Genomic DNA, 70,880 nt, shown 5'->3' with positions numbered 1-70,880 from the left:
CTTTTGACATGAGAACCTTGGCTGGTGTTGTACCAGAGAGCAGAATAAGGAAACTGGTGTTCTGTGCTTATCTTGTGCATTTCCCCACACCTGGAATCAGCCGTTCCTCCAGGGAGTGAGGTTCACAGTCTGGGCTCTGGGAGAATTATAAGGTCAGTGTGGTCACCTTTTAGTATGAAGTCAGATATTCTAAACTATTATTTACTTCCTACATTTGGCCCAAGAGTCTAACCAGATATTTTGGGAAAGAGAGAAGGAATTACATAAATAAATCTCATGGTGATAACAATACTTTCACAAGGTAATATAACTTATAACCCATGCAGAATAGAGAATTACTTTTGCTCCTTTAGATTTCTAAAGGAATGAAATAAGCTGTGTGAAGAAACTTTAACTGGAGCATCTTACCGGTGTTATTCATGGTTGAACTCTGCTGCACTAGTTTTTCAGGTTTATTACAAACCTGCAGTAGCCAACTGAACTAATTATCTCTACACAGAGATTTAGCCAGTGGACTAGGCACACTGAAGTTTTGTGAGAGGGGAAATTGGTATTCACATCTTTTCCAGCTTGTTTTGAGCTCAATATATTCACTTTTTGTTTTTTTTTTTTCAATTGAGGCAGACTCTCGCACTGTCGCCTGGGCTGGTGTGCAGTGGCACCATCTGTGCTTGCTGCAACCTCTGCCTCCCGGGTTCAAGCAATTCTCCTGTCTCAGCTTCCCGAGTAGCTAAGATCACAGGTGCCCGCCACCACGCCTGGCTAATATTTTGTATTTTGAGCAGAGGCGGGGTTTCGCTATATTGGCCAGGCTGACCTCGAACTCCTGACCTCGTGATCTGGTAGCCTCAGCCTCCCAAAGTGCTGGGATTACAGGTGTGAGCCACCATGTCCAGTCGATATATTCACATTTTTAATAGGAATAACTGTATATTAAAATCTATTTGAGTGTATACTTAAGATTTGAAGATGTAATTTGACTCAGTACTTTTCACCTGCATTGTTTTCTTCATTCTGTGCCTGTTAAGACTATTCTAATACTTCATTGTAGTTAACCCCTGCGAAAAGAGCTCCCAGAGCTTACGGTGCATTTGATTGATGTCATATGGACTATTTATCATTTCTAAATTATTTTGTTTGTATAAAGCAATCTGAAGAGGATGTAAGTCAGTCTGATTCCAAGTCTACACATCAAACACCTGTCGACAGCCCAGATGACTCAACTCTCAGTGAAAGTGCCAATCAGGTCTTTCCGGTAAGTGAAAGAATTTCCACGTAGTCATGGGAAATTGTAAGTATGAGGATGGGCTCTTGGATAAGAAAATTCAGTTTGCTTGCTTTGCAGTTCGTGTAGGTAACCTGGCCCACTATTTTTTTTTAAATAAGCCATGCTCTTATAACTTATTGATGCCTACAGAATTGATTTTCATAAAGCAACATTTTATTTTAGCAATTAGAGTGGGAAGGTACCATTCTTTGGAGAGTATGATTCCCTTCTTTGGTTGGGCCACAGACTTAAAATGACATCTGGCTTAGTATCTCAACCAAAAATTAGTCATAGCAGTGGGGAAGAAAAACCTCACTAACTGCATGTATTTTATTCCTGAAACAGCTATAGATTTTTGGTACTTCTTTTTTTTGAGACAGGGTCTCACCTTGTAGCCCAGGCTGGGTGTAGGGTGTAGTGGTGTGATCACAGTTCTCTGCAGCCTTGACCTCCCAGGCTCAAGTGACCCACCCATTTCAGCCTCGTGAGTACCTGGACTACAGGTGTGTGCCACATCCAGCTAAGTTTTTATTATTTTGTAGAGACAGAGTCTCACTATTTTACTCCTGGACTCAAGCTGTCTTCCCTCCTCGGCTTCCCAAAGTGCCAAAATTATAGGGATGAGCCATCATTCCTGGCCCTATTTTTCGTACTCTTAACATAAGCAGGGTTTTGTTTTGTTTTGTTTTGTTTTTTTGTTTGTTTGTTTGTTTGTTTTGAGACGGAGTCTTGCTCTGTCACCAGGCTGGAGTGCAGTGGCACGATCTCAGCCCACTGCAACCTCCGCCTCCTGGGTTCAAGTGATTCTCCTGCCTCAGCCTCCTGAGTAGCTGGGATTACAGGCACGCACCATCACGCCTAGTTAATTTTTGCATTTTTAGTAGAGACAGGGTTTCACTGTGTTGGCCAGGATGGTCTCGATTTCTTGACCTCGTGATCCTCCCACCTTGGCCTCCCAAAGTGCTGGGATTACAGGCATGAGCTACCGCACCCAGCCTGTAGATTATTGTCTTTTAAGCTTCTACGTTTGGGGCAGTTGGCTTCATAACAAGATTAACTGATAGCCTAATGACCAAGTATATGGGGCAGGTAAGAGGAATAGTCTAAGACAAATCTTCATTTTTTAGCATGGATAGATGGATAAATCAATATTGGGAAGCTATATTAGAATAAGTAAATTGGTGGCATTACCAGATGAATAGGGAATTTTTTTGAAAGACCAAGTTTGGGCAGACATCAATAATTTGGGCTTGGAAATACTGAGTCTTAGGAGTTCCTGGGAAACATACAGGTAAAGATATCCAGTTGGCAATTTGATATAAGGATCTGGAGCTAGAAGATTTGAAGTAAAAACTGTGGCTTTGAATAACTTTGCCCATTTCTCATTCATGCGTTTTCAGAGTCTTTTTTTAATAGATTCTTTGTAGACAGTGTTGTCTACAAATAGAAACAGCTTCTTCCTTTCTGATGCCTATGCCTTTTATTTCTTGCTTGATTGTATTAACTGTAACTGCCAATATGATGTTATTAATACATTAAATGGGAATGGTGACAGTAGACATGTGTGCCGTGCTCCTGATTTTAAGGGGAATACATTTAGCCTTTTACCGTTAGGTATTTCAGTTCATTTGTTTGTTTCCTTTTTTTTTTTTTTTTTTGGTGAGTCGGAGTCTCACTCTGTCGTCCAGGCTGGAGTGCAGTGGTGCCATCTCAGCTCACAGCAACCTTTGCAACCTTCGTCCCCAGGGTTCTAGCAATTCTCCTGCCTCAGCCTCCCAAGTAGCTGGGATTACAGGCAGCTGCCACCACACTCTGCTATTTTTCTTTTTTGTATTTTTAGTAGAGACGGATTTCTCCATGTTGGCCAGGCTGGTCTCGAGCTCCTGACCTCAGGTGATCCACCCGCCTTGGCCTCCCAAAGTGCTGGGATTACAGGCGTGAGCCACTGCGCCTGGGCTGTTTCTTTTTTTTGAGATGGATTCTCACTCTGTCGCCCAGGCTAGAGTGCATTGGTGTGATCTCGGCTCACTGCAATTTCCACATCCCAGTTTCAAGCGATTGTCCTGCCTCAGCCTCCCCAGTAGCTGGGATTACAAGTGTCTGCAAGCACACCTGGCTAATTTTGTATTTTTAGTAGAGATGGGGTTTCACTATGTTGGCCAGGCTCGTCTTGAACTCCTGAGCTCAGGCGATCCACCCACCTTGGCCTCCCAGGCATGAGCCACCATACCTGGCCTGGACAATTTCTCTTGATCCATCTTCACTAACTCTTTGCTCTATTGGTAATCTTTATCCTATTCTTGATACCATCTAGTAAAATTTTTTATTTCGGATATATTTTATCAGTTTACATTCTGTTTACATTGAGTTTACATTACAGTTTATATTCTGTTCGGTTCTTTTTCATAGATTTTTCTTCTGTTGAGAACTTGTATCTTAACGTTTACTGCAGGCGTGCTCACTTTTATCTTATAGAGCATGATGATAATAGCTGTCTTAAAGTCTGGTAATTCCATCGTCTTGGCATTGGTATCTGTTGATTATCTTTTTCGCTTGAGAATGGTCACTTTTCCGCGACTCTGTGTGTGTTGAATAATACCAGTTTGTATGCTGAACAGTTGGAATATTCCTTTGTGACTCTCTGGTTCTATTAAAATCCTCCAGAGAACGCTGATTTTAGTTGTTGTTTTCAGCATTCGGTCATCCTGCTTGGATTCAGACTGCAAGGTCTGTCTCGCCTTCTTTTCTCCCTGTGGATTCCAATGTCACGACAGTTTTCAAAGCCTGTCCTGTGCTGCTGTAGATCATCCTACGTCTATCTGTGCCCTTTGGGGGTTAGACTTGGACTTGTGCCTTATGTCGTTGTTCGGTTTTCGAGGCTTTTGCTGTGCTGCTTTGGGGTATTCTGTGTCTATGCACCTCAGGAATGAGCCCTGGACAGATGCTTGTTCGTGCACAGAAGTAGGAGAACGCTTCTCTAGGTCTCCTCTCTGGGATTCTTCTCAACTTCCTGCCTGTCCTAGGGCCAGAATGATGGGGCTTCTCAAGGAGGGTTAGTTGCCCATGCCACTGCCACAGCAAGAGAGAGAGGGAATAAATGGACATTTCTCCCTTCCAGCTCTGAGACCCAGGGACTCACTTTCTGAGTTCCTCGATCTACACAGACAGGGCTTGTCTGGGAGTTTTAGCTGTCCACACTGCACTGCCACAGCTCACTGTGTGCCTATCCTCAGATCACACACACACACACGCACAGGCACACACACACACACACGGAAGCTCACTCCCATGTGGGCCCCTTTCTCCAAGTTTGACTCTGCATTTGTTTACTTTTCAGAGTGCACAGGTAGTTGCTTTTTGTATTTATTCCAGAGTGTTTAGTTATAACCAGCAATACAAATAAGCTATAGTGGACTACTCCATGTTGATTGGCACTGGAGTCTTAAAATAGTTATACTTCTTTTTCTTTTTTTGAGACAGGGTCTCACTCTTTTGCCCAGGTTGCAATGCAGTGGCACTGTCACTGCAGCCTCAATCTCCCAGGCTGAAGTGATCCTCTAACTTCAACCTCCTGAGTAGCTGAGACAACAGGTGCACACTACTGCATCCACTAATTTAGTTTTAGTTTTAGTTGATTTTTTTTTTTTTTTTTTTTGAGATGGAATTTTGCTCTTGTTGCCCAGGTTAGAGTGCAATGTTGCGATCTCGGCTCACTGTAACCTCTGCCTCCTGGGTTCAAGCAATTCTCCTGCTTCAGCCTCCTGAGTAGCTGGGATTACAGGCCCCCACCAGCATGCCTGGCTAATTTTTTGTATTTTTAGTATAGACAGGGTTTCACCATGTTGGCCAGGCTGGTCTCAAACTCCTGACCTCAAGTGATCCACCAGCCTCGGCCTCCCAAAGTGCTGGGATTACAGGAGTGAGCCACCGTGCCTGGCCCACTAATTTATTTTTTATAGAGATGGGGTCTTGCTTTGTTGCCCAGGCTGCTCTTGAACTCCTGGCCTCAAGCTATCCCCTCATCTTGGCCTCCCAAAATCTTAGGATTACAGGTGTGAGCCAACACATCCAGCTTATTTCTTAAATGACTCATTAAATGTATGTCTCTTTCACTATACGAAATGTCAGCAGGGACAATTTTGATTTTGTTTATTTTATTTTGTTGTATTGTATTGCATTGTATTGTATTGTACGACGGTGTCTCACTCTGTCGCCTCGGCTGCAGTGCAGTGGCGTGATCTCAGCTTACTGCAACCTCCGCCTCCTTGGTTCAAGTGATTCCCCTGCCTCAACCTCACGAGTAGCTGGGATTACAGGTGTGTGCCACCAAGCCCAGCTAATTTTTGTATTTTTAGTAGAGATGAGGTTTCTCCATGTTGGCCAGGCTGGTCTCAAACTCGTGGCCTCAAGTGATCTGCCTGCCTCAGCCTCCCAAAGTGCTGGGATTATAGGCATGAGCCATTGCACCCTGCCTATTTTATTTTATTTTTAAAACTCATTTATTTTATTTCATTTTATTTTATTTTTGAGATAGGGTCTTGCTCTGTCACCCAGGCTGCAGTGCAATGGTGCAATCTCAGCTCACTGCAACCTCCGCCTCCTGAGTTCAAGCAATTCTCCCACCTCAGCCTCCCTAGTGGCTGGGATTACAGGCACCTACCATCATGCCCTGCAAATTTTTGTATTTTTGTAGAGACGGGATTTCACCATGTTGACCAGGCTGGTCTTGAACTCCTGAGCTCAGGTGATCGCACCATGCACTTCAGCCTGGACGACAGAGCTAGATCCCTCTCAGAAAAAGAAAACAAAATGAAAATCCAATTACGATGCACACGCCTACATAATCAGACAATTCCCAGAGAGTCTACACAACATCCTGCATTCCGTGGAAGAGACTCAGTCATCTCTTCTGCTCATTTCCAAATTTTGGATATTATTTTCTTAATATTATTTTAAACTTTTATTATTACTATTACTATTATTATTATTATTATTATTGTTTTGAGACAGGGTCTCACTCTGTTGCCCAGGTTGGAGTGCAGTGGCATATCATGGCTCACTGCAGACTCAACCTCCAGGGCTCAAGTGATCCTCCCACCTCAGCCTCCCAAGTAGCTGGGACCACAGGTGTGCACCACCACGCCTGGCTAATGTTTTCATTTTTTGTAGCTCGAGGTCTCCCTGTGTTGCCCAGGCTGGTTTCAAACTCCTGGGCTCACGTGATCCTCCTGCCTCGGCCTCCCAAAGTTCTAGGACTACAGGTGGGAACCACAGCACCTGGCCAGTTTTCGTAATATTCTTCACTCAGATAGGAAAATTTTACTTTCTCTTTTTTTTGTACTGGTCTCTCTTTCCTCATCGAATGTTTTTTCCTCTCTTCCTGCCCAGGTATGTCCCTTACTTTCTTTACATGTGGCCCCAGCTTCCTTCCTTTTAACACAAATTTCTGTTTCCTTCCTCTTTCATCCTTACATGAAACACCTGATGGCCCAGGTATTCATTCCTGAAACATTCGAGGAGTAACTTGGAGTGTTCATTTTTCTTGTCTTTTCTTTTCTTTTTTTTGAGATGGAGTCTTGCTCTGTCACCCAGGCTGGAGTGCAGTGGCGTGATCTCTGCTCACTGCAACCTCCACCTCCCAGATTGAAGCGATTCTCCTGCCTCAGCCTCCCAAGTAGCTGGAATTACAGGCGCCTGGCACTATGCCCGGCTAATCTTTGCATTTTTGGTAGAGACAGGGTTACATCATGTTGGCCAGCCTGGTCTTCAACTCCTGACCTTATGATCCATCTGTCTCAGCCTCTCACAGTGCTGGGATTACAAGCATAAGCCACCCCGCCTGGCCTGAAGTGTTAATTTTTCATTTGGGGATAATAAAATGGTATTATTTTTATTAAAAATGGCCCTCATTAGTTTGGCTTTTTTCTCCCCAGTTCTCATTTGGTTTAAATGGTTTAGCATACTTGTATTATATTCCCAGTTTCATTCTAACTTCCATGAGGGAGAAAATTTTTTTTTTTTTTTTTTGAGACGGAGTCTTACTCTATCATCAAGCTGGAGCGCAGTGGCATAATCTCAGCTCACTGCAACCTCCACCTCCCGGGTTCAAGCGATTCTTCTCCCTCAGCCTCCTGAGTAGCTGGGACTACAGGTGCACTCCACCACGCCCAGCTAATTTTTGTATTTTTAGTGGAGATGGGATTTCATCATGTTGGCCAGGATGGTCTTGTGATCCGCCTACCTCGACTTCCCAAAGTGCTTGGATTACAGGCGTGAGCCACCGTATCCGGCCAGTCTGTTACTTTTATTATTTATCCTGATGCTCAAATTGTCCCAGGTTTGGCTGGTGAAACCCCTTTAAAGTTTCTTCTGTGTACTTTTGATATGTCCCCATCCTTCCTCAGACATTTCTAGATGATTCATTTAGAACTGGATATATTTACAGGCTCATGTATTTGCCCTGCCCAGCCCATAGAATCCTTCATTTCTGTGAGGAGCCCTGGTTCCTCTTAGTGGAGGATGCTCTTTAGACTTACTTGGTACTTGGTTGGTAAACTTGTTGTATCACTGCTTCTAGGTCCTGTCACCTGACAAGGCATTTTAATTGCTAATGGCTATTACTGGACAGTATAGATGTAAAACCATCATTGCAAAAAAGGAAAAACAAGTTGCTAGAATTTAGGGGGTTCAAAGTTTCACCTGCACATCTCTGCACAGTTGGTATTTGGCCTTCTGAGCAGGATGCAACTAGCTGGTGATAAGAGTGCCCGAAGATGCTAGTGTTGGAGCTCTGGATGGAAGAAGCCCTGCTGCTAGAAGGATGCTAACCTCTTCCCATTTTGTTCTCTCCCTGTGAAGCCTCTCATGGGCACAGTGTAAACCAGAAGCAAGCTGCTAAGGGATTCTGAATAAATGAGTCAGCACTTCCTAGACCATGGTTTCTCATCCTTGGCATCGTAGACATTTTGGGCCAGAGGGCCGTCTTGTGCTTTGTAGGATGTTTAGTAATATTCCTAGCCTCTACGAAATTGATGCCAGTAACCCTCCCTGTCCCACTAATAGAACTGAGAGTGTCTCCATGCATTGCTAAGTGACCCCTAGGGGGCAACATGGCACCTGGTTGAGACCCATTTCCTAGACCCAGCAGAGCAGGCTTGGAGCTGAGAAACGGTAGTACTAACCAACCATCAACCTACTTTACTTCAAATGTTCTTGAAATGTAGAGGAAGGGCAAAGGGATTATGTTTATGGGCCTGCGATGGTCCTGTAATGTAGAGAGATGATGCTTTTTCTTTTTTTCATTGACGGGGCAAGCAAAGATCAGGTAAGCAATCTCTTTATAGACAGGCAAGATTCAAATCCTGATGAAGTTGATATTTGTTTACATGCTCTTAAAGTGTGTTGTTGAATTTTCTGAGTTGGAGTTATTGCCATACTGTTTTTACATGAGTGAACTGTTTTTTGTGTATTGCATTTCAGTCATTCTTGATGCATTATTAACATGAATGCATTTTCTGGATGGTGCCCTGCTAGGGTCATACTGCTCAGGCTCATAGCTAGACATTGTAAGTGGAGGAAAGAAGAAATGAATATTAAAGCCAGTGTTTAAAAACTTTTAAATTTTGGTTGGGCACGGTGGCTCACGCCTATAATCCCAGCACTTTGGGAGGCTGAGGCGGGCGGATCACAAGGTCAGGAGATCGAGACCATTCTGGCTGACACAGTGAAACTAATTTTTTAGTCTCTACTAAAAAATACAAAAAATTAGCCAGGCGTGGTGGCGGGCGCCTGTAGTCCCAGCTACTCGGGAGGCTGAGGCAGGAGAATGGCATGAACCCTGGAGGCGGAGCTTGCAGTGAGCTGAGATCGCGCCACTGCACGCCAGCCTGGGCGACAGAACGAGACTGTCTCAAAAAAAAAAAAAAAAAAAAAAAAACCTTTTACATTTTTTGTAATTATACTGTGTTTCTATACCTTGGTTTATTTGAGATTCACTTCAAACTGTATAAGCACTATCCATTTTCCTCATTTTATCTTTATGCTTAGTCCCTTCCTTCTTCCTTTTCCATACTACCATATATCACTCTTAGACATCCTCTCTCAGAGAAAGTCTCCCAAAGATCAGCTCATCCTAACCAACTGTTTATCTTTCAGCTTGCAAGTCTCATCACCTCAAACCAAACATGTCTAAAATCAGACTTGCATGCCTCCTAAACTAGACATAAACCACATCTCTTTTCCCCCAGGACTAGGGTATTCTCTATACTTTGTATTAATTATTCCTACTCCTATCCAGAGTTTGATGTTTGTTGGAGGTCCCTTTATTTTAAAATCCCTGAAGAAACTGGCGCAGACATAAAGAAATGTAATTTAACAGTTGAAGGTAAGATTTTGGAGGACTTAGTAACATTTTAAATTGGTTAGCCTGCAAAACGGGAAAGTGACTTAATTCATGTCTGTGGTGAGTTTTTGAGACTGGATTTAGAATAACTGCTCTGTATGTAGAGCACATTAGAACAAAGGGACCTGAAGTTGTATTTCAGTGTCTTATAGAGGACTTCAGGAACTGCTTGGTATGAAGAGTTGTGTCAGGGTGAGTCTGTTGTACTTCCCCAACTAAAACAAGTCATCTTTCATCATTTTCATATGTTTGGCTGTGTTTCTGTAGACCTCTATCCCTTAGTCTTCATACTGTTTTAAATGCTTATTTACTTATCCTTATTCCCCATTTAGGCTCTAAGCACTAAGTGGGTATTATAAGTGCTCAAAAATTTTGGTTGTTAGAAATAGTAATGTTAAGTCAATGAGAAATGGTCTTAAAATACAGATCCAGGGCAGATCTTTTCCTGCCTCAATACAAGGAGCTGTCATGTGCCTTACTTGACTGGGAATCTGTCACAATTACATGTGCAGACATTTCTAGTTTAGATAACATTAAAAAAAATTTAGCAAACAGTATGTTTTCTGCTCCCTCCTTATACATCTTGTGGTACATTAAGGATTTCCAGTTCTCCTTTCCCTCAAACAGTTGCAGAAAGTCAGTATAAGAGTGTTTAGGCCGGGTGCAGTGGCTCATGCTTATAATCCCAGCACTTTGGGAGGCCGAGGTGGGCGGATCTCGAGGCCAGGAGTTCCAGACCAGCCTAGCCAGCATGGTGAAACCCCATCTCTACTAAAAATACAAAAATTAGCCAGGCATGGTGGCCTGCGCTTGTAATCCCAGCTACTCAGGAGGCTGAGGTAGGAGAATCACTTGACCCCTGGAGGCAGAAGTTGCAGTGAGCCGAGATCGCGCCACTGTACTCCAGCCTGGGCGACAGAGCAAGTGGGGTGGGGGAGGGGAGACATTAAATGTGTTTCCCCCCTTTCATTGTTTGAAATGACATTATTCTCTTACATGTAGCGTGTCTTTTCAGGCCAGAGGTCACCTGTTGCTGTGCATACATTATTAGCCAAGTATATGATGGGAAGGCTTTCTAAACAACTCTTAGACTCTGTTTTCGATGCCCAGTAGTACATAGTCTTTTGCATTGCCTGTAAGTTGTATCTGTAATTTTCAAAAAGTTGAGAAAACACTACATTAGAGTAAGAACTTAAAATAGTGACTTTAAGTAGAGCTTTGTTTGGTGATAAACCTCTGAAAATAAATATCTATAAGCACCTGCCTCAAGAGTAATTCCTCAATTTCAGGATTTCATTCCAGAGAAGTTAGGTAATTGGAAGAATCTTCTTAAAAAATAAGTCAAGGGAAAAACAATAAACAAGGCATGAAATATATATCTCCATATCGTAATAAATACAGTTCTGAAGGCATCTACTTCCGGGGAAAAAAAGATTATTATCAAAAGATATGCTTCAGTAGGCAACCCTTAATCATCGGTTTGCCACTTAATGACTCTGCCTTTGGAGCAAATTACTTAGTGCCTGTGTGCCTCCGTTTATCCATCTGTAAAAGAATCAACAGTTCAGTGACTAAGTCTTTAGCAGATTAAAAATCATCACCTTCCCTTAAAAGAGCTCTTTTTTGGGGAAAGTTGGAGCCTAAACCAAGCTCTCTCTGCCTTGCTCCCACAGACCTGTCTGCAGACTTTTCAAAACAGAGCAGTTTCTATCTAGTGTGCATTGTTTAAAGCAACTAAACTGAATTGCAAATGTATATGGAAATACTGGGGTGTGTGTGTGTGTGTGTGTGTTTAAAATAGAGATGAGGTCTCGCTATGTTGCCCAGGCTGGTCTCAAACTCCTGGGCTCAAGCAGTCCTCCCGCCTCAGCCTCCCAAAGTGTTGAGATTACAGACATGAGCTACCTCACCCGGCGTTATTTTTGGTTTTTACATATAAACTTTTTATCACAAAACCATGGCTGACAGGATTCATTTCTTCAAAACCTGTTTCCCACTAACCACCTGTTAAAACTTGCGACCTAGTTCTCCTGGGCTGTTGTTGCCACCTGGTGGCTTACTCCTGGAGGTATTTGGTATAGCATTTTTATCTACTTAATTGTTTTTTCTGCTATAGAAAACAAGTACTTGTTCAGGGCCTTCTTTTTCCCCCTCTACTTTCATTATTCAGTAGTTCTTACATCACGAAGTCTGTTATAGAGGTTGCAGTGAGCCAAGATAGCGCCACTGCACTCCAGCCTGGGCGACAGAGTGAGACTCCATCTCCGAAAAAAAAAGTCTGTTATAGACACACATTAATCCCCTCCCCCTTTCCCTTCTCTCTTTTTGAGCTCTTATCTAATTACCCTAGGAAAACATCCCCTTCTTTTCATTTACTTCATTCATTCAATAGATATTATTGAATTCCCACATTGTCCCAGGCACTGTTTACCCTCTTCCTTCATTTTATGAGTCAGAAAACAGCTCTAATCATGGCAGAGTATAATAGTAGATTGAGTAATATAGAAGCTTCTCTATTTCCAGATAAGAGGCTCTGAAAGGCTGTTCCTAAGCTCACTCATGAGCAAGTCCATTGTTGCTAAGATAAGTTTCTGTTTTCAAAACAGGGATGCATTTCTACGAACAAATAAAAGAGTGTAGATCAGTTCTTTAAAATCAGGCAAACCAATCAGTTATTCCAGAGAGGACCAAGTTCCTCTATACTGAAAACTTTTAGAAATGAATTAATCTTCCGTCTTTCACAAAGTTCATAAAGAACTCTTTAAATACAGTATTTCACCCATGTTTCTATTCACTTTGTTGGGCAGATTTGAACCAGCTTTAAATCAGCTATAGCCACAAAAGAAGTTTTATCACTTTCCACCTACCTCACGACTTTGTGAAGATTGGCAAAGTAATATATGTAAGTCATTAGGTACATAATTAAAAGTGAAGGAACTTGCTATTAAACCACTAGAAGGAACTCCGTGTGGCAAGAATTTTTATACACTGTTGTATCCTCAGCAAATATTTTTGTTCACTGCTGTATCTTGGCATATAATAGATAATAAATAATGAAAGGATGGGTGGATTCTCCTTGTTGTTACGTATCACAGAACTCGCAGAATTCCACCTGGAAAAAAAAAAGTAGAAAAGCCAATTTCCAGTAAGAAAGGGTTGTTTTAAATGTTTTAAATGCTGAATGAACATATAGTTCATTCAAGTAAGACTACTGTGTGAGGAGTACACATGGCAAAACCTACTTACTGAGCTTCCTGGTTCTCTTTCTTCTGGATCTTGCTTCTGGATCATGCTCTCCCCGTTTTTCATTTCTCTTTCTCTGCTGTGGAATCTCTTTAGCTATAGGTTTACTCTTGAAGAGTCTGTTTGAATGGGTCTCAATACCCCATTTCTCCTCTTGAGTCTGTCCCTTAAACACAGGGCATAGGTTTTAAAAAATACGCATATATAGAGTTATATGTATGTTTAATATACCTTTTTATTCTCTTCCTATTTCTAAAAATAACTAAGGAAAGCTCTTAAAAAAAACACACAGACAAATCGGAGAGTTTCTTTTTGTTTTGGCAAGGGATGATTTATATTTCCTCTGTGATTCTTAAGTAGAAGATGAAAAAACTCTCCATTCTTGACGTAGGCTCCCAGTTTATGAAGCATTATAAACTTTGTCTTAGATTTCCTTCCTCCAGCAGTTTCACATCTGGAAGTATCCTTTGACCATTTTCTTTAAGCAAAATAATTCTGGTTACTTCTACTTTTAATTGAGTTACTTATACTATAGTTTGTCTTTTTTTTTTTTTTTTTTTTTTTTTTTGAGACAGAGTCTTACTCTTTCACCCAGGCTGGAGCACACTGGCACAATTTTGGCTCACTGCAACCTCCACCTCCCGGGTTCAAGGAATTCTCCTGCCTCAGCCTCCCAAGTAACTGGGATTACAGGCACCCGCCACTACACCCAGCTAATTTTTGTATCTTTAGTAGAGACGGGGTTTCACAATGTTGGCCAGGCTGGTCTCGAACTCCTGACCTTCCGTGATCCTCCCACCTCAGCCTCCCAAAGTGCTGAGATTACAGGCATGAGCCACTGTGCCCAGCCTAGCTCATCTTTTTTACTTGGCTTTGTGTTCATCTGAGATCCTCTTCTAAGGGTTGCACAATTTTTCAACTGCTTAAATGCAGAGTCTCTTCTTGGAGATGGTCTATCATTTAATAGTATTGTTCTTTGTGCAGTTCTCAGCATCAAAATGATACAGCCTATATGATACATACCCTTTTTTCAAAAAGTCACACTTGGAGAGATGCATGGGCCTTGAAGAGACAATACACAGACATTTCACAGAAGTAGAAAAGAGGCCTTCCCTCTCTCCACCACCCCCGCCCCATCACGTGGTAGCTAGAAGTCAAAATTGGCTGTCAATGGCAAGTACTGTGTAATCCAAGGCCTTCAAATTCCAGATGAGGTCGACTTCCTGTTGTATTCTTTTTTCCCTGTGTTTCTTGAAGGTAACTTGCCCTTTGCTGACCTTTTCTTTCCCATCAACTCTCTATTCCTTAGCTAAAAACTAATTTTATTAAAAAGTAAAAGGTATACCAACCTGAGATTTTTCTCCTTTAAAAAGCTGTAAACGAATATTAGAAACCTTTTTTTTTTTTTTTTTTTTAAATAAGAAAGAAAAGACTACATATTATTTCAGTGGCTTTTTAAAAATGTGTTCCCAGGCAGGGCGCGGTGGCTCAAGCCTGTAATCCCAGCACTTTGGGAGGCCGAGACGGGCCAATCCCGAGGTCCGGAGATCGAGACCATCCTGGCTAACACGGTGAAACCCTGTCTCTACTAAAAAATATATTAAAAAAAAAAAACTAACTGGGCGAGGTGTTGAGCGCCTGTAGTCCCAGCTACTCCGGAGGCTGAGGCAGGAGAATGGCATAAACCCGGGAGGCGGAGCTTGCAGTGAACTGAGATTGGGCCACTGCACTCCAGCCTGGGCGACAGAGGGAGACTCCCTCTCAAAAAAAAAAAAAAAAAAAAAAAAAAGTGTTCCCACTAGAGGGCATCCTTTTCTCAAAATTTTAGTTCATAGCTTTCGTTTGTTTTCCAGAACTTCTAAATATACAAAACAATGAGAAAGGATGGGGGATCACAAATATAACACCTTAACCTTATAATGTAGCTTGTCCAAGTTACCATTTTACAAACTAGTGATTTCTCAACTTCTTTATGACACAGTATGACTAAGCTAGATTTTTTTTTTTTTTTTGGAGACGGAGTGCCGCTCTGTTACCAGGCTGGAGTGCAGTGGCATAATCTCAGCTCACTGCAACCTCTGCCTCCCGGGTTCAAATGATTCTTTTTCCTCAGCCTCCCGAGTACCTGGGATTACAGGCACGCACCACCAGGCCCGGCTAATTTTTGTATATTTAGCAGAGATGGAGTTTCGCCGGGTTGGCCAGGCTGGTCAGGAACTCCTGACCTCAGGTGATCTGCCCTCCTCGGCCTCCCAAAGCCCTGGGATTACAGGCGTGAGCCCCCGTGCCCAGCCGTGACTAAGCTAGATTATGCAGTAATGGGTTGCACATGTTATTATTTGGTTAACTCAGTTTTTGCAGAATATGTGTAGTGTAAGGTAAATGAAACCTAAATGTTTTTTAATGTAATGGATATCAGTGCTATCTAGACAACTAGTGGTTATTCAGCTTTGCCTCTCAAGGCATTATTTTACAATATTTGAACTCTTGTTTCTGTTATAATACTTTTCAGAACTTTGATTTGATTTTTTTTAAAAACGGAGTCTTGCTCTGTCGCCCAGGCCAGAGTGCAGTGGTGTGATCTTGGCTCACTGCAGCCTCCACCTCCCAGCTAATTTTTGTATTTTTGGTAGAGATGGGGTTTCATCATGTTGACCAGGCTGGTCTTGAACTCCTGACCTCAGGTGATCCACCCGCCTCGGCCTCCCAAAGTTCTGGGATCACAGGCGTGAGCCACCACGTCCAGCCAGAACTTTGAGTTTTTAATATCTTAAATACAGTGTACTGATACCTCATCAGAAGCAACTTCATTCTTCCTGTGAAGGAATTGATAGTTTTACCTATGCCATGTATCTGTTCTGTTTCAGATTTCTCCGACTTCCTGATACCAGGTAGAATCACTATTGTTAACCAAGGGACTGCAGCAAAGAGCTAGCTTATTTCCTCCCATAGGAACGTTCGATTACCTGTAGTTGACAGTAGCGGAGCAGGTTTTGTTCATCTGTGTCATAAAATGATACAAATTCTGACAGATATACTTAGGAGGTCCTCTGTATTGAGTGAGAGTCATTCTAAGGCGGACAATGGGCTACTATTGAGAAACTGAAAAAGTCTGTGCTTGTATACTTTTATTTAGAGACTTAGGTGGTATGGAATGTTCTATCAAATTAAATAGTAACTTCAACAAGTTTATGACAACAGAAGGAATTAAAGGACAGAGTTTTCGTACACAAAACAATGAGAAAGGATGATAGCAGACTATATGGAAAAACTGTATGTTATAAAACATTTTTACTTACCTCAACTTCTTATTCATAGTATGCTAATCACCAAAAAACCCTCTGTAGCATGCCTGCCACAGAGATTTTTTTTTTTTTTTTTTTTTTGAGACAGAGTCTGGCTCTGTCACCCAGGCTGGAGTGCAGTGGCCGGATCTCAGCTCACTGCAAGCTCCGCCTCCCGGGTTCATGCCATTCTCCTGCTTCAGCCTCCCGAGTAGCTGGGACTACAGGCACCCGCCACCTCGCCCGGCTAGTTTTTTGTATTTTTTTTTTTTTAGTAGAGACGGGGTTTCACCGTGTTAGCCAGGATGGTCTCTATCTCCTGACCTCATGATCCCCCCGTCTCAGCCTCCCAAAGTGCTGGGATTACAGACTTGAGCCACCGCGCCCGGCCGCCACAGAGATTATTAATAAAGTGAATCTTATGTTGTAAGAAACCCTGCTGTAAACTTACCTAAAGTTTGACTTAAATATTTTATAAATATGTATGATGTATCTGTATTTGAAATACTGATCTTGAATCATAAAAGGCCTTTCAGTATTTGAGAAGCTAAACAATATATATTACAGAAATGATTTCATCGCAAATAGACAGTAAATTTAAACAAACAAACCCTGTTTCCTTTTTAAAGGGCTTACAGTTACGGAACTCTAGCTGGGTTTAAGTGAAGCCTGAGGCTACCACCCCCTATCCCTTATGTGAACCATTTAGGTAGCTTTGAATTAAATCGCAAGAGTAGAGTGAGCAAGGGATAAGTATCAGCATCTTTTTACTGAAAGATACAGTGTTTATCAATATCACCATGCACAGTTGCCTTAAGCTTTGTTCATCTATACTTGCCAGGAGGCATCCCCACCTAGAAAGAGAAGGCAGGCCTACAGAATAATGTCAGGCTACACACCAAAAAGTTCAGAGCTGGGTTTACCTTCCTGGCACCTAAATTCACAGTACAATTGTTTGTCAATATTATTATACCATCATACCATCATATTAAACTTTCATTTGTGAACCTAAATAGGTATCATAGGTATTCCCCCCCTGCCACATTCATTATTTTCAGTGTTGTGCTTAAAGCATCATCATGCATGAAAGCTATTTTGTTTTTGTTTGAGATAGGGTCTCACTCTGGCACCCAGGCTGGAGCACAGTGGCACAATCTCCACTCACTGCAGCCTCAACCTCCTAGGCTCAAGTGATCCTCCTACCTCAGTCTGAGTAGTAGGGACTACAGGCGCTCACCACCACACCTGGCTAATTTTTGTATGTTTTTTGTAGAGACGGGGTTTCTCCATGTCTCCCAGGCTGGTCTCAAACTCCTGCACTCAAACAATCTGCCCGCCTTGGTTTCCCAAAGTGTTGGTATTGATGACAGGCCTGAGCTGCTGCGCCTGGCCTGGAAGCTATTTTGAATAAGCAAATTTTTAAGTATTCCGTCTCTTTGCTCAAGTATCTTTTTTAGTAATACTTTCTTTGTCCACAGCTGTCCTTCACTGGTTTATGTTTCTCCATAGCACTTACTTCCACCATGCTCTGCAACATTTTTTCTTTTTTTGGAGTCAGGGTTTACTCTGTCTGCAGGCTAGAGTGCAGTTGCATGATCATAGCTCACAGCAGCCTCGACCTCCTGGGCTGAAGCAATTCTCCCACCTCAGCCTCCTGAGAAGCTGGGTCTACAGGCACGCACCACCACACTTAGCCAACTTTTATTTTTATGCTTGTCTTCACGCACTAAATGTTAGTTTCTTGGGGGCAGGGCTTTGTTTTGTTCATTGCTATATCCTCAGCATCTAAAACATATTACATATTAGATAATCAATATTTGTTGAATTTGCTGAAAAATTGCCACTATGATGCCATCATTTGGCTGCCATTGTAAGTTGATTAGGGAGTCTCACTGCAGCTTTTGAGATCAAGGATCTCGAAGGATATTTTGAAAACTAATTTAAAAGGTTTTGTATAGTACTAAGATCAAATTGTATTCTAGGAAAGTAATAAAATCATCTTATAGCTCACACCTGTAATCCCAGCACTTTGGGAGGCCGAGGTGGGCAGATCACGAGGTCAGGAGATCAAGAACATCCTGGCCAATGTGATGAAACCCTCTCTCTACTAAAAGTACAAAAATTAGCCGGACGAGGTGGCGGGTGCCTGTAGTCCCAGCTACTCGGGAGGCTGAGGCAGGAGAATGGCGTGAACCCGGGAGGTGGAGCTTGCAGTGAGCCGAGATCGTGCCACTGCACTCCAGCCTGGGCGACACAGCGAGACTCTGTCTCAAAAAAAAAAAATCTTACTGCATCTGAATAAGTTAATATTACCACTTTAGAATTTAGGACTTTCATATATTTTAATCCTCATTTGATTCTCGTAGCAAACTTCATAGATGAAGAAAGATTGAGCAGAGAACATTAAGTGATTTGTCTAAGTGGTTATTGTTAATGGCTAAGTAATAACAGGGAATTCCATTTTTTTTGTTTCGGTTTTTTGTTTGTTTGTTTGTTTGTTTGTTTGTTTTTTGAGACGGAGTCTTGCTCTGTCACCCAGACTGGAGTGCAGTGGCCGGATCTCGGCTCACTGCAAGCTCCGCCTCCCGGGTTCCCGCCATTCTCCTGCCTCAGCCTCCTGAGTAGCTGGGACTACAGGTGCCCGCCACCTCGCCTGGCTAGTTTTTTGTATTTTTTAGTAGAGACGGGGTTTCACCGTGTTGGCCAGGATGGTCTTGATCTCCTGACCTCGTGATCCGCCCGTCTCGGCCTACCAAAGTGCTGGGACTACAGGCTTGAGACACCGCACCCGGCCTTTTGTTTCGGTTTTTTTTGGTGGTTGCTTTTGTTTTTTTTTTTTAGGAGAAGTCTCGCTCTTGTGCCCCAGGCTGGAGTGCGATGGCGCGATCTCGGCTCACTGCAACCTCTGCCTCCCAGATTCAAGCAATTCTCCTGCCTCAGCCTCCCGAGTAGCTGGGATGTGGCTGCCACCACGCCCAGCTAATTTTTGTATTTTTAGTAGAGATGGGGTTTCACCATGTTGGCCAGGCTGGTCTTGAACTCCTGACCTTGTGATCTGCCTGTCTCAGCCTCCCAAAGTGCTGGGATTACAGACGTGAGCCACTGTGCCTGGCCTGATTTTTTTTTTTTTTTGGTGTTTTTTGTTTTTTAATAAAAACATTCAACAAACATTAAGAATCTATAACCTAGGCCAGTCTCAGTGGCTCATGCCTGTAATCCTAATACTTTGGGAGGCTGACACAGGCAGATTGCTTGAGTCCAGGAGTTCGAGACCATCCTGACAAAAATTATGCGGGCATGGTGGCACACACCAGTGGTCTCAGCTACTCAGGAGGCTGAGGTAGAAGGATTGCTTAAACCCAGGAGGTCGAGGCTGTAGTGAGCCGAGATTATGCAACTGCATTCCAGGCAGGGTGACAGTGAGACCTTGTCTCAAAAAAAATCTACAGTCTGCCAAAACTATGTTAGTTTTCCGGTTTTCCACCTTGAACTGACAGCCCAAAGGTTGTTGTAAACAATTCCAGCTTTGCTTTATGTTTTTGTTTTTTGTTTTTTTGTTTGGAAGGAAGGAAAGAACTTTTAAAAATAAAATATTGGTTGGATATATGAGAATTTTCATAAAATAAATGCAAAGGAGAAGAATGGTACTACAGATCCTCTTGGCCAGATGTAAAAATGTTACATTTCAAGATCCCTAAAAGCTTCACACACTCATCTCCTCATCCCCTTAACCCCCAGAGGGAACCACTGACCAAAATTTTATCATTCCCTCATTTTCCTTTTATAGTTTTACTACATGTTTGATTTCCTAAACTAGATACTGGTTTTCAACTTTATACTATATGTATTCTTTGAGACTTTTTTTCATTCATCTGAGGCAGATGTTCTTACCTGTTGCTTTGATTCATTCTTTTTCCAATACATTCTGTGCATATTGAACTGTTGAGCTTTTGAGTCTGAATAGTCTTTTTTTTTTTTTTTTTTTTGAGACGGAGTCTCGCACTTTTTGCTCAGGCTGGAGTGCAGTGGCGTGATCTCGGCTCACTGCAAGCTCCGCCTCCCGGGTTCCCGCCATTCTCCTGCCTCAGCCTCCCGAGTAGCTGGGACTACAGGCGCCCGCCACCATGCCCAGCTAATTTTTCTTTGTATTTTTAGTAGAAACGAGGTTTCACCATGTTAGCCAGGATGGTCTCAATCTCCTGACCTCATGATCCGCCCGCTCGGCCTCCCGAAGTGCTGGGATTACAGGCATGAGCCACCACGCCCGGTCCCTGAGTCGCCTTTTTAAAATTCAGTTACAAAAACTGCCGTCAACATTCTTCTACATTCTCTAGGGGCACACAGACAAAAGATTCCCCCTGGGAACGTATTTAAGAGTGAAATTACCATATCATAGGAGGTATATGTGTTTAACTTGACTAAAATATGAAGAAATTTTTCAAAGTGGTTGTGCTGACGTACACTCCCACCAGCAGGGTATAAGCACTTCTGCTGCCCTTTATCTTCATTAACACTTGACATCATGAAACTTATAGTTTCTTACCAGTTTGGTAAATGTAAAATGCTAGCTCATGATGTTAATCATGCACTTCTTTGATGACTAATGAGACTGAGCGTCTTTTCATATGTTTACTGGCCATTTATGTTTGTTGTTCTTTGAGTGCCCTTTGACAGGTTTCTCCATTTTTCTATTGAGCGTTCATCATTTACTTACTGATATGTAAGAGTTCAGAATGCATTCTGAATACCAAACTTTTTGTCTGTCATGTGTATTGTACATATCACCAGTTTCTGAGCCTTGTATTTCCAATCAGTGTAGGCTGTTAAAAGACCAAGACAAACTCTTAACATAGTTGGATTTATCTCTTACTTTTTGATTTGGAGTGTGTGTGTGTGTGTTTGAGAAAGAGAAAGAAAGATTTAAGAAATTGTTTTCTACTTTAGGCTGATAAAAATATTGTATATGGTCTTCTAGAGATATTTTTCATTGTTCTTTTGAATCTGTCTTTAAACCATGTGGAATTGATTTTTTGTGTGTACGGGATATGGGGAAGAGATCTAATTCTGTTTTCCCCACATGTAGATAATCACCTGTTCAGCACTATTTATTGTCCACTCCCTTCTTTTCTCAGTGTTCTTTAGTGACCTTGCTGTGGTAAAACAGATTTCAACCTCTGCTTCTGGGCTTTCCATTCTATTCCATAGGCCAGTTTGTCTCTATGCTGGTGCCTTTCCTTCTTATTATAGTTATTATAGCTTTATAATTTGTTATTGTATTACTTATTATTTATTAGTGTAGCTCTATATATATATATAAAACAAGTCCCTCTATCTCGTTTTTCTTGGGAGCATCTTGACTGTCCATCAGCGTTTGAGTCAGCTTACCATGTCCCACAAAAAAATTCTTTTTAAATTTTAGTTATAATTGTATTGAATCTACAAATAAGTTGACATTTTATTATGAACCTTCCAGTCCATGAAGTTGGTATCTGTATTTTTTAAAGTCCTTTAGTGTCTTTGAATACATTTTTACTCATATGCTTCATAAAAGGCTACCTATCTTTGGTTAGATTTATTCAGAGGCACTTTTTAAAAATGCTGTTGCAAATGGCATATTTTTTTATTACAGTAAAATATACATAGCATAAAATTTATTTTAAGCCCTTTTAGGTGTACAATTCAGTAGCATTAAGTATATTCACATTCTTGGAACCATCACCACTGTCCATCTCCAGAATTCTTCCATTATCCCAGACTTCAAAACTCCCTACCCGCTAAACTGTGACTCCCCATTCTCCCGTTCCTCCAGCTTCTGGTCGCTAGGGCTGCAGGCACAGGCCACAATGCCCAGCTAATTTTTAAATGTTTTTGTAGACAGGATCTCTCTATGTTGCCCAGGCTGGTCTTGAACTCCTGGCCTCAAGCCATCCCTCTGCCTTGCCTTGCCAAAGTGCTTGGGATTACAGGTGTTAGGCACAACACCCAGTTATTTCTTTTAACAGGTTAAGAATTATTTGATATCCAGTTCTGATACGAACTCGGGACTGATTCTGCTGCTCCTGCTAGTTCTTTCTGATGGTGCTTTGCTTTTCTGTATTTTATGATTTAAATTATGAACTTATTCCTTGGATGTTAATATATGCCAGATGCTTGCTGTCAATTCTAATTTAAGACCACTTAAAATTCTTCCCAAGGTCTTTGGAACCATTTGATAGAATTTGGGCTATAAACCCATGAGGACTGGTTTGTGGTTATGGCTTTTTGTTGTTATTTTGTGCCCCCAGGGCAGGGGGCTTTCACTAGGGTAATTTTTGTAATCTCCTAGGGAGGATTTCTAGCCCACCCATGCATTGTGAGAGTATATTAGGATCTTGGTTTTATGAGGAATCTTCTGTTAATTATCCCACCTTTAGTAGGCCTTTGTCCTATAATGCTGTGGAACTTAAACTTAGATTTTTACCTGCTTTGGCAAATACCCTCATTGTGAAAAGCCCTCTTTAGTGCTTCCAGTCAGTCACCAGTCCCTCTTCATCTTGGTTTTTACCTTCTTGCTGGCTTATCAAATTTTTTTTTTTTTTTTGAGGTGGAGTCTCGCTCTGTTGCCCAGGCTGGAGTGCAGTGGCTTGGTCTCGGCTCACTGCAACCTCCACCTCCTGGGTTCAAGCGATTCTCCTCCCTCAACCTCCGGAGTAGCTAGGATTACAGGTGTTTGCCACCAAGCCCGGCTAATTTTTTGTATTTTTTTTTTTTTAGTAGAGACGGGGTTTCACCATGTTATCCAGGATGGTCTCCATCTCCTGACCTCATGATCCGCCCACCTCGGCCTCCCAAAGTCCTGGGATTACAGGCCTGAGCCACCATGCCTGGCCTATATCAAGGCATTTTTTAAGGGGGGAAAAGGGTGATTACATTGTGTCAGTCATTTTACTTTATTTAATTTTAAGTGGTTTTTTGTTTGCTTTTAGTTTTGGTTTTGGTTTTGGTTTTTTTTTTTTTTGGAGACAAAGTCTTGCTCTGTTGCCCAGGCTGGAGTGCAGTGGCGCGATCTCAGCTCACTGCAACCCCACCTCCTGGGTTTAAGCAATTCTTGTGCCTCAGCCTCCCAAGTAGTTGGGATTACAGGCACCCGCCACCAAACCCAGCTAATTTTTGCATTTTTAGTAGAGACGGGGTTTCAACATGTTGACCAAGGCTGGTCTTGGAATTCTGACCCCAAGTAATCCACCCTCCTTGGCCCGCCAAAGTAGTGGGATTACATGCGTGAGCCACCGTGCCCAGCCTGTATCAGTCATTTTAAATTATTTTCATCTGGAGTATATAAATCAGAGTAATGAATCCAGCACATGGCTAAAAATTCCCATATCATTTTACTAAGTCATTTCTAGTCATTTTGGAAAGGATATGTGGGGTTAAATGAGCACCTGAAACATTCATAAAAATGAAATCAAGAGTGGCCTCTATAACTGGTAACGAAAGATATTTCTTTTTTTTATAGGTGTCAGCTGTGATGCATGTTTAAAAGGAAATTTTCGAGGTCACAGATATAAGTGTTTAATTTGCTACGATTACGATCTTTGTGCGTCTTGTTATGAAAGTGGTGCAATGACAAGGCATACAACTGACCACCCAATGCGGTGCATATTAACAAGGGTAGATTTTGGTAAGTAATTAAAAATTTAATGAATTACATCATTTAGAATTGTATGTACGTGTGAAGAAGGAAAGGCGAAGTATTCTAAAACTCCCCAGCAGCATACCATGAGGCCCCAGATTCATTAAACATGAAATAAATCTTATCTTTTTTTTTTTTTTTGGGAGATGGAGTCTCACTCTGTCACGCTGGCTGGAATACAGTGGCGCAACCTTGGCTCACTGCAACCTCCACCTCCCTGGTTCAAGCGATTCTCCTGCCTCAGCCACCCAAGTAGCTGGGATTACAGGCGCACACCACCACGCCTGGCTGATTTGTTTGTATTTTAGTAGAGACAGCGTTTTACCATGTTGAACAGACCCGGTCTCGAACTTCTGGCCTTAGGCTGTCCACCCGCCTCAACCTCCCAAAGTGCTGGGATTACAGGCGTGAGCCACCATGCCCGGCTTTTTTTTTTTTTTTTTTTGAGATGGAGTCTTGCCCTGTCTCCTAGGCTGGAGTGCAGTGGCGCTACCTCAGCTCACTGCAACGTCCACCTCCCAGGTTCAAGAGATTCTCCTGCCTCAGCCTCCCGAGGAGCTGGGATTATAGGCGTGCACCACCATGCCCGGCTAATTTTTTGTATCTTTAATAGAGACGGGGTTTCACCATGTTAGCCACGCTGGTCTTGAACTCCTAACCTCATGATCCACCTGCCTCGGCCTCCAAAGTGCTAGGATTACAGGCATAAGCCACTGCACCCAGCCTTACTTTTATATACCAAGTAATTCTGTCTGTTCGTCTTAATCATAGTTTACTTGTTTAAAAAAACCATTCAGAAATACACACCACTGACAAGGTATGAAATAGAAGAGTGCTTCAGTAAAGAAGAAATATGGTCTGTCTTTTGTTCTTGCTATTAACACACAAATAATAGCTTTTTTTTTTTTTTTTTAAAGTCAGAGTCTCACTTTGTCACCTAGGCTGAAATACAGTGGCCAGATCTCAGCTCACTGCAGCATCTGCCTCCTGGGTTCAAGCAATTCTCGTGCCTCAGCCTCTTGAGTAGCTGAGACTACAGGTGTGTGCCACCGCGCCCAGCTAATTGTTTTGTATTTTTAGTAGAGGTGAAGTTTCACCTTGTTGGCCGGGCTGGTCTTGAACTCCTGACCTCAAGTTATCCACCTGCCTTGGCCTCCCAAAGTGCTGGGATTATAGATGTGAGCCACCATGCCTGGCAGTAATAACTTTTGTAATGACCAGAAAGCAGATTGTTGGCTGGGTGTGGTGGCTCACACCTGTAATCCCAACATTTTGGGAGGCTTAGATGGGCAGATCACTTGAGTCCAGGAGTTTGAGACGAGCCTGGGCAACGTGGCGAAAACTCTGTCTCTGCACCTACCCCTCAAAAATACAATAAATTAGCTGGATGTAGTGGCACACATACATCTGTAGTCCTAGCTACATGGGAGGCTGAGATGGGAGGATCACTTGAGCCCAGGTGGTTGAGGCTGCAGTGAACCCTGATTGTGTCACTACACTCCAGCCTAGGCAATAAAGCAAGACACTAGCTCAAAAAAAAAAAAAAAAAAAAAAAAAGGTTGTTTCCACAGTTGATTAGAAGACATTGTAAGAAAATATATAAATGTTTCATGCTATAATCTTTTTTAATTTATTTATTTTTTGAGACAGAGTTTCACTCTTCTCGCCTAGGCTGAAGTGCAATGGCGCCATCTCGGCTTACTGTAACCTCCACCTCCTGGGTTCAAGCGATTCTCCTGCCTCAGCCTCCTGAGTAGCTGGGATTACAGGTGCCTGCCACCATGCCCAGAAAATTTTTGTATTTTTGGTAGAGACAGGGTTTCACCATGTTGGCCAGGCTGGTCTTGAACTCCCGATCTCAGGTAATCCACTTGCGGGCCTCCCAGGGTGCTGAGATAACAGACATGAGCCACCACACCTGGCTTCATGCTATAATTTCTTACCTAGCCCCACACTTTTTGTCCTTTTTATTTCGGCCATCCTAGTAGGTGTAAAGTAGTGTCTCAGGTGGTTTTGATTTATATTTATCTGAAATATAAATTATGAGCATATTTTCTTATGCTTATGGGCCATTTGTATATCTACTGTGAAGAAATACCTAGATCCTTTGCCCATTTTTTAATTGGATAATATGTCTTTGTTATTGAATTGTAATAGTTTTTTATTCCATAGGTAAGTGTTTTTATCTGATAGATGATTTGCAAAAATATTCTCCCATTCTGTGGGTTGTGTTTTCACTTTCTTGGTGGTGTGCTTTGAAGCACAAAAGTTCTAATTCTGATAATGTCCCATTTATGTATTTTTTCATTTGTTGTGCATTTGGTGCTGTATCTAGAAAATCACTGCCTAATTCAAAGTCACGAAGATTTAAACCTATGTGTTCTTCTAAGAGTTTTATAGTTTTAGCTCTTATATTTAGATATATGACCCATTTAGAATTAATTTTTATATATGGAATGAGGTAAAGCGCCAACTTTATTCTTTTGCATGTGAATATTCAGTTGTCCCAATATCTTTTGTTGGAAAGACTATTCTTTATCTAATGCAATGTCTTGGCACTCTTGTTAAAGATAGGTTGACTGTAAATGAGGGTTTATTTCTAGACTCTCAGTCTATTCCATTGATCTATATGCCTGGTGTTTTTGTCTGTATTTTGACACAGAGTCTCACTCTGTCACCCAGGCTGGAGTGCAGTGGTGTGATCTTGGCTCACTGCATCCTGTGCTTCCCAGGCTCAGGCAATCCTCCACCTTCAGCCTTCCAAGTAATTGGGATCACAGGTGGAAGCCACCACGCCTAGCTGATTTTTTAATTTTTTGTGGAAATGGGGTTTCGCCACATTGCCCAGGCTGGTATCAAACTCCTGAGCTCAACGTGATCTGCCCGCCTCAGCCTCCCAAAGTGCTGGGATTACAGGCGTGAGCCACCGTGCCAAGCCTATATGTCTGTCTTTATGCCAGTACTACACTGTCTTGATTTCTGTAGCTTCATAGTAAGCTTTGAAATCAAGAAGACTAAGTCTTCCACCTTTGTTCTTTTCAAGATTATTTTGGGTATTTTGTGTCTCTTTCATTTCTGTATTTTAGATTCAGCTTGTCAGTTTCTACAAAGAAGCCAACTAGGATTTTGAATGGAATTATGTCAAATCTGTAGATTAGTTTGGAGAGTACTGCCATCTTAATAATACTAAATCTGCTGATCCATGAACATGGGATATGTTTCCATTTATGTAGGTCTTTAATTTCTTTTGACACACTTCTGCAGTTATCACAGTATGAATTTTGCACTTCCATTGAATTTATTCCTAAGAATAGATGGTCCCCAGTTTATGATGGTTCAGCTTATGATTTTTTAATCTTGTAGTGCAAAAGCAATATATGTTCAGTAGAAACAGAACTTTAAAGACATACAACCATGCTGTTTTCATTTTCAGTGCAGTCTTCAATAAATTCATAAAATAGGCTTCATTTTAGGTGATTTTGCCCAACTGTAGGCTTACAGGAGTGTTCTGAGCACATTTAATGTAGACTAGGCTAAGCTATGATGTTTGGTAGGTTAGGTGTATTAAATGCATTTTCAACTTAAAATAGGTTCATCAAGTTTTAGGATATAACCCCATTGTAAGTCAAGGAGCATCTGTATTCTTTTACTGTCTTAAATGGAATTTTTAGCTTATGTATTTATTTTGAAATGGGTTCTCATTGTGTCACCTAGGCTGGAGTGCAGTGGTGCCATCATGGCTCATTGCAGCCTCAATCTCTCAGGCTCCAGTGATCTTCCCATCTCAGCCTTCCAGGTAGCTGGGACCACATGCACATGCCACCACAACAGACTGAAGTTTTAATTTTTTGTAGAGGTGAAACCTTGTTACGTTGCAAAGGCTTGTCTCAAACTCCTGGGCTCAAGTGGTTCCTGCCTCTACCTCCAAAAGCATTGGGATTACAGGCATGAGCCACCATGCTCGGCTGTTTTCTAATTTTATTTTTGAATTGGTCATTGCAACCATATAGACAAACAATTGATTTTTTTCCTATAGATCTCGTATCCCACAGTGCTGCTGAACCTCTTTATTTGTTCCAAGAGGGTTTTGTTTGTTTGTTTGTTTGTTTATTTTCTTTGAGACGGAGTCTCCCTCTGTTGCCCAGGCTGGAGTGCAGTGGTGCCATCTCGGCTCACTGCAACTTCCGCCTCCTGGATTCAAGCGATTCTCCTGCCTCAGCCTCCTAAGTAGCTGAGACCACAGGCATGCACCACGATGTCTGGCTAATTTTTATATTTTTATTTTATTTTATTTTGAGACAGAGTTTTACTCTTGTTCCCCAGGCTGGAGTGTAGTGGCACGATCTCAGCTCACTGCAACCTCCGCCTCCTGGGTTCAAGTGATTCTCCTGCCTCAGCCTCCTGAGTAGCTGAGACTTCAGGTGTGCACCACCACGCCCAGCTAATTTTTGTATTTTTAGTAGAGACGGGGTTTCACCATGTTGGCTAGGCTGGTCATGAGCTCCCGACATCAGGTGATCCACCGCCTTGGTCTCCCAAAGTGCTGGGATTACAGACATGAGCCCCCACGCCCAGCCTAATTTTTGTATTTTTAATAGAGATGGGGTTTTCCTAGTTGGCCAGGCTGGTCTCAGACTCCTGACCTGAAGTGATTCACCTGCTTCGCCTCCCAAAGTGCTACGATTATAGGCGTGAGCCACAGCACCCAGCGCCAAGAGTTTTTTTTTAGTGGATTCCTTAGGACTTTCTGTACACAAGGTCATGTCATCTGCAAATAAAAATCATTTTATTTCTTCCTGTCTGGATACCTTTCATTTACTCTGGATAGATCCTCCAGTAAAATACTAAATAGAAGTGGCAAGAGTGGACACACTTGTCTTGTTCTGATCTTAGGGGAAAGCATCCAGTCTTTCACCAGTAAATGATGTTTGCTGAGTTTTTGGTAGATGCCCTTTATCAGATGAGGAAGTTCTATTCTTCTTAATATATTTATCCGCACTTACTCCAAATCCACCTGATAAGTCTTGTACACCTAATAAATGGTCAATATATACATGGTACCTAAAACTTTTATGATCATTTAAATCTCCCTAAAAATGAATATGAACAAATCTATCATGTAATGAACACTTTCTTCCATTTTCTTTTCTTACAAAAGCTCTCTTAAATTTGGTGTTTGTTTTATGCTAAATAATTAAATAATTCCTTGTGGTGGCATAACATACTGAATATACTTCCATCTTATTTGATGTTTCTGTCTCTCTGTTTTCTCTTAGTATAAGAAAATCCTTGAAATTAGATAATTTCTAAAGGAAAGGGGTCTATTTAGCTCACAATTCTGGAGACTAACGGGGCCAAGATGGTTCATCTGCATCTGGTGGACTTCAGGTGAGGGCTCAGTTGTGTCATAACATGGCAGAGAAGCAGAAGGGGCAGTGGGCATGTGTAAAGAGACCAAACAGTTGTAAGTGACAGACAGCCTCACTTTAAAGTAACTCACTCTCAAGGGAACTGATTCAGTCCTGAGAGAGCGAGAATTCACTCCTGAGAAAGGCATTAATAGCTCTTAACAACCTTATCATCTCCTAAAGACACCACCTTCCAACACCACCACATTGGAGACGAAGCCACAGCATGAGCTTTGGCGGGGACAAACCATATTCAAACCATAGCAATTACCTAATGGAAAAAATAGGCTTATTCCTTGAGATAAACGTATGAGGTGAACAAATTATTCCCACAGACTACTGGTTAGTTTTCCAGTAAACCAGTTGGGCGAAATATTTTGTGACAGGCCAGGCGTGGTGGCTCATGCCTGTAGTCCCAGCACTTTGGAAGGTGGAGGTGGGAGGACTTGGAGTTCAAAACCAGCCTAGGCAACATGGTGGGACACCATCTCTGCCAAAAAAAATTTTTTTTTTAATTAACCGGGTGTGATGGCACACACCTGTAGTTCAGTTATGTCTGAGGCTGAGGCAGGAGGATCCTTTGAGCCCAGATATTGAGTCTGCAGTGAGCTGTGATCATGCCACTGTGCTCCAGCCTGGGCGACAGAGTAAGACCTTGTCTCAAAAAAAACCTTTTTAATGTTGTTGGTAGTATCTTAAGTTAGCATTATCCTCCATGCTCTGAGAGCAGTGTGTTCTATAGACAGCTAACTACATCTGGCAGTTCTCATATCGATCATGGTTGTCTGTCTTTCCCTCTGAGCACATTTGTCCTTGTTTCTTGGTAGACCCTCCTGATTTTTTCTGTTGATATCAGTGTTGCCACAGTGTATACAGATAAGGAAAAAATAAATTACGATAAAATTAGAGCCAGATGTAAAATGACCAATGTTTCAAATAAGTGAAGGAGGATGGAGTTGTTTGCTTCGTTCTCTCTTAAGGCTATATATATAGTAGCTATCTGGGGAAGGAATTTTGGAGGAACAACATGGAGTCCTCATGGGAATCAGGATATTACCAATGTAAATAGGTACCTAAGCATTCCTTGACCACGTGAGGTTGTCGAATATTTTAGGCACACTTTATTTTGGAGTGCAATGGTACGATCTTGGCTCACTGCAACCTCCGCCTTCCAAGTTCAAGCAATTCTCCTGGCTCAGCCTCCAGACCAGCTGAGATTACAGGCACCTGCCACCATGCCTGGCTAATTTTTGTATTTTTAGTAGACACGAGGTTTTACCATGTTGGCCAGGCTGGTCTCGAACTTCTGACCTCAAGTGATACACCTGCCTTGTCCTTCCAATGTGCTGGGATTACAGGCAGGAACCACTGCTCCTGGCCCACACTTTCTTTATTACATTTTTATGTGTTTAAAGACTAATATTCCTCAATGCAATTCTACTTTATTTTTCAGATTTATACTATGGTGGGGAAGCTTTCTCTGTAGAGCAGCCACAGTCTTTTACTTGTCCCTATTGTGGAAAAATGGGCTGTACGGAGACATCTCTTCAAGAACATGTTACTTCTGAACATGCAGAAACATCAACAGAAGTGGTAAGTGAAGCAGCAGCCTTATGACTAAAATGATGTTGTAAAGTGCATTATCTCTAACATGAATAAAGCTAGGTCACTGTCATCTACTTCCTGCTCAGTGTAATGATACCATTTGCATAGTTATTAAAATCATCTTTTAACAGCAAATTTTATACATCATGGGAGGCTGCATTTTTGCATCTTACTGTTCACACTGGGTTTCTTAACCTGTAGCTAAAACCACAGCATGGAGTCTTGACCAAATTCAGGAGCCTTTTATTCAATGCATTGTGAAAGGTTAAAAGGACGGCAACCTGCAGTGCATCTCTTGTTACAGTATCCTTGCTCTCTGCTTAACTTTTCCTCTACAAGGAACTTCACAAGGAAATTTAAAAACCTTTGGTAGTATCATAATAATCCATTGTCACATCTCATTGTAGCATATCGCTGATCTTACCTGGTTTTCATCAGATCACATCTCTTGCCTCCTAGGTCAAGCTCTGGGGTCCCTAGAAGTTCTTCCTATCCTGATCTTTCCAGTGGCTAAAGGCCATGGACCCAGAATAATACACAAAGAAAGTCTTACCTTGAAAGCCTGTTGGCTTTTTTACTTGACATCTGAGTCAGCATGCATCCACCTTCAAGAAATGATAAAGTACACCTAAGAGTCTCTCCCCCACCTCTTTACCATTGATAATAATAGGTAAAGTGAAGGCTTTATATGGAACTATAGATACTGAATTGGGAGAATTTTGGCACAAGTAATTGCATATTGCATCAACTAATAAACCCCTAAATGTACTCAAAACAAATTAATTGAAACCCAGAGAAATAAAATAGCATGCTCAAGGACATTCAGCTTAGTAAGGGGCAGGGGTAGGGGCAGGTGTTTGGACTCAGCTAGTGTCCCTCTGGGTTCCAGAGTCTCTACTTAACTCTGCTACAGCTATGCATATAATATAGGGTTACTTTTATTCCCACTGACACTGCTAGTTTGATGCTTGAAGTTGTTATAACATGTATCAAGCAGTAGCTAAATTTATTTTGTATAGACATCAAGCCAAATTTTACCGTCTTAACAGCTCAGAAATGCTCTGATCTTGCACCTAGGAGAGCCTCAGACTACTGTTGTCACATTTTATTACTATTCTTAGTTTGTTCTTTTTATTCTGTAAAGTGACTTTGCTGCCTTTTGGTACAGTCCCACATACCCGTATGAAGAATCCTGACTCAGTTGCATCTCCATGCTGGTTGTTGTGGAAAACTTGGAATCATTTTTCTTTGATTTAATTTCTGTTAAGTTTGGGTCCTTTACCTAAATACAATAAGATAAACATGGAGTTCTTATTGTAATTTAGGCATCCTTAAAATCATTATCAGACTGTGCACAGTGACTCATGCCTGTAATCCCAACACTGGGGAGGCTGAGGCGGGAGCATTGCTTGAGCCCAGAAGTTTGAGATTGGCCTGAGCAACAAAGTGGGGCCTTGTCTCCACAAAATTTAAAAATTAGCTGGACGTGGTGGCACATGCCTGTGGTCCCATCTACTTGGGAGGCTGAGGTGGGAGAATTGCTTGAGCTCAGGAGGTTGAGGCTGCAGTGAGCCATGATTGTGCCACTGTGTGGCACTGCAGCCTGGGTGACAGAACAAGACCCTGTCTCCAAAAAAATTATGTATTATTATATATATTATATGTAATATATAAATAGCATTATATTATCATTAATAAATATATATAATGATATATAACAAGTAATAACATATATTATTATTATCATCAGCCAGTAGTCCCTAGTATAGTATTCTCATCTCCCCACAAGGCAAGACAACCCAGTTTTCCATAACCTTGCCTCCGTGCCTCCGGTTGGTTTGCTCCCCAACCCCCACCCCCCGGAAAGTAAATACTCAAAATTGGTTGTTTACACTCTGGCATACCTGATACATAGTTTGAAAATTAAATACCCACCACCTGCAAATGGTTTCATGGTCTGTTTCTTGTGAGTTGTGTTTATGCCTTCATTAAGTTTCCAGGCTTTTGGTACATAGCCCAAGGCAGTTGTCACTCTATTTTCATATGGGCTTTTGTGGAATATTTTAAGGATTTATCTCTCCTCATTAGCCCTTAATCTTCGCATGAATGCTGTATCTACCTCTCTTTCCACCCATATGCCCAGACATTTCGAAGTGAAAAATGGCAGGCAGATAAGAATCTTTAATATAAAAGTACAAGATTCCTTCAGGTCATGTGGGTCAAGTCCTAGAGGCAGGGCTGGCATTCAGCAGGTGCAGTCAAGTGTAGCATGCTGACTAGTGTCCATTCTGAAGGATTGGTGCCTATGCCATGCCAGTTGTTAAGTGTTTTGAATGCCTCTCTGTATATATGTGAAACATATTATCAACTCCAGTGTGCTACAGTTACATGTAATTGTCCAGGTGATAAGACTGTGTGTCCTCTCTCACCCCTCAATGTTTTGCATTTTTGAATTAGGGAATTCAAGAGTGATTTACATCATTTTGGTTTGGGGGATTATATCTACACAACAACTTGCTATATCTCCTTTTCTATTCCTCTTAACATGTTCCTTTCTGAATGCTCTGTTTGCTGTCTTGCTTTGCCCCACGTTACCTGCATGTGTCCTCTAGACCAGGGTTCCCCAACCCCTGGGCCACAGACGGGACCAGACTAATACCCGTCTATGACCTGTTTGGAACCGAGCCACAGAGCAGGACGTGAGCGGTGGGCCAGTGGGCATCACCGCCTGAACTCCACTTCCTGTCAGATCAGCTACATCGTTAGATTCTCACAGGAGCGCAAGCCCTTTTGTGAGCTGCTTTCTGATTTCTTGGGAATTATTTTTCAGTATAGCTAAATTATATTAATACTCTTTCAAGTTTTGTGAATTCCCAAGATGTCGTCATACACATAAATTTTTGTACAAGAACCATGTTTAAATGTAAAACATAATTGCTTTTTAGGACTTCCTAAATTACATGTAGATGCTGCTCTTTAGAAGCCAGTGACGGCCAGGCGCGGTGGCTCAAGCCTGTAATCCCAGCACTTTGGGAGGCCGAGACGGGCGGATCACGAGGTCAGGAGATCGAGACCATCCTGGCTAACACGGTGAAACCCCGTCTCTACTAAAAAATACAAAAAACTAGCCGGGCGAGGTGGCGGGCGCCTGTAGTCCCGGCTACTCGGGAGGCTGAGGCAGGAGAATGGTGTAAAAACCCGGGAGGCAGAGCTTGCAGTGAGCTGAGATCCGGCCACTGCACTCCAGCCTGGGCGACACAGCGAGACTCCGTCTCAAAAAAAAAAAAAAAAAAAAAAAAAGAAGCCAGTGACAAATCTAACTTCAGCATTATGGGAGAATGGAATTGAGAGGGAAAATCATTTAATATGAAGTAATTCACAATTGTAAGTTAATTTCACTTATAATTGAACACTTATTAACTGTTCACTGCAGCAGCAGAAAATTAGATTGTAATCTAGTTGAACAGTGCGCTCACTCAACTCTTGAAAGGACCTTTATTTATATTGGCAAAATGGATGGCCAAGGTGCAGGTAGCTACAAGCTAGACGGTTCTACAAGGCCCAAAGGGGTTTCTTGACCATGTAGCATAGATCATCCACTAGTCCTTTATGTATATTCTCAAAGCAAAACTTCAGTTTCTGTCTTGTATTCATTGTATCTGCAGATTTTGTAGGATAAACTAATACTTTTAATTGGGAAGGAGATCCAAAAGCCTGAAGTTGTCATTGGCCGTGGCAGTTAGTTAGCTCAATAGAATGTCTTTCTTCTCTTTTTTTTTTTTTTTGTATAAGCACTAAAGTATAACACGTGTCAACAGGTTTTGTGTGTTGGCTTTAAATTCAGATGACTCTTTTTGGGTCATTACTCTTCTGTGGAGAAAGTGTTTTAAACCCCATTCCCCCCATTGCGTTGCAGGTGATCAGAAAATCTCTTGGCATAATAAGCCTGGGTGTTTCTGTAGCTGAGTTCTAAGAGCCGCTCAAAAGCAGAGACATGAGTTGTACCCCAGTTTGAAGAAATAATGAAAAATATACACCGATTTTTAAAAAAAAAATTTTGGTAGAGACTGCGTCTCACTGGGTGGCCCAGGCTGGTCTCAAACTCTTGTCTGCAAGTGATCCCCCTGCCTCATTCTCCCAAAGTGTTAGGGTTACAAGTATAAGCCACTGTGCCCTGCCCCAATTTTGGCCCCAGTTTTTAAAAAGAGATGAAATTCATATGAACTTTTAATATTGGCAGGAACTATGCTCATTTCTTGATAATGTTTTAACCTAAAGTGTTAAGTTAGTTCTGATTTGGGACTCAGTAAATGCTTAATGGATTAGTCCATGGTAACAAAATTATACAATTTAACAGTCAGAACTTTAACTTTACCAGTTTACCTGGATTTCATAGCATAGATCCTTGAACAAGAAATAGGAAGGTGGTTATAAAGAATAGTTTTTAAAGCTGTGCATAGTACCCAGAGAGAGAATGCTGTCTGATGTGGTTGTATTAGTTCAAGAGAGAGGCGAGAGGAAATCCAAACTTGCTTTAGAATGGTTGATAACTGTATGGGGAAGAATGTGTGGAACTGTTGTTTAAAAAAAAAATCACGCATGCTGACTTCAGGTGCTTTCACAGAGGAGAAGTTCTGTGCATTCAGCAGTGACTCGGTGTTTATATGTGGAGTAACGACTTCAGAAGGTATGTTTTAAAGACATTGGCAACTGTGCTATATAATGTGCCCTAACTGGTTGCTGGCTGGTAGTCATGCCCTGGAACCACATGGAAAAATGGAGACTCTGTATGTTCTTGGAATGGGACCTTATCTCAATTGGTAAAGGCTTCCAAAGGGGCTACAGATAAAAAGCAAGATTGATGGTGACCCTCAGTGGCATGGTGAAGGAGAAGAGGAAACTCAAGCAATAGCAGAGACGACACTGAGAATGGCAAGGACATTTGTGAATCCAAATTTTTTTGTTATGTTAGGTAACAATAACATTTGGTGTTTTCGTATAACAGAGTAAATACAGTTTTTGAATATCATCGCTGTATTTGCCAAACTTACGTAGTTTGTTAATAATCAACCAGGACCTTTGTCAAAATAGATTGTTAAATCCCTCTCTTTCCAGAACTAGGAAACTGTATTTTTAACAATTGCTCCAGATGATTTATATTCTCTTTTTTTTTTTTTTTTTTTTTTGAGACGGAGTCTTGCTCTGTCACCCAGGCTGGAATCCAGTGGCTACATCTTGACTCACTGCAACCTCCACCTCCCTGGTTCAAACAATTCCCCTGCCTCAGCCTCCTGAGTAGCTAGGATTACAGGCGCACGGCCACCATGCCCAGCTAATTTTTTGTGTTTTTATTAGAGACGGGGTTTCACCATGTTGGCCATACTGGTCTCAAACTCCTAACCTCAGGCAATCCACCTGCCTCGGCCTCCCAAAGTGCTGGGATTATAGGCGTCAGCCACTGCGCCTGGCCCTGATAATTTATATTCTTTTTTTTTTTTTTTTTTTTTTTTTTTTTTTTTTTTGAGACGCGCCTAGACTGGAGTGCAGTGGCGCAATCTCGGCTCACTGCAAGCTCCGCCTCCCGGGTTCACGCCATTCTCCTGCCTCAGCCTCCCGAGTAGCTGAGACTACAGGCGCCCGCCACCGCGCCCGGCTAGTTTTTTGTGTTTTTAGTAGAGACGGAGTTACACTGTGTTGGCCAGGATGGTCTTAGTCTCCTGACCTGGTGATCCACCTGCCTCGGCCTCCCAAAGTGCTGGGATTACAGGCGTGAGCCACCGCGCCCGGCGATGATTTATATTCTTAGCCAAATTAAAGAAATACTGACTTAAGCCAGTTAAGTAAATCTTAATTGATAAGTTGTTACAATTTTAAGCTTGTGTGTTATATGGAATTTTCCTGTACGAATAATAGATACTACTCTATCATGTGGCAGTGGAAGTATGATAAATATTAATGTTGACAAGCTGTCATAATTTTAGGGTCAGTACCCTAAAATTACCCTTGTGTTGAGTTTTCCTGTGCTGTAAGAGATATTCGGCACCATGATGTGGAAAGAAAGACACACTCAAAACTAAGAAGTGTTTGTGGCCATGAGTGGCACAGTGGCTTGCTTCCTCCCACTCCCCACCACCTCTTTTCCATTTCTCCTGCCTCGCTTTGCTCTCCTTTTTCTTTCTTCTTCTTGTTCCCTTCATTTCCTTTCAGAAAACACAGTCTTAAGAACAAGCGTTTTTGTGTTAAAGCGTGAGTTAGCTTGCTAAATATAAAATGTAAAACCTAAAAGATGACCAGGCCTCTGAGGTCACATCAGCATCTGAGCTTAGTTTTCCTTTCCAAGTTCTCATCCGAGTTCACTTTATGTGACCCAAGTGTGGCAACATCTTCCACTTGGTTCTAAACCTAGTATCTTGATTTTCTTTTTTCCTTTTTTTTTTTTTTTTCTTTTGAGATGGAGTCTCTGTTGCTCAGGCTGGAGTGCAGTGGTGCAATCTTGGCTCACTGCAACCTCCACCTCCTGGGTTCAAGTGATTCTCCTGCCTCAGCCTCCTGAGTAGCTGGGATTACAGGCATGTGCCACCACGCCCAGCTCATTTTTGTATTTTTTAGTAGAGATGGGGTTTCACCATGTTGGTCAGGCTGGTCTTGAACTCCTGACCTCGTGATCCACCCGCCTCAGCCTCCCAAAGTGCTGGGATTACAGGCATGAGCCACCACGCCTTGCCTAGCCTCTTGATTTTCTATGCTAGCTGTCAACCTGGGTGATCCTCCCACCACAGTAATTTCTTATCCTCAGTAATTCTTTATCCCTAGACGTTATGGAAGTTTGGTTGGTTGATTGGTTGGTTTTATATTATTTCTCTATGAATGAAGCAGTTCTGAATACCTTCATCCTGCCATCTTAACATAGTTACTCCAGTGAAATAAAAAAGATTGTGAGTATAGAACCAAAGTCAATATACAATAAGGAAAGATCTTGGCTTTATTTTATATCCTCCTCTCAAAGGTACTTTTCTACTTGTTAAATTATCTATCTTATTAGGACATTCTTAGTACATTTGGTATCTCTGCTTCCCATTCTGTTTTCCTTCTAGGAATTTATATCCTTGTGGAGACTTTTCTCATCTACCAACATTTTTATGTCCCCTCAAGTACCGAAGCCTCTGCAGCAATCTCTGGATAGCTCAAGTTGTTTATAGATTTTACCCGAAGGCCAATATAAAGGAAGGTATCTTAGAAGAAAGATGCCTTTTCCTTTTGGTGGTTATTTTCTCTTTAAATAAAAATCTTATAGAGACTTATAATATTGTAATAAGACTATAACCCAGCACTTGTTAACTTTTTCAAAATGATGAGTCTCTAAGGTAGCTTGTTTTATTTTTAAATAACTGGAACCTGTCTTTTTTTTTTTTTTTTTAAAGCAAATCTGTCTGGAGTTTAAAACCAAAGACAAATCATACTGTGCTGCATCTCTCAAAGAGTTTACAGTTTAGCTAGGTAAGACCAGAAGCACATGAAAGTAAAATAGGTATATCAGACATAACCAGGTAATGTCAGAGTACAGGAATGGTACAGATAGCAGAAGTTAAATTCCTAGTAAAGAGAGAGTGGATAATCTGTAAACTTGCGACACATACAGCTACTTACTGACAGAGGAAAGAATCTGACCGCCTTCCTTGGCATCTTTTAAGGAAGGCATAGACAGGTCTATCTACTTCTTTTTCTCATTTGCCTCATCACATTCCATTGTGACCTCTCTAGTTCTTTTGCAAACTGTCACGCTTAAATGTTATTTCTCATGAACATATTTAGGTTTTCCTGAGGATATTTCTCAGAGTCCTGAGTCACATAATCAGGACAGCTGATTAGGCATAAGAGAGACTGATACCAAATCAGAGTTGAACTCTCAGGGGACTTCTGCTGTCTGGTTGTTAGATGATGGGAAGTTATGTTTGTTTGGGCTCCAGGAATCAGAGCAGTTTGTTTTCCCTCCATACCCCAGGATTGTCCTTCCAAGTCTCACCCCTCCCATCTCCCCTCATGTCTAGCACTACCACCTACTCCCAATGTGCTGTCAGCAGATAATAAGGCTGACCAATTGCCTAGATTTTGCCTAGGTGAAAGAATTTTGGCTCAAGTACTAGCAAGATGAATCACATATCCTGTCTTTAACCTTCTTATTTATTTATAAAGACAAAAGTCTACCACTTGAACTGTGCACTTCCTGGGGCTCCCTTTGGTCATGCCCCTTGCTTCAGACCTTTCTTCTTGGCCCTGTTCTTTAAGATTGAAATTGTTCATACTTCAAGTCTTGGCTACCATTATTAGAACATTATCTGCCCATTTGAATTTCGGAAGAGAAAGGGCCTTTCCTCTTTAAAAAGCTCCTCATTCTTTCTATCCTTCCCCTCTCCTTCCCTGTTTCACCAATTCTGTTAACTATAAACACCGCCTTCCCAACCTGTCACCGACTCCCCGAACCGTGACTGTGTACACATCATTTTATTCCTACTTTCTCCTGTCTCTTGCCAAAAGGCCCATGGAAAGTTGAGCTTCTACTCCTTGAGCCTGGCCTGGTTACAAGCTTATGGCTTACCACCCATTTCTTTGGGAAATAAGGTTAAAAAATGGACTTCCATACAATATGCCCCTTGGAAGTCACATTCATAAATTTATAGACCATATTTGCATATTATCAGTAATCATAATCTGTCTTACATTCAACATATCTATTGAATGTATGCACAGTTGCATTTAATCAGACCTCTGCTGTCTTATTTGGGAATTGTCTCTCAAGTATAGCTTACTTTGGAGAAGTGTGCCCTAGGCTTGTATCTGTCTTTACCATTCAAGACTGGACTTAAACATAAATGTGCACTGAATAGCATATTTTTAAAGTTTTTTTAATGGAAACTATTTTGCTAGGCCATACGAATGAATCAGGCAGGCTGTTAGAAGGCCCTGCCAGAGATCAAGTTTGGTGTGTCTGAAACTGTTGTGTTTGACCCTGAGGGACCTTGTGTGAACCGTTCTTGCTTAGGCTTCTACTGGTTTTCACTAATTCAGGATCTGCTGAGTTTTTTATTGGTTAAAACTTGATAATAGTGAAACAACAGAATCCTCGTCCGGAAAGGTGTCTTCTTGACATTCATTTGTTAAGCTGCTTTCTTTACTTCCATTGCAGATTTGTCCAATACGTGCAGCGTTACCTGGAGGCGATCCTAATCATGTCACGGATGACTGTGCAGCTCATCTTACACGTGAACACAGAGCCCCTAGAGATTGAATCTCCTTCTAAGAGATGACAAGGAAAAGAGTTGTTTGCAACGTTTGTCATTTTGATTTTTTGTTTTGGAGACAGGATCTCGCTGTGTCGACCTGGCTGGTCTCAAACTCCTGAGCTCAAGTGATCGTCCTGCTTCAGCCTCTTGAGTAGCTGGGACTATAGGCACACAAGTGCCACTGCATCCAGCTTGTCATTTTGATTATTTTTAAGGATAATATCCCCCAAAAGAGGAAAACTAATCTCCAAATTATTTTTACTTATTTGAACTTTTCCTAAAAGTGACTCAGTGTTGAGATGCAATTGATTTCTCTTTTTATATATTATCACTGTTGCATGAACCATTTTCACTAAGTGAAAGTTGACTTGTCCTTCATCTTTAGTTCACTATAATTAGATTTTTTTTAAGGCAGTTTGACCAGATTATGTCTTCCAGGATGGAAAGCGGAAAAATGTTAATCCAAATTAAAATTTAATTAGTTAAATATCAAGAGGCATTATTTGCTTTCCCTCTCTGTTGCTCTGCTGCCTTACCCTGTTGTGGGTGTGGCGTGGTGAGATGGTGGGGGCAGGTGTGCGTCTTAGTGTTCCTTTCCTTTTTGGGGTCTCCTTCTCCAAAAAGAGCCATTTCCTGCCCAGTTCCTGAGTAGGATAGCGTAAGGTCAGCTCCAGCTTTACATTTCCTTTCCTGCTTTTCTTTTTTTTTTTTTTTTTTGAGTCTGAGTCTCACTCTGTCGGCCAGGCTGGAGTGCAATGGCACGATCTTCAGCTCATTGCAACTTCCACCTCCTGGGTTCAAGCAATTCTCCTGCCTCGGCCTCCCAAGTAGCTGAGATTACAGGTGCCCGCCACCATGCCCAGCTAATTTTTGTATTTTTAGTAGAGATGGGGTTTCACCATATTGGCCATGCCGGTCTCTTGGCCAATCTGGTCTCGAACTCCTGACCGCCCGCCTTGGCTTCCCAAAGTTCTGGGATTACAGGCATGAGCCACTGCGCCTGGCCAGTTTTTGTATTTTTTTTTAGTAGAGATGGGGTTTCACCATATGGGCCAGGCCGGTCTTGAACTCCGGACCTCAGTGATCCGCCCGCCTCGGCCTCCCAAAGTGTTGGGATTATAGGTGTGAGCCACCACGCCCAGCTCCTGATTTTATTTCTTCATTCCCTTCCTTATCTCTCAACAGTTGCTGGCATTGTTCCCTGAGATTACTGGCCTACCAGAGTGATTAATTTTGTGGTCTTTGCTTCTGGTTTCAGGTTATGAATTGTTCGTCTAAAACTGTCACCAGCTGGGTACAGTGCCTCATGCCTACACTCCCAGCACTTTGAAAGGCCAAGGTGGGAGGATCACTTGAGCCTAGAAGTTCGAAACCAGCCCAGACAACATAGGAAGACCCCATCTGTACCAAAATAATGAGCTGGCCATGGTGGCACACACCTGTGGTCCCAGCTACTCAAGAGGCTGAAGTAGAAGGATGGCTTGAGCCCATGAGCTCAAGGCTGCCGTAAGCTATGGTTGTACCACTGCACTTCAGCCTGGCAACAAAGTGAGACCCTGTCTCAAAATACATATATATATATAAAATCATAATATATAAATTATCAAATATATAAATATGATCGCATCACTTTCTCTAAAACCCAAACCATCCTCATTAATATGATGGAACACTGCATGTACGGTGACGCCTGAAGGCCTCCTGGAGCTACCCATCTGGTGGTCCTTTAAATAACTCCAGAACCATCAGCTGAAAAACTGAGAAGCCAGCAAAAAAATGAATCTGCATTATAAAGCTGGTCTGTTTGGTGCTTTAAAGGAAAAATCTCTTCTATATGATCTGGCCTCCCCCACCTCTCATTTGCCTTTGTGGAAACGTAGGGTTGTCTTCATGAGTTTTGACAGCTATTTGCGACTCAGGACCTTTTTCAGTTTGACTCAAACTCAGCTATGTAAGATGGTTGAGGCTGCTGGGAATTTGACTTCGTGATAAATGTCATGTTAATCTGTCTGTGTGTCTTACACAAGAAATGCAAATCTGTTTTCTGCTTAGCAGCAGCATTGGAAAGAAGCTTGAAAACAGATTAAAACTAGTAATCCAAAAGAAATCTTTGATCTGCTGAATATAAATTCAATATTGTTCCTTTTTCATTATAGGTGGTATTTGAGATTTCATGAGCTATATAGAGAAGCTTTCTTACCTCACACAGCCAATACACACACACACACTCACATGTTGCCTTATATTTGAGTGTTTTTTTTTAGGGTTAATAGCCCTCCCTCATAGATAGAGTTGGGACATTTGCACTTTAAGTTAAATGTGCTGTTTTTAAATGCTTACAATTCAGGAAGTCTTTATATCTGTCTAGCAAGGGCTCAAGTGATTTTTTTTTTCTTTCTGTGAAATATTTTCATTTTTTTCTTAACTTTTGGGTTATGATGAATCGAGTGGTGTTCGACATGTACGTAGAATGTTTCTCCCTGGCCGGGGATTAGGAGGTCCTCGTGCTCATAGATCAAACATGCACTTTACTAGCAGTTCTACTGGTGGACTTTCTTCTTCTCAGAGTTCATATTCTCCAAGCAATAGGGAAGCCATGGCTCCTATAGCTGGTAAGTTAGTTTCACATTCATAAGGGAAATGGCAGGGGAAGGAGGAGCTCCTTTTAAAACTTTTTGTGATGCCAGGTGCGGTGGCTCACTCTGGGAGGCGGGAGCGGGTGGATCACTTGAGGCCGGGAATTCAAGACCAACCTGGCCAACATGGTGAAACTCCATCTCTACTAAAAATATAAAAATCAGCCAGATGTGGTGGTGGGCGCCTGTAATCGCAGCTACTCAGGAGGCTGAGGCATGAGAATCACTCAAGCCTGGGAGGTGGAGGTTCCAGGGAGCCGAGCTCGCACCACTGCACTCCAGCCTAGGTGATGGAGTGAGACCCTGTCTCAAAAAAAAAAAAAAAAAAAATTGTGAGATTTGTGTTCTTAGCCTCACCTCTCTGATCGTAAGCCATGTTCCTTCACAAAATTGCCAAATACTTTAAAAGTGTAAAATGTGTTCAAAGCCGATACTTAACATAAAGTAATTCATACTCTTCTGGCATCGCTTAAGTCCAGTAGTCCCCCTCTCATATGTGGTTTTGCTTTCCCGGGTTTCAGTTACCCACAACCAACTACAGTCAAAAAATCGGTGAGTACAGGACAGTAAGATACTTTGAGAGGGAGAGAGACCACATCACATAACTTTCATGGTCTATTTTTAGATTTGCTCTATTTTGTTGTGAATCTCGTACTGTGCCTAATTTATAAATTAAACTTTAGCACAACAGATAAGTATATATAGGAAAAAACATATAAGGTTCTGTGTTATCCAGATGCCCATTTCAGCCATTCACTGGGGGTCTTGGAACATGTCTCCTGCAGGTAAAGGGAGTGGGAGACTCCTGTTCTTAGAGACATAAGATGATAAAAAATGGTTTTATGTTGTATTTGTGGCCTCTATTGAAGCCCAAGGAAATCATAAAAGATTTCAGTTTGAATACCTCCAAAATTTCATGGTTAAACCTCCATAAGTACACATAACAAATGTCCAAAGCACATTTGAAATTAAGGTTTTATAAGGTATAGCTAACATTTTTAAGAACATGTTATGTGTAAAATTCTATCACAGATTTATGCCTATCTCAGGTGTTGTGCAGGGCGCCTCATGGCTTCCAGGTACACATTCCACCACATGGACACATTGCAGAACTGTTATCTATAGCTAATTGACAAGACTAAAAAATTAAGCTCTTCTCATGGAAGAAAGGAAAGTAAGACTTAATGTCCTGATCTTGATTTGAGAACTGTATTTTGGTAGAACATACTGAAAGGTACATGTTTAATAGCTTGGGGAAAATGTTAAAAAAAAAAACAAAAAACAAAAAAACATAGTTTTTGAACCTGGCCATGTCACTGGGTCTAGTACATGACAAACCTGGGAAGTTGGTAGCAGAACACAGGGTCAGAATAAAATATAAGAAATCACTGTAGCCTGACAATCTGCAAGACACACCAAGCAGACAAGTGGTAAGACTGTGGGACGTGTGCACACATTTAAAGCAACAGTTCTGAAATGTGTCCATGTGGTGAAGTGTGCACCTACCTGGAAGCCATGAGGTGCCCTGCAGAACACCTGACACACTGGTAAGTGTAAATCTGTAATAGAAACTGAGAACATCGGAGCTAAATGACAACTTAGGAACACAAAGGAGGAGACAGCAGACACTGGGGAAGGGTGGGAAGAGAGAGAGGAGCAGAAAGATAACTGTTAGGTACTGGACTTAATTGGGTACTGCGTGATGTAATAATATGTACGACAAACCCCCGTGATGTGTTTAACTGTGTAACAGACCTTCACATGTACCCCCAAATCTAAAATAAAAATTTAAAAAAGAAAAAAAACCTAAGAATAATGTGACACCTATCATGTTATTAAAAAGTTAGATATACCATATACAATTTTAATTCCAAATGTGCTTTGAACATTTGGGTGTGCAACAACAAAAACAAGCCTAACAAACTGAGTTTGGGGGATTTAAAAAATATTTCTTCATCCAAAGGGAATATTTACCTGCTATTTTGGTGGCAGACACTAAAAATTAAAGTAGTTTCTGGGCGCAAAATTCAAATTTGAGAAATTTTCATTTGTTTTTTTTCTGTCAGTGAAAATTAGTTTATTTTAGTGATAGACTGTATATTCCATGAAAGAGTGGTATAAGAGTGCTATCAAAAGCCTGGGATAAAGCAACAGTGAACAAGAAAACAGAAACTGTTAATGAGTTTTAATGATAAAGAGTTTTTGCTGGCCTAAGAGTGTCTGCAAGGCAATCATCGGTTCCCTATAAGCGAGGTAGACCCTCCACTTGGAAGAAGGCATTTCACTGCACCTTACGTAGATGAGGGTGCAGGGACAAAGGCTTACACCTCTTAATGAGTACAGCCTTATGGACACAAGACAGTCTGGATCATAACAGGCCACTAAGTACGCTGTACAGTCAGATGCAACAGGTTCTCAGGAGCCAGTCAGCCTTGCTGAGCACTGCTAGTGGTACCTACTGCAGTGGTACTCTGAAACAGCAGTACCAGAAGGTACTAGAGGGAGAAGCCAGAGGCGAGTGTTCAAGGGCCACTATCAGAAATGATCCAGGCCTCTTGGGCTACATCCTAATAATTCATTCAGTCATTCAGTAAATGTTTGAATTCCTGCTATATCAGGCCCTGTTCTGAGAGCTGGGAATATAGTCAACAGTAGACCTCATCCCTGCTTCCATGAAACACATATTGAGAAAGCTTATATTATAATTGGGCCCGCAGATAAACCACTTCATTAAATACTAAGAGAAAGCTTAACTAAATCAGTCTATTATGCAGATAATTTTAAAGACAATTTAAGTTTTACTGAAAGCAAACATAGTTGGGTCTGGGTTGATATTCGTATGCATTTGCGTTCTCTGTACACAGTAACTCCTGCCTCCAGGAGGCATTCTAGAAGGTATTCAGCTCTTCACTGAAACTGTATGCTGCTGTGGTTACCTACCTGTTCACAATGCTTTTGATGTTGTTCCAGTCAAAGAGTGATCTGTAGCGTTTTGTTTTCCTCAGTATTAAGCAGACATTAATTGTCTTCATTTCCATTGGCAGAACTTTTATCTCAGTTATCAGGAGTGAGACGTTCTGCAGGAGGACAGCTTAATTCCTCTGGCCCTTCCGCTTCTCAGTTACAACAACTGCAGATGCAGCTGCAGCTAGAACGGCGGCATGCCCAGGCAGCACGGCAACAACTGGAGACCGCACGGGACGCAACCCGGCGTACTAACGCAAGCAGTGTCACCACTGCAATCACACAATCCACAGCAACAACCAACATAGCTAATACAGAAAGCAGTCAGCAGACTCTCCAGAATTCCCAGTTTCTTTTAACAAGGTAGCTCATTTGTTGATAGAATTTTGTTTGGGAAGTAGTATTTTATTGCCACTACAATCTGGAATTATCTTTTCTCTTTTGTGCATATATATTTCTTTAAAATTCTGTGTTTGATTAAAACTCACAAATCTCTGATTAAAACTGCATATTCAGTATTTCCCCAAGAATGTGAAACATAGTAATTCTTTTAAATAAATTAAGAATACTGGGCCAGACTCAGTGGCTCACACCTCTAATCCCAGCACTTTGGGAGGCCAAGGCAAGCATATTGCCAGAGCCCAGGAGTTCCAAACCACCCTGGGCAACATGGTGAAATCTTCTCTCTACAAAAATTAGCCAGTTGTGATGGTGCGCACCTGTGGTCCCTGCTACTCAGGAGGCTGAGGCGGGAGGATTGTTTGAGCCCTGCAGGCAGAGGTTGCAGTAGCCAAGATTATGCCATTCATTCCAGCCTGGGTGACAGAGTGAGACCCTGTCTCTAAAATAAAATAACTGGTCTTCTTGTTCTCAAGATATATATCATCATATAACATGAATTGTTTTGCCATAGTACCCATAAAACATTAAACACTATATCATTATATATATATGGTTCATGTTAGGTGCATTTATCATAATTAACATTGCTTTTTATTGCCAGTTTTAATCTACTGTGAAATATTAAAAGGTATAAGAAGGATTTCATAATACAGTGACAGTTTTCTCCTATGAATTTCTAAAAAAGCTAGATTTAAACTTTTATGGTTGGCACACAAAAGTAACTGTTAAAAAAAATGACTTCCCATGGTATAAATAATATTCAGTACAACAGTAAACTGCTCTACTGGATGGAGTTCCTGTTCGCTTCTGAAACTGTTAGCAGCTGTATGTATTTGTCTGCCAGAACTTCATAGGCATTTTATGTGACTTTCAGGAACATAAAGAATTTTAAAAAGAGCAATGATGAGTGGAGACTTAGCCTCAACAGATAATGAACCTGGACTAATTTGGGCTTTTAAGGGAGCAGAGAGGAATATAAAGAAAGAACTGTAAAATGAAGAATAGAGTTTGTGTAATACATCATTATCTCCAAAATGCAGTGTGTATGACAATTCATTGGGAGGTTAGAAGAAAATATTATAATTTCTACTTATATTTCTTTTATCTCATCCTCTGTTAATCCAGTAGTGCATGTGTATAGTTATAAATAACATAGTGTGGGTGCAGAATAAAAAATGCTTGAAAATCCCTGGACTAGAGCCCCAGCTTTGCCACTTGCAAGTTTTGGACCTCAGGCAAGTCATTTCACTCCTCCAAACCTCAATTTTATCATCAGTATCCCAGAAGTTTTGCCTCTAGAGAGAGAATTATTTTGAGGATGAAATGGAATACTGATACGTATGTGTATGGTCTGGCTCAGTGTCTGCCCTATAGTAAAGGCCCAATTAATGGTATTCATTATTATTTGTTATGAAACCAAGAAAAAACATGTAAATGGGTAATTTACCTTTGAATGACCTCTGCTAGGTCAGTAACTGTGCCTGGTTATTAGCAGATAATGCTGCTTTAATGTAAGAGAACCACAGGGCCACAGATGGAGCTACCTGCTGCCATGTAGCCTTACCGATAGGTACTGACCAGCAGCAGGTCCGTAGCATACCACATCTAAGTTCCTGCCTCAAAAAGGAGATCTACTAGTGTGCATTTCTACTGAGAGTTCACAGAACTGTGGGTGGAACGTCTTGCCAGTGCCCTTTGGAAAAGACACCTTCCTGTCCACCCTTGCCCTATCCTTTTTTTTTTTTTTTTTTAAGACCCAAACTACTCAGTGAGCTTGTCTGTGCATTTATTCCACACCCAACTCTCAGAGCATGGTATGAGTGATCTCTGAGTGCTCTCCCTGAATTCTGGTTGTAGCTTCTTGAAATTCCCCTTCTGTTATCTGATACTGTACATTGTATGGTACCATGTAATTTACAAACCACTTTCCACATATTTTATTGTATCATATGATTTATTTAAGGCAATATTTCCCCAGAAATACTCTCTTAACTTCATATATTCTAAGGAATATATGTAATTATGTTATTCCACCCCCAATTAATAAGGTCAGAGAAAGCAAAGTAAGAAGAATAAAGAGATTATTTACTGTTGGGCTTCTCAGAACTTCAAATGTATTAACATGCATTGTGAATTTTCAAGGCAAGGAGAACGGCTGCAGTGTATTCAGGAGAGATCCTGGTCTCTGGTCACTCAGCTCTTATGTGATATATATAGGGCCCAAGCCTTATTTTTGGTCTTTTCTTTGACCAGGGGCAGTTCCCATTGATGTTGCCCTGGAACTGATGGTAAGGTCACAGTTTCTTTGGAGTCCAAGATAGTTGACCTTTTAGAAAGTGATTGTTGGAGTGTGTAAGTCAGATCAGTCTTTTTTTGAGACAGAGTTTCGCTCTTGTTGCCCAGGCTGAAGTGCAATGGCGCGATCTCGGCTCACTGCAACCTCCACCTCCCAGGTTTAAGTGATTCTCCTGCCTCAGCCTCCCAAGTAGCTGGAATTACAGGCACACACCTCCACACCCGGCTAATGTTTTGTATTTTTAGTAGAAATGGGGTTTCACCATGTTGGTCAGTCTGGTCTCAACTCCTGACCTCGTGATCCGCGCGTCTCGGCCTCCCAGAGTGCTGGGATTACAGCTTTGGAGCCACCGTGCCTGGCCAGATCTCATCTTTTGACAATGGGACCAGCTCATTTTGCTAACCCCAACTTGAAGATCCTCGCAAGCCTTGCAGTTTCATTTATATCCTAAATTTTATATTTCATCAGGAAGTCAAGACCTAGTACCAGTGCCTCATATGCAGACTTTACCTGCCTCTCAGGAATGAGGTATCTTCTCAGTTATTTCCCTGAAAAACAAACAGTAATATTGTTACTGCATGTTCTCTCGAGGACTGAAGGCCGCAGGCTGTATGTTTTTAGTTCGCCTCGTTGTTACGTGGGTAGTCCTCTTTACGTTCTTTATCTTTCTGTTACAAGGTTTAACTTCTCTAAAATTTTTTTTTCTTTACCAAAGACCTTTTCCAAAGAACATGGAATGACTTCAGTTCGTAATATTTTTATAGCTTTGGGTTGAAAACGTGTAGTCTACTCAATCTTCTATTGCATTAGATACTCTCTTATGATAGCCTTAATTTTTTTTTAACCATAAATGTAATCAGTCATTTCCTTTCAATGTGGATTTTATGGCTTTTCTGTAATTACCTTTCAGATATTTTTGCATTCTTTCAGTTCTGAAATTTGATCTTTTGTTTTCTGAGTCATAGATACCTAATTATTTAGTGGTTTTGAACTTAGCACCTATGAGATTTTGTGCAAATTACTTAACCTTTGCTTCAGTTTCCTCTTCCTGTAAAATGTTGATAATAATAGTCCCTAACTCAGAGAGTTAAATGAGCTAATGCACTCAAAGAGCACTCAGAGCCTGACCCGCCGTTAGTGTCGTCCGTGGTGGCATGGGCCTTGCAGTGCTGGGAGAACAGCAGGGAGCAGGTGCCAGGCAGTAGGGCAGCGTAGAATAGATCTGTCTCTGGGCTCAGGGTGCTGCCTCTGGGTACTCAGGGAGAAGACCTGTCATGTATGCCTGCCGGGCCTCCTTTCAGTGTCCCCATATTCTCCCTCTTTGTTCCTTTTGCTGCCCCGTTGCTTCTGCTCGTTTCCCTTTCTTTGCCACTGAAAGTGTAGAGGAAACCAGTACTGAAACTAAGCAGAATTTTATATCATTTTTTGTTGGAGATTGACCTTTTTTTTTTTTTTTTTGAGACAGAGTCTCACTCTGCTGCCCAGGCTGGAGTGAAGTGGCACGATCTTGGCTCACTGTAACCTCCGGCTCCCGGGTTTAAGCAATTCTCGTGCCTCAGCCTCCCAAGTAGCTTGGATTACAGGCATGCACCACCATGCCCTGCTAATTTTTGTATTTTTAGTAGAGAAGGGGCTTCACCATGATGGCCGGGCTGGACATGAACTCCTGACCTCAGGTGATCCACCCATTTCAGCCTCCCAAAGTGCTGGGATTACAGGTGTGAGCCACTGCACCCGGCCAGAGATTGACATTTTAAAGTAATTTAACAAGTTTAGTAACAAGTGATAAGTAGAATTTTCAGCTCTTAACATCTGTCCAGTCTCTGTGCATATGAGCCGGGTTTCCCAGCATAGCCCAGATCTCATAAGTACATGCGTCAGGGGAGCAAGTCAGGCAGGTAGACCTTGCGTCTGCCCTGCTACACGGTAGGTCTTGGTAGAAGAAATGCAGGAGGCTGTATGTGTTTTCTTGCCCTCTCTAGCTTCTGCATATACCAGGAAGAATTAAATAGAGTAATAGAGAACAGTCAGAGGAAATTTTCGGATATTTTTCAGTTGAATATTCTGTTCACTGCAGATTTTGTTTTTGTGTTTTATTTTCCTGTATTTACCCCCAGATGAAATTCTGGTTAGACACTTTCCCAAGCGTCTAATCTGTAAGAAATCCTGTTTTCCTTAGAAAATTTTCACCTAGCTTTCTCTGGAGTGGAAAAAGTCTAAATGTATTTTTTTTTCTCATTGAGTCTAATTAAAGCATAGATTTGCACCTCCAGGTAACAGTATTGCAACAAATGTGGGGAATTCGTCTCAACACAATTAAGGATAAATTAGAGCCAGATATTCCAGCAATGTCTCATTCTGAATTTTGCCAACTGTAAAACTTGCACAGTGGAGAGCACTGTAGAAATTGGCCATGCCATTGTTCATTGACTTTTTAACAATAAGGTCTTTTCTTTTTAACTTACACAGGTTGAATGATCCTAAAATGTCTGAAACGGAGCGCCAGTCCATGGAAAGAGAGCGTGCAGACCGCAGCCTGTTTGTCCAAGAGCTCCTTCTGTCCACTTTAGTGTGTGAAGAGAGCTCATCCTCAGACGAGGATGATCGGGGGGAGATGGCAGATTTTGGTGCTATGGGCTGTGTAGATATTATGCCTTTAGATGTTGCTTTAGAAAACCTACATTTAAAAGAGAGTAATAAAGGAAATGAGCTCCACCACCTCCTCTTTGATGACATCCCAATTCGCAGACAATGTCCTCTGTGCTGTATTTGCCAATGAAAGTGGACAACAACTATCTTGGGTTTGTTTGGTGATTGTAATTTCAGGTCTGTCACTCTTGTTACATTGTGTACCTTCAAAAGGAAGAGAGAAAATATATATGATAATCATTTCCACTTAACTAATTTTTACTTCTAGCAGGTAAATGTAGGTAGCAGTGCAGGGGTCATCTCTGCTTCCTGTACCTTGACCTGCAAAAGGCTCTCCTGATACTCCACATTCAAACTGAAGAGGAAAATTGAAATCTCTAATGAAGCTGCTGTGTGTATTTATGAATATTAGTGAATAAAAACTGCTTGGATGGTTTACCTTAACTACTTACTGCATGAGGTATTTTGCAGCGTGCATGAGTTTTAGTGACCTTGTTATTTAAAAAATTAAATATAAGGAGTAAAACTTAAAAAAAAAAAATACAAAGCCCAAAGCTTTCCCAAACATTATTCAACGGTTATACTACGAAGTAGCTTTTGAATAACGTCTGCCTGAATCACCTTTCTTTGTGTGCCTCCTACGCACAGAGCCAGCTCTGCAGTGGAATCTGGGGATGGTAGCCGGGTGTGGCACTCCGCCCTGTGTGACTGTCCTGTCTCCCTGTTAGTCATCTTGCCTGTGTGGGGCTCAGCCTGTCTCTTTAACTCATCTGTAGAAGACACAGCAGTAAAGCTACCGTTGGAAGCTGCTGCAGGGGCCTTTGTGTGCCCTAAAAACAAATCCTGTTCATGTTTGTTTAAAGTTTTTACTTTTTGTGGTTGTTTAAAATTTTTTCAATTGTTAAGTATGTTTTATTCAGGTGTAGATGAATTTCATTTATTGACTGTTCAACAGAGTTAACCTGAATTATGTTGTCTTTGTTTTTAAAAATCTCACATTCTCAATCATATTTTGCGTTATTTATGTATTTGCTTTGTAGTTGGCTGAGACAGATCAGTATCAGGGGAGCTTTGAGGATTTGCCTTCCCAGATTTGTCAACAGATTACAACCAAATTCTTAATGCTAATTTTAGCACCTTTTATTTATTGGGTTTTTTTTCTGGCATAAAAAGTAAAGCCTTTCAATTGAATCATGCCACCTATATGCCTATATTATTAATCCTATGTGTAAAAAAAAGTACCGCTTTTTTTGGGTTTGTTTTGGGGTTTGGAAGGGCTGGGTTATTTTTGATTTCCTGTTTCGGTTTTTGTGCATAGACTTTCACAATAGCTCCAAGGCAGGGACAGCGGGTTTGGGGGTTGGGAGGGCAGTTTTTGGAATGTAAATTTAGGACTTTTAAAAAAGGTGCGCACAGCTTCTGATAAATTTATAACCAGACTTAACCTAATCCTGTCTCATTCCAGTTCTGTTTTCTCTGAGCCCTTTTCTTAGTCTCCTCTCTTTCTCCTGTCATCCTTTTCCTTTCCTGTCCGTGTATCTCCATTTCTTCAACATGACAAGCATACAGACTTGAACACCTTTCCGCTGTTCTTCCGAGAACTGTGAAGTCCATGTTCATCCAAATGTAACCGAAAAAGACGTCACCCTACATGTCTGAAAAACTGTTGCTTCTCCTCTGAAACTTCAAACTCCAATCATAGCTTTGTTTTCTTTAGTTTCTGTAATGGAAAATGTTTAAAGGAAAACTTCACACCAGGCTTCTGGTTACACTAGAAGTCAAGCCCAGTAGGGATTTTCATTTTTTTTCGATTGGTTGTTGAGAAGTTTCAAAAACCAGTTTTCAAGCTGTGGTCTTTCAAACACATCTGCACTGAGTCACACATTTCAATAAAGCATTTTCAAGACTGTTGACCACTTGAATTTCTTTGGTGTTGGTGGATTAACCTAACCATTACTCAGAGATTTTATATCTCTAATCCAGTATTTTTTTTTCTTTTTATGCTAAATGTGGGAGATCCTGGTTTTGTGTGAATGCATTATTTTGGATGGGAGAAATGTTTAAATATGCCAATTATGTACTTTCCCTTTTCTGCGCAAATTCTGGGAAAATGTAAGAGCCTTCATTTTTTAACATGGTTTTAGGGAAGAACTGTAAGTCCATTCAGAGCAGTTTAATTTAGGTGATCACTTTAACACTGCAGAAGACCTAAGGAGTCATAAGATTCCATCTCATGTAGAATCCTGTATATTAATTATTTTTACCAGATATTTTACAAACACCTCACCTCATCCTGTATGTAATCAATAATGTATTATTTTAGGGTAGAAAGACACAGAATATCGATATAAAAATATATTCAAGCCCTTGAAATTCTTGTGTCCCTTTTCTTTAGTTTCTGGATCAAAATCTTATTACTGGATGTACTGTTGAATAAAAATTGCAAAGACTTTGATGGACAGGAGACAAAATCAAAATACACCACTGTTTATTTTGGCAGTACCTTCAAATTTCTAAGGACCAGACCCTGAGTTTTGAGAAGTTTTTGTTTGGTTGAGTTTTGAGCGTCTAGGATATAAGTTTATAAATGTTCTACAGTGCTTGTCTTTACTTCCTGTTAAGAAATCATTTAAATCTTTCTCCTCAAGGTGCTCTGGAAGAAGTTTAATTTCAACTCTGAACAAATAGAAATAACTGTGCTTCCTTGTATGGCTGCAATCATAAGATACAATTCCTATGGTTGGCTACTGTGAAATTATTGTATTTATATTGCATTGTTTTGTTTAAAACAAAAAAAATCCACAGAAGTAGAACCTAGGTTTGCTACTAACAAAATAGTGGTTCTTATAATGAGGCTCAGGTAAAGTAAGAGAAAGCTTCTCTCCCTGTGGTCCCCAGAGAAATGAAGTTTAGGATAGCACATTACACTATTAGAAATAATAGATGTAACCAAAAAAACCCAGTCCATTATCCCCACCCCCCATTTTCTCTCTCAATATTAGAAATTTCAATAATATACTAACAGATTTTCAAAGGTCACCAAGGCTTTTGTGTTTTTTCTCATCTGTGGGCCACAATTAGAGAACAGCTAACAGGTCCAGAGTTCTCTTGATAGGTCCAAGTCTTAGTTTACAGAAAAAAGCTAGGCTCCTCACTGCAAATATTAATACTTTATACACTTTACTCCATGGATCTTGGGGTGAGCACACATGTCAATAGTTCATAGCTCTAGTTAAGGACAAATAAAGCAGGGTTGGGAGTAGGAGGAGAACACGGTACAGAGAGGTTAGGGTAGCAGGTGACTGGAGAAAAGGATCTTTTGAATGGGATTCCTGTAACGGTGTTCAGTACCAATGTTAAGTCTGCTGTAAGTGGGGTTTAATATGGCTTACTGATACAGGCATGTGTGAAAAACTAAGTGTGATGGAGGAATGGGTGCTAAAAGCTCTAACAGTTTTGTAGAGAAGCCCTGCAGCAATGTTTCTATGACATGCCTGTTTCTTAATTATTTGCATGCACAGTTTAAGGGGTACATGCAATATTGGTTTCATGTGCAGTAAAAACATAGCTGAGTGCGGTGGCTCACGCCTGTAATCCCAGCACTTTGAGAGGCTAAGGCGGGTGGATGACGAGGTCAGGAGTTCAAGACCAGCTTCGCCAACATAGTGAAACCTCGTCTCTACTAAAAAACACAAAAAATTAGCTGTGCTTGGTGGCGGGCACCTGTAATCCCAGTTACTTGGGAGCCTGAGGCAGGAGAATCACTTGAACCTGGGAGGTGGAGGTTGCAGTGAGCCGAGATCACGCCATTGCACTCCATCCTGGGTGACAGTGCGAGACTCCATCTCGAAAAAATAAAATAAAATTCTGGGTACAAAATTTTCCCAGAATTACATGCAAAAGTTGGTGTTTATGCTGGAAAAAGGTAACAGTTATCTGTGCTCTTTCTAAAGCTCAACTAAACACTAAAACAGTTCTCTCCTTGAGATTGGAGGTAGGATGGCAGTTGGCAGGGTGAAGGGAAGAGGTTGGGGAGGAGTCTCTCATAACATTTCATCCCCAGTAGTAACTGAAGCCCTATATCTGGCCTGGAGTGGATAGAGGTTAGGGTTAGAGTGCAGGATGGAGCAGCAGTCTGCAGACTTTCAGGTTGAGACAGTGTAATGAAATTCTGTGCTATTAAACATGGCTATGTCTGAGTTAGTCATTACAGTATTCCAAAGCCAAATTCAAGTGACTGTTTTTCAGAATAGTGTAAAAATTAATTCCCTGTGTTCATCGGCTTCAACCATGCAGACGCAACATTTGTTTCTAATTAGTACTCTTGCCTCTTGGTTTCTCTAGTTTTTCAACCCATTTCTGTCAGTGTTCTATAAATGCAAACATTCATTACTTAAGGAACCCTGCAGCAGACCTCGAATAAGATGTGACTTGATGTTTGTTGCCACTTCCTCAACTTGGTTAGCAAATTCAAGTTTTGAAAGATGATTCATCTCAGAGAAGTCGATCCTGAACCTGCACATCACATTTTAGTTGGTTGCTATCAGGTGGGTAATGTCTAACGTGGGTTCCTCGAATCACAAAGGAGAATGCTCTCAAGTCCTCACGTTAACTTTAGTAAGTCAGTTACCTTTACAGCAACTAAAGAGATCAATTAAAAAGAACCCTTAAGCCGGGCACGGTGGCTCACGCCTGTAATCCCAGCACTTTGGGAGGCCGAGGCGGGCGGATCACGAAGTCAGGAGATAGAGACCACGGTGAAACCCCGTCTCTACTGAAAATACAAAAAATTAGCCGGGCGAGGTGGCAGGCGCCTGTAGTCCCAGCTACTCAGGAGGCTGAGGCAGGAGAATGGCGTGAACCCGGGAGGCGGAGCTTGCGGTGAGCCAGAGATCGCGCCATTGCACTCCAGCCTGGGGGACAGAGCGAGACTCCATCTCAAAAAAAAAAAAAAAAAAAAAAAACAAACCCTTAAGTCTGACTGTCTCCGGTAACTTTACTTGGTGTACAGATAGTGCACAGATATGGATGAGGGCTACACATGGCTGACTTGAAAACCCATGTCGGGCCGGGCATGGTGGTTCACACCTGTAATCCCAGCACTTTGGGAGACAGAGGCGGGTGGATCATGAGGTCAGGAGTTCAAGGGCAGCCTGGCCAAGATGATGAAACCCAGTCCCTACTAAAAATACTAAAATTAACTGGGTGTGGTGGTGGACACCTGTAATCCTAGCCACTTGGGAGGCTGAGGCAGTGAATTGCTTGAACCCAGGAGGTGGAGGTTGCAGTGAGCTGAGATGGCGCCACTGCACTCCAGCCTGGGGGACGCAGCAAGACTGTCTTCAAAAAAAAAAAAAAAAAACAAAACCATGGGCTGCATGTGCACAGCCTGGGGCTGCTTTCCACAGGCCTAGATAGTGATTCTCTTCAAGGAGCCCTTTACTAACCACAGGAAACCGAGCATCTGACTGTGTCCTTGGCAGACAGTGCAGGTAGCCTGTAGAATGTTGGCTCCTCTGTCTATAGAAACCATCAGTTCCCTGCTCGCTCTCATTCATACATACTTTTTGAGTTCCCAGTAGGTACGAAGCTTTGTCTAAGCATTATTTGCCAACTGTGATTTTTACAGACTTCCCCTGTAAGAATTTTCTAAAAGAGCCTTTCTCCCTTACACAATTGAAATGTTTTCAAAGGTCATCAAGCCTGTTGCCTGTGGTCGATCACGTGACCGATCAGATCTGGTGAGTAAGCTGCTGCCTTAAATCTACCAAATTAGACTGAGAGCGTTTGGAGTCTGCCTCACACATAAGAGATCCATATTCATTTAATAGTGAAACCAGCCCAGAAGCATCCTCTTCTGTAAGTTGGATGGAGTCCCAGCTCTCTCTCCTTGTAGATTTTCTGACCACACCCTGTATACCAGGTTTTCTTGAGGTAGATGCAGCAATATTCCTGAGGTAAGATTCTACAATGCTCCTGTACTGGCCAGTGGACTGGACCAACAGACACTGGCTTCAGCCGCTGTCCCTAGGGACTGAAGGGGAGCTCATGGATTCTTACACCCTAGTCATGAAAGCTATTCTGGCCAGCCTTGAATCCATTTAATTTTGCCCAGGAGAAGCTCTCATGACAACAAGACACTCTTTTGCCCATAAAAGTCCATTTTTAAATATACAGTATGCTAATTAGCAGTGTCTGTTGAATTGCCCTATCGGATATCAGCCACCACGTGTGCTGACCTCTCAGGATTCAGACTCACCTTGGAAAATATCACACTGACGATACCGTACTTTAGAGTAAATGGCATATTGTGGCAGGCTCCCAGACTAATTCATACGGAACCCTTGATATAGATTTTCCTTTATAACATCACCACCTGCCATGAAGCTTACCTGTTTTCTGATTTGAATACACTTTGGGTTGTGCGCCTCACTTGACATTGCATTCGCTGAGATAACTGAGTGTGACTTCCGTGTTGTGTCATCTTAAGATGTCAGTAATGTTCAGACTTGGTCATCTGTGGCACTGGTGTTTTGGCGTTTCTGTAGTTTTTGTTTTGGTTTGTTTTTTGAGATGGAGTTTTGCTCTTGTTGTCCACACTGGAGTGCAGTGGCACGATCTCGGCTCGCTGCAACCTCCGCCTCCTGGGTTCAAATGATTCTCCTGCCTCAGCCTCCCAAGCAGTTGGGATTACAGGCACATGCCACCAGGCCTAGCTACTTTTTTGTATTTTTAGTAGAGACGGGGTTTCACCACGTTGGTCAGGCTGGTCTCAAACTCCTGACCTCAGGTGATCCGCCTGCCTCGGCCTCCCAAAGTGCTGGGATTACAGGCATGAGCCACCACACCTGGCCTCATTTCTATAGTTTTAAATCCCCTGTGAAATACAATTTATCCTATTGTCCCTCTCTGCTTCCTCTCCTGTTTCCTTATGGGGGGGGTGTGTGTGTGTGCATGTGTGTGTGTGTGTTTTATTAATGCTTCTAGTGACATCTGCCATTTCAGTTCCATTTGCCTACAGAATTTTCAGGACCATCCAGGTTACCATTCTTGCTGGTGTCTGAGCCTGAGGGGTGAAGGTGTGGCCTCTGTCCTCAGTCCAGAAAAGGACTTTGGAATACTGATTCTACTTACAGCTTCACAGGGCAAGACTAGAAAGAAGGACTTGAGAAGGAGCCCCCCGAACTTCAGCATGAACATAAGCCCCACTCACTCAGGACCAGAAGGGACAAGACTTGCTCCTTATCCATTTTTTTTCCCTCTTCAGACTTCCTGTTGGCTTTTGGTGGTTGTTTTTCCCCATTTTGAGCACTCAACTGCCTCTAGCCAATGGCAGGGTTTTTGTTGTTGTTGTTTGTTTTTGTTTGTTTATTTTATTTTATTTTATTTTTATTTTATTTTTTATTTTTGAGACAGAGTCTCACTCTGTAGCCCAGGCTGGAGCGACATGGCTCCGGCTCACTGCAACCTCTGCCTTCCAGATTCAAGCGATTCTCCTACCTCAGCTTCCCGAGTAGCTGGGACTACAGGCCCGCGCCACCACACCCAGCAAATTTTTTACTTTTAGTAGAGACAGGTTTTCACCATGTTGGCCAGGCTTGTCTCATACTCCTCACCTCAGGTGATCTGCATGCCTCAGCCTCCCAAAGTGCTGAGATTACAGGAGTGAGCCACCGTATCCCGCCAAGCCAACGGCAGGTTTAAAAGCAATTGGTGAAAATTACATTTTAGTATCTACCTGAACAAATGCCTTTCACTTCAGCCTAGGGCTCTAGTGTTGTCCCCCAAGTCACTGTGTTCTGAGGAGGAGGGTGGATGGGATTTTTTTTTTCTTTTTTTTTTTTTTTTTTTTTAAGACAGGGTCTCACTCTGTCTCCCAGGCTGGAGTGCAGTGGTGCAATCTCGGCTCACTACAGCCTAGACTTTCTGAACTCAAGCTATCCTCCCACCTCAGCCTCCCCAGTAGCTGGGACTACAGGCACATGCTGCCATGCCCAGCTAATTTTTGTATTTTTTGTACAGATGGGGTTTCGCCATGTTTCCCAGCCTGGTCTCGAATTCCTGGGCTCAAGCGATTTGCCTGCCTTGGCCTCCCAAAGTGCCGGGATTACAGGTGTGAGCCATGCGTGACTGGATTGTATCTTTTTAAGAACACTATTGGCATATTTTGATAAAACTTTTAATCCTTTCATAGCGTTTTCCAAGTGTTCACCATTTTATGGTTATAGAGTCCCAAGCAAGTCCACCTAACAAAACCGAAACCCACCAAGTTCACTGGCAGGCGCTTGTCCAGTGGTCCTGGGCAACACATTCTTTTCACACAGCTGTCTTTCAAACTGCCTTCAGCTCCAGTAGAGTCTGGCCGCCAAGGATTGGGGTGGGTTGGTTGACCATTAATCCTAAAATGTAAAGGTTGCAACAAATAGCACTTTTCACATCTTATACTGTTGTAAGTTACACATTTTAGACGTTGTTACAAGACATTTCAAGTAGACAGCATTTGATGAAGTGTTTGTAAGATAGCTTTTAGATGCTTATAAATTCTGTAGCCAGCCATAAGAGATGTTGGTTGGGAGAAAGAATGGAATTAAGTTTGTAAAAAGAAGTGGTTGGAAAATTGACAGTGAATGATAAGAATGGATGTGAATCTTCTGCATCAGAAATTAGGGTTCAGCTAATCATCTTGGGGTTCTCTCTCTTACCTCAAAAGTATCCAGATCATGCTTGGACTAGGAGGAAAGTCATGGGTAATAATTGGTAGGTCAGTTCTGGGGAGGTAAAATTTGCAGAACTTCCTGGATTGCTGACATTGCCTGCCCTGTGGAAGCAAAAGGGAAAATGGTGGTGTTGCTTGATCAGATGTTAGAACTTGGAATTCATGGTGGGGATAAGGAGATGCACGTTTTTGTGTCAAGGGCGGTGGACGGGTCTCAAAATCAAGTTGGGTTGGAGTGAAGTTAGGGAAAACCTGGAGAATGGAACTCTGGAATTAAAGCTTAGAATTGGAAAGGGCTAATCGCTCTCTGGTTGCAGAAGTTCCCTCAGAAATATTCCTGACAAGTGAATATCCACCCAGAACAGGGAGAAGATAAAATGCTGTGGTTACAAGCACAGATGTGAGTTTCAATCTTGGCCCTACCACTTACTAGCTGTGTGATCTTGGCCAAGTTAATTAACTTTAATTAAACAGTGTTCCTATTGTCTCATTGTTAAATGTAGCTAATAATAGTGTTAAATAATGTGCTAATATAGTGCCTGGTGTGAAGTAACCATAAAACAAATGGCAGGTGCCTCAGAAGGCAACCAACACAACAGGGACCCAAAGATGACCAACAGAAAGAGTGGAATTTGGGCTGGGCGTGGTGGCTCACAGCTGTAACCCCAGCACTTTGGGAGGCCAAGGCGGGCAGATCACTTGAGGACAGGAGTTCAAGACCAGCCTGGCCAACATGGTGAAACCCTGTCTCTACTAAAAGTACAAAAAATTAGCCGGGCATATTGGCGGGTGCCTGTAACCCCAGCTACTTGGGAGGCTGAGGCATGACAATCGCGTGAGGAAGGCAGAGGTTGCAGTGAGTTGAGATTGCGCCACTGCACTCCGGCCTGGGCGACACAGTGAGACTCCATCAAAAAAAAAACAAAAAAACAAAACAGTAATAATAATAATAATAATAAGGAAAGAAAGAGTGACTTGCTTGGGAGCAAAGGGAAGACAGAGCCAGATAACGTCTACGCAAACACAGCACATTGATTTCATTAGTCCCATCCTGCTTCAATACTTCTAAGTCATTCTGGCAAAACTCCATGAGGGTCAGTGACCTGGTAAAAATCGTGGAAGCTCAAGTTTCTTTATCTGAGGAATTCAAGAGTTGGGGAAGGACGGGGTCCCCCTAGACCATAGGTATCAAAGAATAAACATCAAGTGAGGCTTTACTATGGATCCTGCCACCTCTTCATTTACTCAATTTCTTGGGCATCTACTAAGTGCCTGGCAGTGTTCTAGGCACTTGGGGTTCTCCAGTGAATAAAGCAAAGAGGTCCCCAGCTCACTAAATAGCACAACTTCCCAGTTGCTCAGTCCAAAACCTGTTGGAATCATTTTCTACTCTTTTTTTCACACTTCACATCCATTTCATCAGCAGATCCCACTGTCTCTATTTCCACACTTTTCCAGAAACTGCCCCTCCCACCATCTCCACTGCCCGCCGCCTGGCCCAGGCCTCCATCGTATCCCCACAGAGTCATTGCTATAGCTTCCAAGTGGCATCGCTGCCCCTGCCCTTCCATGTCCCAGCACAGCAGCTGGGTGATCCTGTCAGAACCCGCACCTCCAATCCCTCCGCCGCTCCCGCCTCTCAGAGGAAAAGCAGGGTCCTCACCATGGCCCCTGGCTCCCACAGGCTGTGGCTCTTGTTCCTTTTCGGGGTTCATGCCCTGCTACTCTAATCCCTCCCCCAAGCCTCGCTGACCACTTTGCTGTCCCTCGGGCATGCCACAGCTCTGGGACTTTTGCCTTTGCAGTCCCCTTTTCTTTGAAGATCCATATTTCCTCACTTCCTTCTCTTTGTCGGTGAGGCCTTCTCTGACTATCCAACTGAAAACAGGGATTCCAGGCCCACCCAGCACACCCATGCCCCACCTCCAGGGTTCAAGCCATTCTCCTGCCTCAGCCTCCCAAGTAGCTGGAATTACAGGTGCCCACCACCATGCCCAGCTAATTTTTGTATTTTTAGTAGAGACAGGGTTTCACCATGTTGACCAGGCTGGTCTCGAACTCCTGACGTCAGGGGATCCACCCACCCCAGCTTCTCAAAATGCTGGGATTACAGACATGAGACACTGCACCTGGCCTGCTCCTCTATAACTCTTATCACCATCTGACATCCTCCCCACCCCATGTACACATTATGTGCGTGCACACACACACACATACACCTACATACATACACACACACACACACACACCCCTACATACACACACACAGATGCCAGCTTCCTGAGGGCAGGGCTGTCCATTAGTCACCCTTGTATCTCCATGTCTACAAGGCATGGCACATGGTAAGTGCTCCAAAATATTTATGGGATGAAAGAATGAATGGTGTGGGCCAGGCTCTGTTAAGAGTGTTTTTTATGATGTCAAAAGTGCACACCAATATCAAATACTCAGTCCCTGTAGAAGACAGTTTGGCAGTTCCTCAAAACATTAAACACAGAATTACCATGTGACCCAGCAATTCCAATCCCAGGTATATCCAAGAGAATTGAAAACATATGTTCACAAAAACCCTCCTACATTCATGCTCAGAACAGCATCATTCATAATAGCTGAAAAGTGGAAACAACCCAGATGTCCATTCACTGATGAAAGGATAAACAAAACACGATCTACGCAATGGACTATTATGCAGCCATAAAAAAGAATGACATACCGACACATGCTGCAACTTGGATGAACTTTGCAAACACGGTAAGTGAAAAAAGTCAGTCGCAAAATGCCACAGAGTATATGACTCCATTTACATGAAATTCCCAGAACAGGCAAATCCATGGAGACAGAAAGTGGATTAGTGGTTGCCAGGGGTTGGGCAAGGAGAGAGTGGGGAGTGGCAGCTCGTGTGCACGGGATTTCTTTCTGGAGTGTTGAAGAGGTTCTAGAATTATATAATGGTGATGGTTGAGTAACTCTGTGAATATATGAAAAGCCACTAAATTGTACACTTTGAAATGGTTAAAATGGTGAATTTTATGTAAAGTTTATCTCAAAAAAAAAAAAAAAAGGTCAAACGTAGCTGCGGTAGGTATTGTTAACATCCCCATTTTATGGATGATGAAAGTATGGGTGAGGGACCAGCTCTGCCAGGTGCCCAGCAACCCTGCACATTTCCACCGGGCTCGACGGCAACCTGACCTGCGTCTTGGTGGAACACTCTGCAGCTCCTCGCAGAGCAAGGGGCGTTCAGTGGCCCTGTGCATCGCTGTCGTGAGGCAGTCTCACCTGCCTCCCCACCCTTTTGGAACTGCTGCAAGGCCATTTCTCACGGAGCTCCCTAGTTTCTGTTGAGCACAGCGCTTTCCTCCTCTCTCCCCGCTCCCACAAGATAGTCTGCAGGCACCTGCTAAGTCTGTAGAGTGCTGGGTTGCAGGTGAGAGCTGGCTGCTGCACAGCAGGGCAACCCACTATCCATGCCATCTGGTGTCCCAACCCTCCAGCCTGGTGTCCTCCTGTGGGACGAGGGACACAAGGAGCTGACACGCCATGCTGATTTTGCTTTTGCTGTCTGTGTTCATAACAACCTGTCCAAATCCATGTGGCTCGATGTCTCCCTACAGACAAATCTATGGAAGTGTGGCTGGCCAGCCCCGCAGTCGCAGGGGTAATCTCTACTGCCGGCTCTGTTAGCCCCTGCTGCTTTGGGAATGCCTGATGCTGAGATGAAATAAATGTTCCCGGGGCCCACCACTGCTGGAGGCAGGATCCCATCCCAGCTGGTCTGACTCAAGTCAGACACAGTAAACTCCATCTGGCATGTTATCTGATATGACAGTAAATTAAAATGAAGACAGTTCTAGAAAAGACAAGATTTGTTCTAAAGTTTTTCTTTCTGATCTCTTCAAAATTTCTGCCTTATCTTTACTACAACAATTCAGAGAAGTCAAGGAACTCCAAAGCCTCTCTTGGGGACATTTAGACAGTCATCTTTGGGGAAATATGGGAGTAGGACATGTAAAGTCACTCGATGACTTTTAGAAACATTAGCCTGGGACCACATATACATTTCTTCAGGATTAGAAATTACACTGGCAGTTTTTACACTAAAGTTAAATGTTGTCTCCAAAATTGCCACTGCAGTTTCCTAAGGTTGAAAGCCCTCACCCATTAGGGACATTTGAGTCATGGCACCTCACCTAGGCCCCCTTCAACCACCACCCTGATCTTCCAGCTGCCTCTTCTGTCCTCAAGACAGAAGCTTGGCTAATTCCTTTGAACAAGAGGCAGCAGATCCTGAGAAGTTTCTGCTTGTGTTTGTCTGCACGGAGATGGCTTCGGCAGTGGTGGGGGTGCGGGCAGGGCCAGGACTGCCCCCTTAGTCTGTGAGGCTGGGGATCGGCCACAGTGAATTGGCTCCACGTCCACGAAGAGGCAATGAGGCTCTGCTCTAGTGACCCAGGGCCAAGCCTGGGAAGCTCCAGATCTGGGACAAGCTCCAGATTAGGCCCAGGTTAGCCGTGTGAGGTTGGAGCAGCTGCTTAACTCTGAGTCTGCCCCTCCTGCCACACGAGTCCCTGCTGGCTGTGTGGATGAGCAGAAATAATGTCTGTGAAGGCGTCACAAGGTCTCAAATGGAAGGCTCCAACAACTGGTTCAGCGAAAAAAGGTTTAGGGAAAATACACACTTCCATGACCCCAACCGTGGAGAAATCTTTCTGTTTCTAGCTTGAAGAGCAGCAGGGCACTGTCTGGTGAGGAACTTTTCCTCCCGAACAGTCTCAAAATTGAAGCTCTGAGCACACTTAGCCAGGCCTTCCCTCATCTCTTCCTCTTCTGCACATTTGTTCAACTGCGATCTGAGTCAAGCTAGCAAGATCCAAGCTAGTCTAGCAAAGTGTTTTCCAAGCAGCCTTGAAACGGGGTTGGCTCGTGATGGACGCCTATTCCTAATACTTGCAGTTGGCTTTGCAGTGTTCTCATGACAGCGAAGGTGTGAGGGAGTCTATTGCCACCCGCTTTTGAGAGAGAAGCACTGAGCACTACAGCAGCACAGCTAATGTTTATTGGGCCCTTCGTTCGATCCAGGAATTTAGATGGATTGTTTTATTTAATCATTTCCATTAACCTGCTACCATTATCCCACTTTGGAAAGAACACAACGGAGGCCCAGGAGGGGTAAGGATTCTGTGCTGCAGTCTGAGGCCAGCAGGGCTGTGGTTCCCAGCAAGGTGAGGGTCTTGACAGTTTGGGACCAAACAAGGGTGAAGTTCAGGACGTGGCCACGTGAGGGCGGTGGACCAACATGAAACAGAAAAGCAACCCCTCGCCCAAACGCCGGACACCTCCCAAAGGTCCTTGTTAACATCTATTTGATTTCTATTTATTTTCCAGGCAGTTGTGGGAATTGGGTAAAAGTGTGGTGTCTGGGGCCAGACGGCCTGGGATGGATGCTGCCTCCATCATTTACCGACTGTGTGATCTCAGGTAAATTAGTTAGCCTTCCCGTTTACCCTCCCCGAGCTTGCTTCCGCTTCCGTAAAGTGGCCCAGTTAGCCACCGGCAGGCCGGGACTCCAGAGCAACGGAGGACAAGTGGCAGCGCGGAACTGCTGGCGCCAGGGGGCGCGATGATCGTAGTGAGCGGCACGGTGGGAGTGGCGCTAACCGTCCGTTCAGAAGAGACTTCTGGAGATGGTTCATAGAACTTGGTATAAACAAAAGGCGAAATAGTTGCATTAGCCAACAGAGTGCTATTCAAATTGAACCATCAAAAGAAATCAGGGATGGGTGATGATGAAGCTGAGGATAGTTGCTCCAGTAAAAAGTCTCTCCCAATGGCGTGAACCCGGGAGGCGGAGCTTGCAGTGAGCTGAGATCCGGCCACTGCACTCCAGGCTGGGCGACAAAGCGAGACTCTGTCTCAAAAAAAAAAAAAAAAAAAAAAAAAAAAAAAAAAAAAAAAAAAAAAAGAAAGAAAAAAAAGTCTCTCCCTTGCCCAGTTTCTACACTGAGTCATTTTTTGAACCTAGAACCCACTGATTGAAGCAGCACCTGCAACTCCAGCAGGAAGACTCCTGCAACACGTGGCAATTGAATATGTAATGACTCCTTCAGGCCTTCCCTCAAAGGGACATAACACTATTTACTTGGGTAATTGGGCACTGGGGAAAGAAAATACTAAACATCTTGAGGACAATTAGACACAGACTTATAGTAGATACGAATAACCTAAGATCCCAAGTGTAATCATGGCCCCTGTTAGAATTAGGCACATATAGGCTGGGCACAGTGGCTCATATCTATAATCTCAGCACTTTGGTAGGTTAAGAGGGGAGGATCACTTGAGGCCAAGAGTTGGAGACCAGCCCAGGTAATATAGGAAGAACCTATCTCTACAAAAAAGTTTAAAATTAGCCAGGTGTGGTGGTGCATGCCCGTAGTTCCAGCTACTCAGGAGGCTGAGGCGGGAGGACCACTTAAACCCAGGAGTTCAAGGCTCCAGTGAGCTATGATCATGCCAGGGCACTGCAGCCTGGGCCACAGAGCAAGCAGCTGTCTCAAAAAAAAAAAAAAAAAAAAAAAAAAAAAAAAGGAATAAAAGCATATAGTGACTAGGTATAAATGGAATTCTGGCTAAACTCCAGCCCAGAATAGGTCCATTGAGCAGTGGGCATTTCCTCAGTTCCCAAATAGAGATTCTTGGTAGTTGGCCTAATCTCAACAGTTCTTTTCATTATAGCAATTTGAATGGGTGTGTAGTGGTTCTCAATGTGGATTAAATTTGCTTTTCCAAATTGACTATATTGAGAACCTTTCATATGCTTATAGCTATTTGTATATCTTCTTTGGTGAAATGTCTATTTTGTACATATTTTAATTGGGTTGGTTTTTTACTTTATTACTGAATTGATTTCTTTTTTCTTTTCACCCTTGAGACAAGGTCTCACTCTGTTGCCCCGATTGGAGTGCACTGGCGTGATTTCAGCTCACTGTAGCCTTGACATCCCAGCCTCAAGGTATCCCTCCACCTCAGCCTCCCAAGTAGATGGGACTATAGGCACACACCACCGTCTCGCTCTGTTGCCCAGGCTGGAGTGCAGTGGGGCAATCTCAGCTCACTGCAACCTCCGTCTCCCAGGTTCAAGCGATCCTCATACCTCAGCCTCCCGAGTAGCTGGGACTACAGGTGCGCACCGCCAAGCCTTGCTAATTTTTTGGGTATTTTTAGTAGAGACGGGGTTTTACCATGTTTGCCAGGCTAGTCTTGAATTTCTAAAGCCCCCTATAATAATAGCGAATATGGCTCCTACTGATAAGACGTAGTGGAAGTGGGCTACAACATAGTGTCATGTAATACAATGTCTGATGATGAGTTGGCTAGTACAATGCTAGCTAGGCCTCCTACTGTAAAAAGGAAAATAAATCCTAGGGCTCAGAGCATTGCGGGGAATCATTTGGTATTGCTGCCGTTAAGCGTAGCAAGTCAGCTTAAAACTGATGCTTCAAATAATCCACCAGCCTTGGCCTCCCAAAGTGCTGGGATTACAGGCGTGAGCCTCCGTGCCTGGCCTAATTTTCTTCATTTATTGTAAAAACAAGGTCTCACTATGTTGCCCAGGCTGGTCTCAAACTCCTGGACTCAAGTGATCCTCCTGCCTCAGACTCCCGAAGTACTGGGATTACAGGCATAAGCCACTGTGACCAGTCAGAGTTGAATTCTTTATATATTCTGGATACAAGTCCTTATCACATATATACTGTGCAAATAATTTTTCCCAGTCTGTGACCTTTCCTTCTTTTCTTTCCTTTCCTTCCCTTCCCCTCCCCTCCCCTCCCCTCCCCTCCCCTCCCCTCCCCTCCCTCCCCTTCCCTTCCCTTCTTTCTCTTTTTTTGATGGAGTCTCTCTCTGTTGCCCAGGCCGGAGTACAGTGGCAAGATCTCAACTCGCTGCAACCTCTGCCTCCTGGGTTTAAGCAGTTCTCCTGCCTCACCTCCCGAGTAGCTGGGACTACAGGCACATGCTACCACACCCAGCTAATTTTTTGCATTTTTACTAAAGAAGGAGTTTTCACTTTGTTAGCCAGGATGGTCTCGATCTCCTGACCTCGTGATCCACCCGCCTCAGCCTCCCTAAGTGCTGGGATTACAGGCATGAGCCACCGCGCCCGGTCTCTCTCTCTCTTTTTTTTAAACAGGGTCTCACTCTGTCACCCAGGCTGGAGTGCAGTGGTGGAATTTCAGCTCACTGCAACCTCTGCCTCCTGGGTTCAAGTGATTCTCATGCCTCAACTTCCCAAGTAGCTGGGACTACATGTGTGTGCCACCACATCCAGCTAATTTTTGTATTTTTAGTAGAGACGAGGTTTCACTGTGTTGACCAGGCTGGTCTTGAACTCCTGACCTCAAATGATCCACCCGCCTCAGCCTCCCAAAGTGCTGGGATTACAGGCATGAGCCACCGCACCCAGCACTTTTCATTTTCTTAATGGCATCCTTCACAGAGAAGAAGTTTTTAATTTTAGTGAAACTCAATTTTTCTTTTATGGATCATGCTTTTAGTGTCATGTCTAAGAATTATTTGCCTAATGCCGGGTCATGATGACTTTTTCTTGTTTTCATTTAAAAGTTTTGTAATTTTATTTTATACATTTACATTTATAATCCAGTTTATTTTACCACCAAATTCTATTACATCATCCAATAACTACACAATTTTAGTTTTACTGAGTTTAAAATTCACATAACATAAAGGTAACCATTTATTTATTTATTTGTTTGTTTATTTATATATTGAGACAGAGTTTCACTCCCGTTGTCCAGGATGGAGTGCAATGGCATCATCTTGGCTCACTGCAACCTCTGCCTCCCAGGTTCAAGCGATTCTCCTGCCTCTGCCTCCCAAGTAGCTTGGATTACAGGCAGGCGCCACCACTCCCGGCTAATGTTTTGTATTTTTAGTAGAGACTGAGTTTCAACATTTGACCAGGCTGATCTTGAACTTTGGGCCTCAGGTCATCCACCCACCTCGGCCTCTTAAAGTGCTGGGATTACAGGTGTGAAACACCGTGCCCGGCCAAGTTAGCCATTTTAAAGTGAACAATTCAGTGGCATTTAGTGCATTTACAATGTTAAGCAACTACCCCCTCTATTTCTAAAACATTTTCATCACTCCAGAGAACCCTGTACCCACTCAGTGATTACTCTCCATTCTCTCTTCCCCACAACCCCTGACAACCACCAATCTGATTTGTTTCTATAGATTTACCTATTCTGGACATTGCATATAAATGGAATCATACAATATGTGACCCTCTGTTCTTTTCCTTAGCATGTTCTCAAGGTTCATCCATGTGTACCATGTATCAGTACTTCGTTCCTTTTTCCTGCTGAATACCCCAGGGCGTGTGTGTCCCTCAGTTTGTTTCTCCATTCATCCACGGAGGGACATTTGGGTGGCTTTCACCTTTTGTTGTTGTGAATAATACTACTGTGAACACATGCGTACAAATATTTGTTTGAATACCTGTTTTCAGTTCTTTCCGGTAAATGCCCAGGAATGGAATTGCTGGGTCAAATGATCATTCTATGTTTAACTTTTTGAGGAACTGCCAAACTGCTTTCCACAGCGGCTGCACCATTTTACATTAATGCCAGCAATATGGAGGGATTCCAATTTAGGTTTTTAAATCAGAAAAAGTTTATCATCAACACTTGCTATTTTCTGGTGTTCAAAAATTATTGCCGTACTAGTAAATATGCAGTGGTATCCCACTGTGGTTTTTGGTTTGCATTTTCCTAATGACTAATGATGTTGAGCATCTTTCGATGTGCTTCTTGGCCATTTGTATCACTTCTTTGGAGAAATGCCTATCCAAGTCGTTTTGCTCATTTTTGAATTGGTTGTTTGTCTTTTTGCTTTTGAGTTGTAAGAGTTCTTTGTGATTTGCAAATATTTTCTACCATTCTGCAAGTTGTCTTTTTACTTTCCTCATAATGTCTTTTGATGCACAGAAACTTACAGTTTTCATAGTTTATCTATTTTTTTTCCTGTGTTGCTCATGCTTTTGTTGTCACATTTGAAAATCCATTGGCAAATCCAAGGTCAGGAGATTTCCCATATCTTTACTTCTGAGAGTTTTATAGCGTTATCCCTTATGGTCAGGTTGTTGATCCATTTTGAGTTAATTTTTAAATTGTTAAAAATATTTACTTTTTTTATTTTTGATTTTATTTTTGTCTCTCTCCAGCTCCCAGGCTGAAGTGCAGTGGCACAATCTCCACTCACTGAAACCTCTGCCTCCTGGGCTTAAGCGATCTTCCAACCTCAGCCTCCCAAGTAGCTGGGACCACAGGCTTGTGCCACCATGCCTGGCTACTTTTTGTATTTTTTATAGAGATGGGGTTTCGCCATGTTGCCCAGGCTGATCTCAAACTCGGGAGCTCTAGCAATCTGCCCGCCTCAGCCTCCCGAAGTGCTGGGATTACAAGCATGAGCCACCACACCCAGCCCAATTTAAAAATTTTTTAATTTGCATGGGTACAATAGAAGATATATATATTTATGGGGTACATGAGATGTTTTGATTCAGCCATGCAATGCATAATAATCACATCATGGACAATGGGGTATCTATCCCCTCAAGTATTTGAGTTAATTTTTGTATATTGTGTGAGATAAGAATGAAAAAACTCATTCTTTTGTATGTGGATTTGTTGAGCAATATTTGTTAAGGAGACAGTCTTTCCTCAGTTGAATGGTCTTGATACGCATGTTAAAAATCAATTGACCCTAAGTGAATGGGTTTATTTCTGGACTCTCAATTTTATTCCATTTTTCTACATATTTATCCCAGTGGCAGTACTACACTGTTTCGATTACTGTAGCTTTTTTTTGAGACAGAATCTCGCTCTGTCACCCAGGCTGGAGTGCAGTGGCGTGATCTTGGCTCACTGTAATCTCTGCCTCCCGGCTTCAAGCAATTCTCCTGCCTCAGCCTCCTGAGTAGCTGGGATTACAGGTGTGCACCACCACGCCCAGCTAATTTTTATATTTTTAGCAGAGA

The 70,880-nt window shown here is 42.3% G+C and overlaps 1 protein-coding gene across 1 annotated transcript; it reads left to right on the top strand.

Moving 5' to 3' along the window:
* The first annotated feature begins 18,040 nt into the window (after positions 1-18,040).
* Positions 18,041-53,036, top strand: LOC139359287 (E3 ubiquitin-protein ligase KCMF1-like). Its single transcript, XM_071081910.1, is given in 8 exon segments — positions 18,041-18,065; positions 23,691-23,855; positions 30,729-30,868; positions 40,065-40,162; positions 42,595-42,773; positions 45,842-46,124; positions 50,929-51,167; positions 51,170-53,036. Coding segments are annotated over 8 exon segments (1,149 nt in total). The 3' UTR covers positions 51,190-53,036.
* The last annotated feature ends 17,844 nt before the right edge of the window (positions 53,037-70,880 follow it).

This window comes from Macaca nemestrina, chromosome 17 (assembly GCF_043159975.1).
Source record: "Macaca nemestrina isolate mMacNem1 chromosome 17, mMacNem.hap1, whole genome shotgun sequence".
In the NCBI taxonomy this organism is placed as follows: Eukaryota; Metazoa; Chordata; class Mammalia; order Primates; family Cercopithecidae; genus Macaca; species Macaca nemestrina.
This window is presented reverse-complemented; position numbering and strand designations above follow the sequence as displayed.